The sequence below is a fragment of the Ruditapes philippinarum genome, unplaced genomic scaffold (assembly GCF_026571515.1).
Source record: "Ruditapes philippinarum isolate M1 unplaced genomic scaffold, ASM2657151v2 ctg690_1_1_1_1, whole genome shotgun sequence".
Classification (NCBI taxonomy): Eukaryota; Metazoa; Mollusca; class Bivalvia; order Venerida; family Veneridae; genus Ruditapes; species Ruditapes philippinarum.
The window spans coordinates 103224-171654 of record NW_026864007.1 but is presented as its reverse complement, the minus strand read 5'-3'; the positions used below and the strand labels follow the sequence as shown (position 1 = coordinate 171654).

The window sequence follows — 68431 nt, the reverse complement described above, 5'->3', positions numbered from 1 at the left end:
TTAGTAGGGTATAAATTACTGATAATTATGCAAATATGTAACAATATCAAATTATACTAGTATATAATATGGTCTTAAAACAGCCCCAAACCATAATATGCCTTCAAAAAATATTATTTAAGAAATCAAATTTATTTTCAAAAAGAAATCATATATTCTAACTTGATAGATAAAAGACATTCTTAACTTTCAAGTTATTGCAAAAGTAATCTACCTTAAGATAGAATAGTTTTGCACAATATTTAGGATTCAAAGGGACATATTTTATAGTGTTAAAGTATTCTAACTCAAGATAGAATAGTTTTGCAAAATAAATATTCAGGAAAAAGTAGCTTTTCTAGTGCAATACTAGGCTATGTTAACATGTAGGCAATAAAATGCATATTTTACACTTTTCTTGAAAAATTGAACATGTACACAACTTATTTCTATTTTTTGATAAGATTGGTTGTGATTTTTTTTTCAAAAAATGAAATCCCAATAAAATAACATATTTTTTCCATTTCCTGAAAATTTTTCAAAATACAAGTTAGAATAGTCTTGCGCCGAGCCCTCGATATAAAATCACAATTTTGTTGGATTTTTTACCAATATTTAAGGTTTATTTAGATATATTTAAACAAAAAATCTATTCTACTGTCTTTAAATCCTCCTTTTCATGTGATGATTCAAATAAGACAAACAGAATGCTAATTTACTTCCATTGCACTATCAGAATTTTCAGCGCAAAAAGGTTGTAACTTGAGATACAACCCTTTTGCGCTGAAAATTAAGAGCAATTTGAGATACAACCTTTTGACAAATATTGATTTAACTTGTTAATTTTCAGAATCCATTTAAAATACTTACTGAGGATATGCATAACCACAAAACACATTGAAAATGTTAAAAATGTTATTTTGTGGAAAAAAGTGAGTTACAACCGTTTTGCGCTAAGCCCACGATAAGGAAAAAACAAGGAACATCGCAATGCGATGCAACCAGGTTTTCAGCAAAATATTTCACAGAAGCTTTGTCATGAAGGGGCATTTGTTTTTAATTGAACTTTTAGGAGGAATTATGGCTTTTTTAATATTCCTCGAACAAAAATGATTGAGAAATTTTATGTTGTCTATTCGCCTTTTTTCCCCAAATGTTTTAGAAAGGTAAACAGTACTTTATTTTTGCTTAATTTTTGCATTTTTGCATCTCTTGTCATTTTCTTTTGTCAACAATATTGGCGTGTGGTGTTTTGTGCGATATCAAGAAAAGTATGTTCACAATTTTAAAAAAATACTTGAATGATGTCTTGGAAGAAACATGGGAATTTAGTGAGCGCCAGGGCACTTGATGACAAAGCTTCTGTGAAAGTTTGGTCAAAATCCATTGAGAAATGTATGAGAAGTTGCGCACTGTAGAAATTGTTCACTATATATTCTGTATAAGGAAAAAATATACAAAGGGCCATAATTCGGTCAAATATTATCCAATCACAAAACCCCGACAATATGGCACTTGATAACAAAGCTTCTAAGAAAGTTTGGTCAAAATCCGTTGAGAAATGTAGGAGGAGTTGAGCACAGAAGAAATTGTTCTCTATATATTCTGTATAAGGAAAAAAATACAAAGGGCCATAATTCGGTCAAATATTATCCAATCACAAAACCCCGACAATATGTGCCAGGCACTTGATAACAAAGCGTCTAAGAAAGTTTGGTCAAAAATCCGTTGAGAAATGTAGGAGGAGTTGCGCACAGAAGAAATTGTTCACTATATATTCTATATAAGGAAAAAAAACAAAGGGCCATAATTAGGTCAAATATATACCAATTGCAAAACCCTGGCAATATGTGTCAGGGCACTTGATGACAAAGCTTCTGAGAAAGTTTGGTCAAAATCCGTTGAGAAATGTAGGAGGAGTTGCGCACAGAAGAAATTGTTCACTATATATTTAATATAAGGAAAACAAGCAATTATCATAGTATTGCAAGCAATCCATAAGTCCCCTACCGGTAAGAGCCCAAGCAACATTCTGAAGGGCCAAGTAAATTTGTTGAAAAAGTTCTTTAAAAGTGATCACAGGAAACAGTTTTTATGTACAGACAGACGGACTGAAGGACACTCTAAAGTTATTTTTTAAACATTCCTGTTATCAAAATATAACATTTTTAAAATCCTATCATGATTGAAGAAGTTGGAGTAAAAATTACCAATTTCTCAAAAAAAAGTCTAAGTTCAAAAGGGGCATTATTCTGGAAATAGTCTTGCTAGAGTATTGAACACTCACAAATGTTGAGTGACAATAAGAAACATTTATATGAAGTTTGAAGTAGATACATTCAGAAAAAGAAGTTATTAAAAAAAACATGTTTTTTTCATAAAAATTTTAAGTTCAAGGGAGGTAATTCTGATAAATTTTGTACTAGAGTTGTAAACCTTGTTACATATGATGTGGTTGATGACAAGCAACTTATATATAAAGTTTGAAGAAAATACCTTAAGAAATAAAGAACTTATAGTCAAAAAACTTAAAAACTAGAATAAGAAATCTTGAAATTCAGTCTATTTGTTGCCATAGCAACCAGAATTTTCAATATAGGAAGATAAGAAGAGGATGTGCATAATCTCCATACTGCCATCTACCCATATGTCAAGTTTCATAAACATATTTTCAGTACTTTTGTGTTATCACTGGATCCAGGTTATGTGTAAAATTTGCCATATTTTTAGTCTATTTGTTGCCATAGCAACCAGAATTTTAAACATAGGAAGAAAAAAAAAAGACGTGCATAATCTCCATACTGCCATCTTTCCATATATCAAGTTTCATAAAAATATTTTCAGTACTTTTTGCGTTATCGCGGGATCCAGTTTATGTGTAAAATTTGTCATATTTTCAGTCTATTTGTTGCCATAGCAACCAGAATTTTCAACATAGGAAGAAAAGAAAAAGACGTGCATAATCTCCATACTGCCATCTATCCATATATCAAGTTTCATTAAAATATTTTCAGTACTTTTTGCGTTATCGCGGGATCCAGTTTTGTGGACGGACGGACTGACGGACGGACAGACGGACGGACTGACGGACGGACAGACGGACGGAGGGTAAACCTAAAGTCCCCTCCGGTAAACCTGTAGGGGACTAAAAAACAAAGGGCCATAATTAGGTCAAATATTATCTAATCGCAAAACCCCGACAATATGCGCCAAGGCACTTGATGACAAAGCTTCTGTGAAAGTTTGGTCAAAATCCGTTGAGAAATGTAGGAGGAGTTGCGCACAGAAGAAATTGTTTACGCTCGCCCGCCCGTCCGCCCACCCGCCCGCCGACATACCTCAATCTAATAACCAGTTTTTTCCTTCGGAAAACCTGGGTTAAAAAGGGCCATAATTAGGTCAAATATTATCCAATCACAAAACCCTGACAATATGCGCCAGGGCACATGATGACAAAGCTTCTGTGAAAGTTTGAACAAAATCCCTTGAGAATTGTAGAGGGAGTTCAGCACAGAAGAAATTGTTCACTATATATTCTATATAAGGAAAAAAACAAAGGGCAATAATTAGGTCAAATATTATCCAATCGCAAAACCCCGACAATACGCCCCAGGGCACTTGGTGACAAAGGTTCTGTGAAAGTTTGGTCAAAATCCGTGGAGAAATGTAGGAGGAGTTGTGCACAGAAGAAATTGTTCACCATATATTCTTTATAAGGAAAAAAAACAAAAGGCAGTAATTAGGTAAAATATTATCCTATCGCAAAACCCCGACAATATGCCCCAGGGCACTTGATGACAAAGCTTCTGTGAAAGTTTGGTCAAAATCCGTTGAGAAATGTAAAAGGAGTTGCGCACAGAAGAAATTGTTCACTTGTATTCTATATAAGGAAAAAAAACAAAGGGCCATAATTAGGTCAAATATTATCCAATCGCAAAACCCCGACAATTTGCGCCAGGGCACTTGATGACAAAGCTTCTGTGAAAGTTTGGTCAAATCCGTTGAGAAATGTAGAAGGAGTTGCGCACAGAAGAAATTGTTTACGCCCGCCCGCCGACATACCTCAATCTAATAACCAGTTTTTTCCTTCTGAAAACCTGGTTAAAAATCAGTCTACGGAGGGGTACAAAACTTTGACAGGGCAAAGTTAGGTACTTGTCCAGCATTACCATGTGTTTAATGTTGCACTTTTCATTTTATTTTTTAATTTGAATATAGGCCTGAAATGTAACCGCTTTTTTCACCTTTATTAAAAAGTTCATAGCAGTTGTCCGGACATTTTTTATTTTAAAAATAATTCAGTACTATAGAGCAATATCAAGATGATTTTATCAGACAAACAGAGCTTCCCAACCTTTTCCGTGTCGTCTGCAAAAATATTTTCCGAAGTATTAATTTACCTAAAATGGGGTCTTAGTTATTGCGCATGGATATTCAAACAAGAATTCCCCAGATGTTGCTTATTTTAGAATGTTGCAATTTCTCTTATGTTACTTTGAATAACAGGCAAAACTTCAAAACATATAAATCATTGTACTGTTTTAAATGCTTTTTAGCATAGAAAACAAATGTTTCTCTGTTTGATGAAGTAATGTGGATGCCTCATATTGGTAAAAATAGACTGTACTGGACGAAAACGATAAACGACCGGAAAACTGCTAGGGGACGGAAAATACTAGGAAACCAGTACATGTCAGAACATGTTAATACATATGGTATACAACTATATATCATAAAACCTATCAAGTAGGGTTTGTTTTATTTCCTATCTGAATGATAAAAAAAAAATACAATAAAATCAAAGCAAAGCAAACAGGGTCATAGTTTAAGTTCTGACCCTGTCACTGTTCACCCCAGTTGTGAATTTTAAAGGGATAACAAGATTTTTTTGTTGACTTCATGGTTTCTCCTATGTACATGTAATTACTGTAACTATATACCCACATAAAATGTGCATTGTCTTATAAGACATGGTGACACTACCCACTCTACATTTGAATATTGAATCTCAAAAATGTGTTTTATATTCGAAAATGGACTGTGTATATATTGCAAATTAATATTAAGAAAATAAACATAATATATAGCATTTCCAATGTCAAGAAAATAAACAAAATACATAACAAGAGAAAAGGATTATCAGACTTTGATTTATACTTTCTAAATAATAAGGGTGTAACGGTATACCATACTTGTGGTATATCGTATCGTTTTCACTCTGTATGGTTCACGGTACGACAAATCACCCCTACGATACGTGACGGCACAGCATTTTAGACCATTTCAAGGGGAGTAGTTATTTCAGTAAAAATTGCAGATGAATTTAAATGCGGGTCAGAGTGTTTTAAGTAAAAAATATTGAAGCATTTTGGATTTAAGGTAAAAAGCTAATCAGGAAAATATCTTCTTTGACTGCTACTTCAATGTGCTGAATTTATTTTCCGACGTGTTGTTATTTGTAAGAACTGACTATCTGCTGAAACGGCCTTTTTGGAAACTCTCTTTGGTCAGCTGAATGTGAATAAAGAATAATATGATATCTCCACAATTTTGCAAATAAAACCCATTTTGTTGAATAAAATAATGAAAAACAGAATCCCTAAAGAAAGCCCAACACGGCAAAATTGTAAAATGTTGCAGGCTCGGTTTGATTGAGCCTGTTCATGGACAGTACTGGAAAGTGCAAGTTACCGTCCACGCCCCCTAGCACCGGCTTAAGCAGAATTCATCATTTAAAACAAAAAAATAGTAAATTTTTTAAATTTTAAAAAACTCCGAGTCGGTGTTTCTTTTACGGGGGGTTATAAAACACTGCAATAGGGGGCAGTTGTGATTATGGTTACGCTATTTTGTTGGTTATTTTCCATACCATTTCTTACTGTCAACAGATTTATTTAACTGTTTGTAAATAATATGATCATTTACGTCATGAATTCGTAAAAAATAAGTAAAGTAAAATAATTTTTGTGTTAAGCTTATGCTCATTATGACACACAGTCCACAAATTGTGTCATCTATATCTGATGAACATTTTAAATTTTACTATTTAACTTGAGTAATTCATCCAAAATAGTTATCACCTTACATATATGACATTTTCCTTAAAAATTTGATGTTTCTTTTACCTGTGCATCTATATTGAATAATATTTTTTATTGTAGATATTTTAATTCTCATAAAAAATATTAACCCTTTCCCCCATGAGCATATTGTGAAAAATGGCCATTTTCACTGAAAAGCCTCCTGTTCAAACTGCTATGAAACTATGAAAAATGCTTCAATACTAATCAAACTTGGCACAAATGTTGACTGGACCATTGCCTTTGTAACGACATGCTCAGTCTTAAATTTCATGTTACCATGGTAACGAGGGGACATCTCATAATTGCCAAAAATCACTTTTGCCTCGATTTTTTCCATCAAATTTATTTCAAAGTGCTGCAACTTCTCAAGGGATTGAGATAGAGTCAAAGGCTTTTCAGCGTTGGTTACACGTTACCTTATGATGGACCTGGGGTCATTTTTAGCCTCTCACAAGTCCAAAATTTTCTTGGCGATTAGGGGGACTCCGCCCCCCTTCAAACCCCCCAAACAGAAGGGGGCACATCCCCCTTCTGGCAACACACTGATGTATCTTTTGGATGGGGGCAGTGCCAAACAAGAGCTGTCGCTAGGACAGCAACGCTCGACTATTCTTAGTGCTTGATAGTAAAAAGAAATGCTTAATAAAGATACCTCCTCCTGTTTACAGGTTGGGGTAATGATGGTGAACAAGTGTGCAAAGTTTCAAAGCCATATGTCAATGGACTTTGAAAATATTTGAACTATTACAAAAACTTTAACGTAAATTCTAAGTCGAAAAAGGGGCATAATTCTGTCAAAATGCTTGATAGAGTTACCTCCTCTTGTCTACAGGTTGGGGTCATGATGGTGAACAAGTGTGCAAAGTTTCAAAGCCATATGTCAATGGACTTTGAAAATATTTGAACTATTACAAAAACTTTAACGTAAATTCTAAGTCGAAAAAGGGGCATAATTCTGTCAAAATGCTTGATAGAGTTACCTCCTCCTGTCTACAGGTTGGGGTCATGATGGTGAACAAGTGTGCAAAGTTTCAAAGCCATATGTCTATGGACTTTGAAAATATTTGAACTATTACAAAAACTTTAACATAAGTGGTTACGCCGACGCGGACGCAGACGCTCGGGTGACTGCAATAGCTCTACTTATTCTTATCGAATAGTCGAGCTAAAAAGTGCTCACTTTTTTTAGCAACATTTCTGAAACGAAAACATGTGTTGGGGGCCCAAATAGGACATTTTTTTCACTATTTCAGGCCTACAAAAAAAGGGGGGGGGGTCGATAGTGTGTTGTTTCGCGTATATATGAGGTAAAGGGTTAAAGCTTTTAGCCTTTTACTTTAACTATCAAAATGTCAATAGAAAACATGTTGATGAGTTCATTCACTTGATTTCAAGCCATACTAGATCATTTAATGCAAATGACTCATTTGATAAATATTTGGTACTGGTTGTTACAAAATAATGTTGAAATAACAATAAGGTTTGTTACATCACAACTTCAAATGAATTTTACATAATATGGTTACCTCTGTGTAAAAACAATTTTCTTTAGTCAATCCGTATCGTAATACGTAACGTATCATGGACCCTGCACCATGATACGTATCGTATCTTGAGGTGAGCATATCGTTACACCCTTACTCAAGAATTTCGCTAGCCAATAAATAACCTCTGTTTTCTGGCTTGCCTTAAAGAAGTGTTGACCACATACCAGTGCTGCTTTAGCGACTCCATAGTAACAGCATTGCATGACAATGCATAATTATTATAGGGCTATACAAACATACCATAAAGATGTTCAACAATTTTAAGTAACACTATAGGCACAACAGTGACTCAATATTTCTGTTTCTACTGTAAACGGTTCCATTGCTATGTATGACATAAATAGAATATTATAGGCTAACATAATGTATTTTTTTTTTTCAATTCATGCTATAAATTAAGTATCGAAGTAACACTTATTCAATATCCTCTATTAATTGAAACACTGACATTCAATATCCTCTATTAAAACACTCACTCAATATCATCAAATGAACAAAGAAATAATAATAAAAGTATACCTTATCAAGCGTGTGTTATCTTGCAGCAAGGGAAACAATTGAAGAGGCATTTTGATTTCTCCCAACGTCCCTTTCTTTGAAAAACTCGAGGATCTTCTAGACTTTACCACAGTTTCTCTAGACTTTACCACAGTTTCTCTAGACTTTACCACAGTTTCTCTTAACAAAATCTCTAAACCATCTTATCTTCTTTACCTGAATCAACATCAAACAAATTCCAATATTGATTTTTTTTACAGTATATATAGTGTCAAATTCAGTTTTCATGGTTTAGAGCAGTCATTTTATTCATGGTTTAGAGCAGTCATTTTATTCATGGTTTAGAGCAGTCATCTGATTTTATTCATGGAGCTAAATATAGATGAAGAAGAAACTGTGATGTCACACAGTTAAATTCAGTATCTGCGTGATCCTGCAAGTTATCATATGTTGCAGGATTTTGTGAGATTTGATGCATCCTGGGTAAAAGTAGCCGAAATACTGCCTTATTGAATTCCCGGAGGTACATCAACAAAAAAGACTAACTTAAAAAGCATTTGATACTTATTTAAAAAGCAAAAGTTATTTATTCTGAAACGTACAAAAACACACTTTTCCACATAAATATTACTCTGATGAAAATCCATGTTGACAATGTAAGCAATAATTCACAGATATCTCCGAAGTTAAACGAAAATTTGAGACTAGCGGAAAAACCTGATTATCATCCAAGCGCACAAAGGATTGTAGGCTGGATCAATATACCGGTAAATCGGTATTTATCGATTTTCCGTTTTTTCAATACGGTACGGTTATCGGTTTTAGCTATACCGATACAAAGGGAGACAACCTAATAAATGTGTAACTTATAAACATAATGGCTTTACAGTCTTTAATATGTTAAAAGAGTGGAATTTTCTCTATGGAAAAAGTTAAGAAAGCCCTCAGCAATATTTGAAAGGTTCAGGTGGAACAACGAATATGTCAATACAAAACTAGAAATGTGTCCATAGGACACTGGTGCCCCCACCACGCCACTGTTCTGTCAATCTTTTTACTAAGTCAAGGGAAATTACTCTACAAATACTGGATAAATCCACAAGCAAAACCCCAGGTGCAAATCTAAAATATGCTGAGCAACCTGCCTATAAGGTTAAATGACTATGTCAAATCCTTTTTGAGAAACTTGCGACACAAGTTGAAAATTGCAAAAATTTTCTAAGTGAAGGGCAATAACTCTAAAAATACTAAATAAATCCAGACGAAAATACCTGGTGCACAACTGCACATGCTAATCAATATTCCTGTAAAGTTACATGACTTTAGGTCAAATACTTTATGAGTTACCTGCGACACATGTTGAAAATTGCAAAATTTTACTAAGTCATGGGCAATAACTCTAAAAATACTAAATAAATCCAGACGAAAATACCTGGTGCACAACTGCACATGCTAATCAATATTCCTGTAAAGTTACATGACTCTAGGTCAAATACTTTTTGAGTTACCTGTGACACATGTTGAAAATTGCAAAATTTTACTAAGTCATGGGCAATAACTCTGAAAATACTAAAAATATCCAGACGAAAATACCCAGGTGCACAACTACACATGCTGATCAACATTCCTGTAAAGTTTCATGACTTTAGGTCAAATACTTTTTGAGTTACGTGCGACACAAGTTGAAAATTGCAAAATTTTACTAAGTCAAGGGCAATAACTCTGAAAATACTAAATATATCCAGACGAAAATACCCAGGTGCACAAATACACATGCTGATCAACATTCCTGTAAAATTTCATGACTCTAGGTCAAATACTTTTTGAGTTACATGCGACACAAGTTGAAAATCGCAAAATTTTACTAAGTCAAGGGCAATAACTCTGAAAATAATGAAAATTTCCAAACGAAAATACCCAGGTGCACAACTACACATGCTGATCAACATTCCTGTAAAGTTTAATGACTCTAGGTCAAATACTTTTTGAGTTACATGCGACACAAGTTGAAAATTGCAAAATTTTACTAAGTCAAGGGCAATAACTCTGAAAATACTTAAAATATCCAGACGAAAATACCCAGGTGCACAACTACACATGCTGATCAACATTCCTGTAAAGTTTCATGACTCTAGGTCAAATATTTATTGAGTTACATGCGACACAAGTTGAAAATTGCAAAATTTTACTAAGTCAAGGACAATAACTCTGAAAATACTAATAATATCCACACGAAAATACCCAGGTGCACAACTTCACATGATGATCAACATTCCTGTAAAGTTTCATGACTCTAGGTCAAATACTTTTTGAGTTACATGCGACACAAGTTGAAAATTGCAAAATTTAACTAAGTCAAGGGCAATAACTCTGAAAATACTAATAATATCCAGAAGAAAATACCCAGGTGCACAACTACACATGCTGATCAACATTCCTGTAAAGTTTCATGACTCTAGGTCAAATACTTTTTGAGTTACGTGCGACACAAAAGTGAACGGACGGACAGACGGAAGGACGGACGGACGGACAAGGGTAAATCTAAATGCCGGCCACTAACGTGGGGGCACAAAAATTGAATCGGCCATTCAATCTCCTATTTCTAACACTGGTAAAAATACCTTCAGGTCGGCAGCAGTTTTTATTAGACCAAATAGTTACTTGTTTTTATCAAACAAAACACATATTGTTAACACATAACACATAAATCCTACAAATTTTATAATATTGGTTTTCCAAGATTTAGTTTGCTAACTAAATAAATGTGACAGCAGGAAGAAGTAGCTTAAACACCGTTTTTCAGTACGTTATGGATTAAGACACCAAATGAAGTCCACAACATCATTATGTGACATTTCTATTTTTATTTTACCATTTAAGATAGAAAAAAACTTGATTTGTTAAAAAATTAGCATTGTTCCATTACTAAAATTCTCAGCGTATATATTTCAAATTTTACAAAAAAATTGATTTTATTATAAAGATCTCATAATTTAGAAAAGTTGACTTGTAGACAGTACTAGACTCCTGCTATAATAAATAGTCAATTTTTAATTATTTTCTGCGTTAACTTTTCCTAGTATTTACATATATTTTTGCACAAAGCTGGTTATTTTTTTTTTTCAAAATAATTGTTTTATCATCATATCAATTTCAAAAATATTAGTATCTCAACTGTACTAATTAAGGTACCTATGAACCTGGTTTATATTATGTAACATCATTAACAAAGTCAAAATCTTCAGATATAAGAAAAATTCAATAGTATTTCACCAGGGCTTGTATGAAATATAAATAGTACTTTTAATAAATACATCCTAATAATGAAGCATCGTTGGTCTGTATCACAATACGTATGGTATCGCAAATTTCTGATCAATACCCAGCCCTAAAGGATTGTGGGTCTGAATCTGACTATCGTCTATATTCAGAGCTTCCTTTCTGTTGTTTATTTATCTGTGTTTTATTGAAACAATCCAAACCAATTTTTTTGAAAATAAAAAAAAAAAAATATTTTTACAAGATCTTGTTGAACAGGACAACCATATTTTTTTGTCTCATCTGGTCTATGTATCTATCTAAATAAATTAAAATAATGCAACAGGCGAAATAAACATCAAGATTATCCCCGTTTTACTTCATTTACAAAATATTTCGACAAATTCAAATGTGGCTCCCAAGCTTTGGGGTATGCAAATGCGCTACGCTTTGAAGATGAGAACCAGTCTGCTAAAGGTGGAGCTATTCGGTAATATGTTGGTTCCCACAAATGACTAAGTCACTTCACACGAGATCTCACGTGGCACCTAGATGTCATGGCCGACAAGTAAAACTTGTATATAATACACTTACTGTATATTATTATTATTGATCAGTGCGGATAAATAAAATATTTTTAAAAATACTTGTTAATTGTGTATGTTGTTTCATTTCAGAGCGTGTAACATAATTATGTGTTTTTATATACGAGTCTGTAAATAAAACATAACCTGCATATGTACTGTTTAAAAAATACTTGTTAATTGTATTATAATTATTGTTATTTTCATTTTATGCACAGTTTGGTTAACGTGTAAATAAAAATGTATCAATATGTAACACTTGCTTTTTTTTCCAAGGTAAGTAATTTTGTCCGGTATATTAACATGCATATGAAATATTATTATATTGATTATTTTGTTTATTTCAGTTAATTTCAGTGAAATGCATATAAATAAAAAATAATACTATACAGTAAAGTGTGTTTTTTTATATTTACCGTTGCGTGGTTTGTTTCATTGTACTGTTCACTTCAGTTTAGTGCGTGTAATTATATTAGTGTTATTAATGATTTTCATCGTTTGTTCGTTTCAGTTTTGTGTTGTACATGTAAATAAAACATGTTTATTATAGTTAATTGGTTTGTTGTTTGTTCTTTTATGTTCATACATATTTAATCTCATTACAAAATTAATACAATTAATGCGCGAATTTGAACAATAAACCTGATATTTTCACACCTTATCCCTTATTATCACTTTATTATATATTTCTATAGTGGTACATAACCTCCAAAAATGGTACATTTATGCAGTGGTACGTAACCTCCATGGTACGTAACCTCCAAATTCCGAACCGAGCATACTTTTTTTTACAAGAAAAATGATAATTTGCGGGAATTGTAAACAATGACAAGCAATTACCAATCAAATTTTTCTCCATCTCAGACTGAGAACTAAGCAGGAAAGTTTAAAATGTCAAAATAACCCTGAACTTTGCTAAACTGTTTATTTGTTTACAATCGATTCCCGCCATTTTGTTTTCTTATATACAATTTTCATTGGTTGTTCTTTGTAGTACTAATACTTTGGCGAAGAGTTTTAAATATCGATGTCAGATTCAATGAAATTACTGATATGATAATTATGAAGCATAATGTTCTATAAATATATAAATCCTAATGAGGAGTTTATAACTCCTACTTAACTCCATCTGACTTTCTTACTCCTACGTAGGAAATAAAAAGAAACTAATAAGGAGTTTATAGAATAGAATAGAATAGAATAGAATAACTTTTATTTCCAATCAAGGGTCATGTTAAATGACATGTGAATCACAATAATAATAATGAGATCAAAGACCAAATAAAGACGTTAAAGAAACTATAACTTGAATCGTATTACAGTAACAACAATAAACTTTAAGAAAAAAAAACAAACAAACAAACACAGCAAATGACAGGGTTTCGCGAACTACAATTATACATCATAACTACATAAAATTTTATATATATGAATTGAAAATTACATTTTGTTTTTATTCTTCAAATAACATTTAATTTATATTAGGACTTTATTAGTTTTAATTGACTGCACGGTGTTACAGTAGAAAAATTGAAAGTTTGTACATTGACATTATTGTTTTAATTTAATGCTAGGATGTTCATTTGGAGTATCAATTTGTCCCAATATTTTGGCTACATTTACATAATTTTAAGTCATTTAACATATCACAATTTCAAAGACTCCTACTTTAGTTTGATCAGATATCAGTGACTCATTTTCCTTAAGAAAATAATGTTACTAGACTCTCTAACTAGTACTGTTTTTTAAAATGGATTTTTGACTTAAAAATGGTTTGATTGTTGGCCAGAAATCTTTATAATTGGGCCCCGCTACATCTTTCCATGAAGTAGGTGGTTATAGATTGTTTTGAAGTTCCTGAGTTTCCTATACTTTCCCAACTTTTCCTGGTTTTATATTTCAGACATTGCTCATTCTCAATAAACACAGCATTTGATGTTCCACTGGGTGGCTCTTATACGAAGGTTTTTCTTGAGGTCAAAATGTCGTTAGAAAGGTGGTTGCCACTTTGTCTAATAGGGACTCTCTCAGTTTTACATTTCTATCTGTTATTTTTCTTTTACAAGTACCATTAAGGTGACAACGGAGTCAATTATCACTGAAAATACCTAAAATGAGATTTTTTGCTAAGTAGATTTATTAACATTTTCTGAACACATTTGTGATTTAATTTTGGAAGCAGTTAGTCCAAAAAATGTGTTTTTAAACGTTTTAAAACGGAACCTATACTATTTGTATCTGCTATTCGCGTAACCTGTCGATTATCGATAACGCTCCGCCCCCTGTTGAGGCATCAATGAGGGAAATCGGTAGTTCCATATATCCGTGAATTACACGTCCATACTGGTCCATACTTCACGTAATACATGTATCGTACAACTAACGTACATCTTTTATGAATATCTCAACATTTAGCCTTTTTTATAAATTAAGAAATTGTCGGCCAATGTACGTAACATAATGTATGAAACATAAATAATTAAGCATAGCGGCAAATCGCACGACCACGTGGTTGATTAAAAATGTAGTTGCCAAGATATCCATAATTTGTGAAAATAATTTGTCTGTCCTGTTAATCTGATAGATATTACGTTGAGTTGATAGACTTTTGTACGGATTCAAGGGCTTACTTTACATTCAGCCTCGTTTTCTAACAATGTCAAGTAAAACAACAACAAAAAGAGACAACATTTTTATATGTGAACGCCTATGTGACTTGTGAAAAGGTGTCCCTGACAAATTTCTAAACCATTTTAGATTGTCTAAGGATGATTATTTCTCTATAAATAAAAAAAAGATATTAAAATATATTTTCAGTGAAATTAAAGTGTTCGTCAGTAAATCGGACACAGTACTAATAAATCTGGGACAAAGTATGAAATTTATTGTCTAAAAGACTATCCCGGTAGAAACTGGATCTCTATGCCGTGCATAGATGATATTCATAATAGAAGTCAAGAAGGCCAGATCATAATGATCTAGTAATACCTTTTATTTCTATTAAAATATGTGAAGCATTATCAATTTGGTGGAAAAGATATATAATATCCCGTGCTTATTTGTACATCTACCATGGACTTTAAAAGACTGTCAGAAGCTTAGTTTTTTGTTATTTTATTTTGTATTTTAACGGAATTTCATACACGAATACACAGGCAGAGTGATACTGGTATAATACAATAATAATGCTAATGATAATAATAATAAACTTCAAAAAGGAAACAATTAAGTACCCCGCTAGCGGTGCGCAAATGCGTTCCATTTCCCCCCCACTGAGTGCCTCAAATTTTACCGATAGTCACGTGACATGTGAGACAGATACCAGACGATCAGTAAATCACGTTAAGAATTGAAGAAATTTCAGCTATAAACTGATATCAATCAGCAGCTTTTTAATTGGTCAGATGTCACTGGGTCATAAAATGTTGTTAGAGTATGTTACCGCAACTTGTGACCCTCTCTGGTGCGATATTTGTGTATTATGCAAATATTTAGCGTGAAACGTAGGGGTCCGACAGAGAACAGCCGATTTATGACACTTCGTTTGATGCGGGTCGGACTAACTTTGAATCGGCATAACTTCTTTAATAATCAAGCAATTAACATGCGGTTTAAAGCACATGAAAGGAAATTCATTTACGGAGGGAACCGTGTCAGGGATTTTTGTTTGCTCAATAGGCGACTTAATTATCTTTAATTACGTAATATGTATGGTGAAAAAAGTCGCATAAAATGTTTGACGTTACGTAATATTTTTTTGAGAAAAGATAGAAAAAATTTGAGACACGGTTCCCTAGATAATATAAGTATGGTTATTTTCAAAAAGTTTGATGACAAAAAATTAAAAAATGACTTTGATATGACGATTTAAAATTTTAGGATTTTTATTCAAAATCAATCATTTACAAAGGCATTTTTTTCAAATATGTTATTTTTTATGATGATCAACGACATTTAATGCACAAAGATTAAATAAATAACAATTATTATTAAAATAACTTTGTTTAAATGACATTTATGTAAGTACCACGGAAAGTGTCTGTTGTCACCTTAATGCCCTAAAATGTAACATACGTTACTGTCGCCACCTAGAATTTTCAACTTTGAAATTGTGTTTCAGAAAAATAAGTTCCAGAATAAACGAAGCATGTGCAATAAGTCATTGCTGTGTGTATATGCACTTTGATTATTGGTAAAAATTATATTTGACTGTTAAAATCTCATTGATATAATGGATGATCAAATGTCGCCAAATGCATATAAATAAATAGTGACAAACCTAAAACAATAAGAAGTGAAACCGAAATTACATAATTGAATCGATGCATGCTTAGTGATACCGCATATATATAATTATAAGTAAAAATAAGCTTGCAGCCTCTTAAATATCATTCTATTTTCGGAAATTTTCATTTTTTATTCAAATATTTTTAACAGCATTTTAAAAAGAAACATACGTTACCATTATTTAAGAGCCAATCCATTCAAAGAAGAATCCAAACGAGAAAGAAAATTAACATGTGTGTAACTCTGATATATTAACCACAAATTATGGCGGGTTAAAAGGTCTTGCGTCATTTTTTAATCCACTTTCAATGTAAAAATGAAACATACGTTACAGAAACATACGTAATCAACTTTTTAAAGTAAGTTTATCAAAAGGGAAATTGAAGTCAGAAAGCACGTATAACAGCAACATTAACTTCAATTTGACATTAGTAAGTAAATTTTGTTAACTTTGGTCGAGTTTTTACTTGTTTAAGTAATCACAGTGAAACAAACGTTACTTTTATCAAACAGACTTCATATTGTTTACGCATGCATATATAAAAACATAAAATCGCATTTTAATGACAATAGAATGATGTAGATTTGATTCATAAATAAAAAAAGTCGATTTTACAAGTAAGTCTCAATTCCGTGATAAAGTTCATAAATAAGCGAGTGTGAAACATACGTTACTCCAACTTACAATTCAACAATTTTTGAAAATTAAAGATAAAGTTGGGATTAGCATGCCTGTTAGTAACGGTTACCTTTTATTAAATGTAAGAAGATACAAACATGTTTTTGCAAAGGAAAGATATGTTAATAATATGTTGATGTACCAGCAGAAATGTTAAAAATATATTACAAGATATTGAAGTTCTCAGCAACAACTAATTCGTTTCTGTAAAGAGCTTACTGGCCGTATTTCATTCTATATATAATAATGTTAAAATAATATCCATAAATATAAATTATTTTACAAAAGATAAAATTGTTTTCTCAACCTTTACTTGCATTTGTATAAAATGAAACATACGTGACATCCTATATGGGGATAAATATAGAACTGCTTAGCAATAAATTTTCCACATATTAAGAAAGTGGAAAGTTTTGAAAAAAATATGCTAATACAACATTTGTGTATGCATTCGACCTCTCATATATTATATATGATATATATCCTTTGAATGAAGACATAAAATACTCATTTCCAAAATGGACTATTTTTGCTTTCTATGAATATTTAACTTTGAAGAAATTAACTGAAAATTAGCAAGGTACCCAACTTCCTTGAATTTTCCTGGGTTAGAAAGTCCCTCTATATAGAGAATTTACAGATTTTGATATATTTTACTGACATTTGTTATTAATATGCAGCCAATATGTTACATTATTAGATCTGAAATCTACGTTACCGAAGAAATACAGTGTCATTACCGAAATAAATGCCATCCTAACTGTTATATTATAGTTTCTTGTTCAAAATATTTCTGGCAAACTTGCAAAATACCCTAAACTTTTACTTAAGCGATAAAAAATGACACAATGGCAACATCAATTTTTTTTATATTTTTCAACCTCAAATGCTTCATTTTTTATTGAGAATGGGCGTATATGTGTTATGAGCCTGTCTTGTTTGGTACAATTATTGTTCTGTATTTGGAGTTTATATAAGGTGGCGAAGACTTGTTAGGATATTTTTGTTTTATAGGAGCATGTTCGTCTAAAATTTCATTAAAAGTTTATTTAATATATGCTACTTGGAAGAATACTTTGTCTAGCTCAGTATTAAATGCATTTTCAACATTTTGTTTTGTAACTCCTAGAAGGTATACAATTTTCTTTTTAGATAAGGTATTTACTTGTTCTTTATGACTAGTAAATATCATGCTATGGCAGTCATTTATGCTGGAGTCTATATATACTAGATTTTATATCTCCTACGTAGGACTTTATAACTCCTACGTAGGAGAAAAAAAAACATAATTAAGACTACGGCTCAGTCGAACCGAGACTGCAACATTTTCAATTTTGTCGTGTTGGGCTTTCTTTAGGGATTCTGTTTTTCTCTATTTTATGGTCACATCAGTGTTATTTGCGCCGTGTGGCGGCCGTAAAAGGTATCCTCGTACATTTAATCAAAGATGTTATATTTTCGATCCTTGAAGATCGTCCAGCACGACATAATTGTTGTGTTTACATGTTATGTGGTATTTTAGTTTCTTCTATTTGGCCTTTTTCAACTTGAATACTAATCACCCTTAGGATATCTTGCCTGCTTTTTAAATTGTCTTTTGACGTCTTATCTGTGATATGCAGGCTTCATAACCTCATATCCCTCAAATTCAAAATTCCATTTTATTTAGTTCCGCCCATTGTTTTCTCGTTTAGGGCACACGCATTTTTTTAATTCAAAATTTCACTATTTTTCGTGTTTAAATGTTGAGTTCTGCTTCAGCCGGTGCTAGGGGGCGTGGACGGTAACTTGCACTTTCCAGTACCGTCCATGAACAGGCTCAATCAAACCGAGCCTGCACCATTTTCAATTTTGCCGTGTTGGGCTTTCTTTAGGGATTCTGTTTTTCTCTATTTTGTATAATTAAACTCTGTACAAACTGGGACAATTCAAATTCAAACGTTTTCGTACAGAATGCTTCGCAAATCTCAAAACTTCGGACCGGTATATCGGCGATGGAACAAAACACTTTACTTGACACGAAATTTTTGAGGACACATCACCTTTCAAGACAGTATCTGAGGTTTCTGGAGAGTGTGAAGTTTCTTGAGTTGAGGTGTCTGTAAGCATCTGCGATGTATCATGAAAATTGCTTCACAGCACTTGGAACATTCTACTTTACAACAAGCATTTAATTGTCTAAAATATGAATATATATCAAAATTTTAAAAGGCTCTTATTAAAGATTACAATTTCCATACGAACTAGCTGAATAAAACGAGCAATTTAACTAAACAGTTACCCGAGAGATAGATATTGCCGTATGTACCGACAGCCAGTGTTTGATTCTTTTTCTTGCTTATTACATACCAATTATTTTCAGAACAGAAATAATGTAAACTGATATTCTCAAAACATCTGGAATTCAGGAGTCATAAGTAGGAACACCAAGCTTCGACTTTTTAAGTGATGTTAAATCAGTCCTTCTGTATGGTGCAGAAACCTGGAGATTTACCAAAGCCTCCAACCATAAGATCCAGACATTTGTCAACGAATGTCTTCGTCGAATCCTTTCCATCCGCTGGCCTGAAACCATCAGTAATAAGGAGTTATGGAGAAAGACCAACCAGTATCCAGTTGAAGAAGAGATTCGGAGAAGAAGGTGAGGTTGGCTAGGACATACCCTACGGAAGCCGGGAAGTAACATCACAAGGCAGGCACTAACATGGACAACCCAAGGAAAGAGAAAACGGGGACGACGTAGAAACACCTGGAGAAGGGACCTGGAATCAGATGTCAAGCTGACAGGACAGACAAGGGGACATTCCAGTTCATAGTTTAGTTTATGCTTTGATAAGTCTGCAACATATTTTGTTTCATGCATTATCTTATTACATTGCACGATTTTCACGTGTTTTTGTACCAGTTTGTAGGTATTATATTCGGTGTTTTACTATTGTTTCTTACTCGAGACAGTATTTGACAGCTTTTTACACGTTCTTTAGAGTTACAGTTATTAAAATACTATGTCGCGGGAAAATTTGCCACCACGTGCAAGTTTTTCCACCCGATCCCGTTTTTCAACAGCTCCAACTCCGAATTGAAGGGTTATTTTGATGACAAATTTAGTTCGCTTCAACGTGATTTGAAACGTTATATTGAGTGGACTGTTTCTTCAGCGACTAAGAAGGTAAAAAAGGATTCTTTAATTTCATTCAAAACTTATACCAACAGGAAACAGTTTGAGTTCAATAACATTGTTTTAGACTTACTTGACAATATTGATAAGGCAGTTTCCTACAGAGAGGCGTCTAAAGCTAAGGACTTTCTTGCTGAAGCTAAGAATGCTACTACTCATAGAAATAAATTGATACGTATTGCTGACGGTTCAGATCTTGGGTGGTCTACCATAAATGAGTACGAGTTACTGGAAGTAGCGTCCGACCCAAATGATGATAAAAGAATTCGTCGTGCTGAAGAGCGCGGTAAAAAGAAGGCTGATAAAAATGCCTATTTTTATGATAATCGTAAATTTGACACATGAAACTGCACATTTTAAAGAACATCCTTGCTTAAATTATGTTTAGAAGGCTGAATAAGAAAGATTTCAAGGCCTGTACAGAAAAAAGAGCCTATAACTCCTGATGTGCTGAAATTACTCACTGACCGTTTTGTTTCTGAAAAAGTGTTCATTGGTTGATTTAAGAATTGTTACCCTGTGATTTGTTTTGCTGGTTTTCTGAGAATTTCAGAAAGTCTTTATTTAAAACGTTGTCATATTGATTTCAAAGATGATCATTGTTCATTATATATTGAAAGTGCCAACACAGATTTATATAGAGAAGGAAATTATGTAGTTTTGGCATTAACTGGAAAGTTTTCATGTCCGGTGCAATTATTACATAGATATATTACAGTGCAATTATTACATAGATATATTACAAAGGCCGGTTTGATGGAATGTTATGATCAGTTTATTTTTAGAGCTGTAGTGTTGTGTAAAAAGTCTAAAAAGTATGTATTAAAACGTAAAAATGCTCCACTTTCTTACTCCAGAACACGGAAACTTTTTAATCAAAAACTTACTTCAATAGGACTAGATAGTCATCAAATCGTAATTTATATCGCATATAAATTCGTTTATGTTTTATTAGTAACCATCACCAATTTCTTTAAGATATGTATTTCAAGCCTATACTGTAACGTTAATTAATCTGTTCCATATGTCTGGACTTTACAACTGTATATTTCTTTGATCTTATGACTGCACAATAACAGCAGGAGGTGCGCTCTTCCGTTTTCGTTGCTTTTCACGGTCTGTCGTTCCTCCTTTGGTTGGACAGTTTGGTGGTTTTTGTTGTCCAACTTTGTGTCATCTATTATAACGTTTGCTACAATTGTTTTCTATATGAAAGCGTATTTGAAGATTCTGGTTAATCTTTTGATTATATCATAATCTATTCTTAGACAATAAAGACGTCTGGCTCTGCCAGACATTATCAATCGAATTTCTGTGTTTGTATTAACTCTACTGAATATGACACAAATTAACAAGGAGGAACATGTACCGTGGTAATAGTAAAACATAAAATCGTAATTTATATCGCATATAAATTCGTTTATGTTTTATTAGTAACCATCACCAATTTCTTTAAGATATGTATTTCAAGCCTATACTGTAACGTTAATTAATCTGTTCCATATGTCTGGAATTTACAACTGTATATTTCTTTGATCTTATGACTGCACAATAACAGCAGGAGGTGCGCAAATTGTACACTTTCACATGGGAAGGGAGATTAAGTTGTAATGAATCACGCAAAACCCTTTCATTCTTTGAAATGCTCGCTATTGACAACTTCTATACAGTACCATTTTCTTTGAAATGGAATAACATTTGTAGTTAAATACTGCAATACTTATATATATTATATTCTATTTTCTTCCCTTACCTCCCCTCCACCCACCGGAACTAGAAGTGAGATAAATAACTTCATTTAACTTGGATATTTTGTATTTTAATGGAATAGTTTTTGTAGTCTCTATGTATCACATTGGACTTTACCTGTATAAGTTTCCTTTTGTTTTTGTTTTACTTTATATTTTTGCATAATATTATCAGCCTACTAACTTGAAGTTAAAGGTTTGTAAAATATTTTTCAAGGATGTAGCCCTACATCAAGTGGTACTAGACACAAGATAAAAGGGCACAGGTTTCCAGACTATGGTTTTTCCTGGGCGAGTCGACCACGATTTGAGAAATATTTTATGAACAGTACTTTATATTATATATACAATATATCTATTTATATATATGTTGGGCGTGTTTGTTGTCCAACTTTATGTCATCTATTATAACGTTTGTTAGGTGGTTTTTGTTGTCCAACTTTGTGTCATCTATTATAACGTTTGCTACAATTGTTTTCTATATGAAAGCGTATTTGAAGATTCTGGTTAATCTTTTGATTATATCATAATCTATTCTTAGACAATAAAGACGTCTGGCTCTGCCAGACATTATCAATCGAATTTCTGTGTTTGTATTAACTCTACTGAATATGACACAAATTAACAAGGAGGAACATGTACCGTGGTAATGATAAAACATAAATACGGTTTGCATTCACTAAGTTCAGGTGGAGCTACTATTTGTGCTAATTCTGGTACTAATGATAGACTGTAAAAACATGGACGTTGGTGTTCAGAGACAGCTAAGGATGGTTATTTTGATGACAAATTTAGTTTGCTTCAACGTGATTTGAAACGTGATACTGAGTGGACTGTTTCTTCATAAAAAAAGATTCTTTAATTTCATTCAAAACTTATACGAACAGGAAACAGTTTAAGTTCAATAACATTGTTTTAGACTTACTTGACAATATTGATAAGGCAGTTTCCTACAGAGAGGCGTCTAAAGCTAAGGACTTTCTTGCTGAAGCTAAGAATGCTATTACTCATAGAAATAAATTGATACGTATTGCTGAAGGTTCAGATCTTGGGTGGTCTACTATAAATGAGTACGAGTTACTTGAAGTAGCGTTCGACACAAATGATGATAAAAGAATTCGTCGTGCTAAAGAGCGCGCTAAAAAGAAGGCCGATAAAAATGCCTATTTTTATGATAATCGTAAATTTGGCGCATGAAACTGCACATTTTAAAGAAAATCCTTGTCAAGATAGATGGCTTAAATTATGTTTAGAAGGCTGTATACGAAAGATTTCAAGGCCTGTACTGAAAAAAGAGCCTATAACTCCTGATGTGCTGAAATTACTCATCTGAAAAAGTTTTCATTGGCTGATTTAAGTATTGTTACCCTGTGATTGGTTTTGCTGGTTTCCTGAGAATTTCAGAAGGTCTTTATTTAAAACGTTGTCATATTGATTTCAAAGATGATCATTGTTCATTATATATTGAAAGTGCCAACACAGATTTATATAGAGAAGGAAATTATGTAGTTTTGGCAAAAACTGGAAAGTTTTCATGTCCGGTGCAATTATTACATAGATATATTACAGTGCAATTATTACATAGATATATTACAGTGCAATTATTACATAGATATATTACAGTGCAATTATTACATAGATATATTACAGTGTCATTATTACATAGATATATTACAGTGCAATTATTACATAGATATATTACAGTGCAATTATTACATAGATATATTACAGTGTCATTATTACATAGATATATTACAGTGTCATTATTACATAGATATATTACAGTGTCATTATTACATAGATATATTACAGTGCAATTATTACATAGATATATTACAGTGCAATTATTACATAGATATATTACAGTGTCATTATTACATAGATATATTACAGTGTCATTATTACATAGATATATTACAGTGCAATTATTACATAGATATATTACAGTGCAATTATTACATAGATATATTACAGTGCAATTATTACATAGATATATTACAGTGCAAATATTACATAGATATATTACAGAGGCCGGTTTGATGGAATGTTATGATCAGTTTATTTTTAGAGCTGTAGTGTTGTGTAAAAAGTCTAACAAGTATGATTGTATTAAAACGTAAAAATGCTCCACTTTCTTACTCGAGAACCAAAAACTTACCTCAATAGGACTAGATAATCATCAATACGGTTTGCATTCACTAAGGTCAGGTAGAGTTACTATTTGTGCTAATTCTGGTACTAATGATAGATGGTGGAAAAACATGGACGTTGGCGTTCAGAGACATCTAAGGATGGATATGTTAAAGACAGTCTGAAACAACGTTTGTCTGTGTCATTAAATCTTAACATTTTATGATTTCGTGCAGCTTTATGAATGATATATTCATTTTGAATAACTTTTTATAATATGAAGTGATATGCTTGTGATTATATTCATTCAATGATTGATTTAATTGTGGAATTAAATACTAGTTTATAATCTTATATTTTGTGTAAGTGCTATTATATAGATTTATCATAAGTAAATTAATCATTGGTGTGATTTGACAAGGCTGCATACAGACAACAGACATGTTTATACTATTTAAAAATAAGTATTATTTTTTAACTTTTTATTATTCATTTGATATCATTATTTTAACTGTTAATTATTGTAGATATTGTGTTATGTTTGTTTATATAAGATATATTTATTTCTACACCAGTTAATGAGTGTACATGTTTTTTGAGATAATTCAATTTTGCTGCACAGGCTTTAATTTTCAGTTTTAAATCGTGGAATATAAAATTGTTTGTTAGAATTTTTCAAGTGATCAATTTATATTTTGTCGTTGTTGTTTATTGTTTGTGTTTTGTTTTATAGCTTCATACATGATTGACATGGGGTTTTGACGTTTGTCATGAGAATGGGATGACCTATTATTTTTGCAAACTTACAGAGGGCTTTTGATTCCACTTCTTCGTAACGACTTATCGTCATGGATGAAATACAAAATGCTTGCAGTCTTCTTCAGCACACACATTTGCAGATAAGTATTTATTGTCAAAGTTGATTTAATGCTGAGATAGCTTACCAATTTTATCGAGATGCTGATCGAGAAAGCTCACCGATCTGATTTGTGATGCTGAGATAGCTCACCGATTTATTTTGTGATTCTGGGATAGCTCACCGATTTATTTTGTGATGCTGAGATGCTCACCGATTTATTTTGTGATTCTGGGATAGCTCACCGATTTATTTTGTGATGCTGAGATAGCTCACCGATTTATTTTGTGATGCTGAGATAGCTCAACGATTTGTTTTGTGATGCTGAGATAGCTCACCGTTTTGTTTTGTGATGCTGAGATAGCTCACCGATTTATTTTGTGATGCTGAGATAGCTCAACGATTTGTTTTGTGATGCTGAGATAGCTCACCGATTTATTTTGTGATTCTGGGATAGCTCACCGATTTATTTTGTGATGCTGAGATAGCTCACCGATTTATTTTGTGATGCTGAGATAGCTCACCGATTTGTTTTGTGATGCTGAGATAGCTCACCGATTTATTTTGTGATGCTGAGATAGCTCACCGATTTATTTTGTGATGCTGAGATAGCTCACCGATTTATTTTGTGATTCTGGGATAGCTCACCGATTTATTTTGTGATGCTGAGATAGCTCACCGATTTATTTTGTGATGCTAAGATAGCTCACCGATTTATTTTGTGATTCTGGGATAGCTCACCGATTTATTTTGTGATGCTGAGATAGCTCACCGATTCATTTTGTGATGCTGGGATAGCTCACCGATTTATTTTGTGATTTTGTGATAGCTCACCGATTTATTTTGTGATTCTGGGATAGCTCACCGATTTATTTTGTGATGCTGAGATAGCTCAACGATTTGTTTTGTCATGCTGAGATAGCTCACCGATTTATTTTGTGATGCTGAGATAGCTCACCGATTTGTTTTGTGATGCTTAGATAGCTCATCGATTTATTTTTTGATGCTGAGATAGCTCACCGATTTGTTTTGCGATGCTGGATAGCTCACCGATTTATTTTGTGATGCTGTGATAGCTCACCGATTCATTTTTTGATGCTGGGATAATTCACCGGATTATTTTGTGATGCTGAGATAGCTCACCGATTTGTTTTGCGATGCTGGATAGCTCACCGATTTGTTTTGTGATGCTGGGATAGCTCACCGATTTATTTTGTGATGCTGAGATAGCTCACTGATTTGTTTTATGATGCTGAGATAGCTCAACGATTTGTTTTGTCATGCTGAGATAGCTCACCAATTTATTTTGTGATTCTGGGATAGCTCACCGATTTATTTTGTGATGCTGAGATAGCTCACCGATTTATTTTGTGATGCTGGGATAGCTCACCGATTTATTTTGTGATTTTGAGATAGCTCACCGATTTGTTTTGTCATGCAAAGATAGCTCACCGATTTATTTTGTGATTCTGGGATATCTCACCGATTTATTTTGTGATGCTGAGATAGCTCACCGATTTGTTTTGTGATGCTGAGATAGCTAACCGATTTATTTTGTGATGCTGAGATAGCTCAACGATTTGTTTTGTGATGCTGAGATAGCTCACCGATTTATTTTGTGATTCTGGGATAGCTCACCGATTTATTTTGTGATGCTGAGATGGCTTACCGATTTTTTTTGTGATGCTTAGATAGCTCACCGATTCATTTTGTGATGCTGGGATAGCTCACCGGTTTATTTTGAGATTTTGAGATAGCTCACCGATTTATTTTGTGATTCTGGGATAGCTCACCGATTTATTTTGTAATGCTGAGATAGCTCACCGATTTATTTTGTGATGCTGAGATAGCTCACCGATTTGTTTTGTCATGCAAAGATAGCTCACCGATTTATTTTGTGATTCTGGGATAGCTCACCGATTTATTTTGTGATGCTGAGATAGCTCACCGATTTGTTTTGTGATGCAGAGATAGCTCACCATTTTTGTTTTGTGATGCTGAGATAGCTCATTGTTTTATTTGAAGTAAAACTTCAAAGAATATTGTTTTGTTTAGCTTTTATTGTTTTTGATTTTTAACTTTCACACTGTATTTGTTTTAAATTGGTTTCTCATAATCTAATCTGAATCAAGTCTAATAGGGCAGGTTTTATTTAACTTTTTATTTAATATCATATCGTGTTTTAAATTTATGAATACAGTTGTTTAAAATGTTTTGATTTAAATGCTTTCTTTGATTTGCTCGATTGAAAGTTGTCTATTACAATGCCTAAATCCTATTCTGTTGTTTTGGTTTCTTTCTAGTAAGATTTTAACATGGGATAAGTGAATAATTATTTTACTAACGATATAGAGTGAGTAAATATCAATTATTTTTGGAACACTGATATTTTCATGACGCACTTTTTTCTGGTAGCGAATGAACATACTAACTTCATTCGTAATGGTAAAATGACATCCTTAGAACGATATTCATTCATAAAAGGCGCGCGACAATGACGTCATTTAAAGCACGCGACTTAGGATTTTCTAGCAGTGGTGTTAACGTGAGATAATCCTGCCCGATATGCAAGAATAATAATATTTGTCATATGTTGCGGTTCGGACCGGAATATCCGTCCCGAGGGGACCCGCCCATTTGGTGGAAACGAGGCTTGCACACTTGTGTTTTATAAAATTTGCAAGATCATGGACCACAGTAAAAAATCTGCTGATTTCACGGTAATATTAAAAGAGGCCATGACCCCATTATTTTAGGTGAATCCTATATGAAACTCAAATTAAGCATCGGTAAGAAAATATTTGTGAAATTTCTCTGATTCAGATGTGCACTATAACGCTATATACGTGAAAGAGAATATAGGACCGTCACAGGGTAAGCTCTTAACTTTTTAGACATTTAAATAAAATTCAAAGCTTTTTCTGAAAAAAAAGAAAAGAAAATAGAAAAAGAAAATGTGATTAGATCTATATCCTCCTGACTTTTCAAATTTGTACTCATTTTTATATCGGATTTTTATGCAGTCTTCGTCAAAATATTCTTTGGGTCGTGGGTTCTGATATGTCCAGCGTATGCAATACGTTTAAAAAGAATTTCACTAAACGAACCCCAGAATACAGAATTTTTGCGGCGTTTCTTGTTGACTTGTTTTGCATCCTTTCTATAGTACAGATTTCACCCATCTATCCACTTTCTGTACAGCACCTGTTCTTGCTAACTCCTGTCCTTCCCATTCTTTGTATTCTGGCTCGTATCTATTCGATATTTTTTCCAGCATAATCTTCTGCATGTGATCGCGTATTCCCCTTATCGCTCCCTAAACTAGAAGTTCACTTCCCACATTTTGATCCGAAGCAGTCTTCTTAATTGTCTTATAAATATGATCAGCCAAAAGAGCAGTGATCCAAAGTATGTATTCCTTTTGCATCGTCACCCTAAATTTTCCTTTTATGTCGCGCAATATACGTCTCCTAGTAACATCTGCCGTCACGCACTCTGAATCCATGTAACCGAGCACGTTCTCTTCGTATTCTGGCTGGCGCAGACCAAAAGTTACGTCGATTATTTTTTTCCATGGGTCTATATACTCCTCATCGCATGTATCCGTCATATTCTCCTTATCGCTACCGTCATCAGAGCTAGAAAGCGTGTGCGCACTTCTGCAACACTATATCATATATACACTGTATACATACCTGACAGATGTATGATCAGTTTGTAACCAGACTTGCTGGTACTAATAGTTATTAAGCTTTCCAACAAGTTTGTAACCAAACCTGCTGGTACTGATTATTATCAAGCTTTCCCACAAGTTTGTAACCAGACCTGCTGGTACTGATTATTATAAAGCTTTCCCATAAGTTTGTAACCAGACATGCTGATACATATAATTAAAAAAGCTTTCCAACAAGTTTGTAACAAGACCTCCAACAAGTTTGTAACAAGACCTGCTGGTACAGATAATTAAAAAGTTTTCCCACAAGTTTGTAACCAGACCTGCTGGTACTGATAATTATTAAGCTTTCCCACAAGTTTGTAACCAAACCTGCTGGTACTGATAATTAAAAAGCTTTCCCATAAGTTTGTAACCAGACATGCTGATACATATAATTAAAAAAGCTTTCCAACAAGTTTGTAACAAGACCTCCAACAAGTTTGTAACAAGACCTGCTGGTACAGATAATTAAAAAGTTTTCCCACAAGTTTGTAACCAGACCTGCTGGTACATATAATTAAAGAGCTTTCCAACAAGTTTGTAACCAGACCTGCTGGTACTGCTTATTATAAAGCTTTCCAACAAGTTTGTAACCAGACCTGCTAGTATAGCTAATTAAAGAGCTTTCAAACAAGTTTTTAACCAGACCTGCTGGTACTGTTTATTATAAAGCTTTCCAACAAGTTTGTAACAAGACGGCTGGTACAGATAATTAAAAAGCTTTCCCACAAGTTTTGTAACTAGACCTGCTGGTACAGACAATTAAAAAGCTTTCCAACAAGTTTGTAACCAGACCTGGTTGTACTGATTATTCTAAAGCTTTCCAACAAAGTGTAACCAAACCTGCTGGTACAGATAATTAAAAAGCTTTCCAACAAGTTTGTAAACAGACCTACTGGTACTGATAATTATAAAGCTTCCCAACAAGTTTGTAACTAAACCTGCTGGTACTGATAATTGTAAAGCTTTCCAACATGTTTTGGGCCAGACCTGCTGGTACCGATTATTATCAAGCTTTCCCACAAGTTTGTAACCAGACCTGCTGGTACTGATTATTATCAAGCTTTCAAACCAGTTTGTAACCAGACTTGCTGGTACTGATAATTATTAAGCTTTTTCACAAGTTTGTCACCAAACCTGCTGTTACAGATGATTATAAAGCTTTCCCACAAGTTTGTAACCAAACCTGCTTGTACTGGTAATTATTAAGCTTTCCCACAAGTTTGTAACCAAATCTGCTGGTACTGATAATTGTAAAGCTTTCCCACAAGTTTGTAACCAAACCTGCTGGTACTGATAATTATTAAACTTTCCAACAAGTTTGTAACCCAACCTGCTGGTACTGATAATTATTAAGCTTTTCAACAAGTTTTGGGCCAGACCTGCTGGTTCTGATTATTATCAAGCTTTCCCACAAGTTTCTAACCAGACCTGCTGGTACTGATTATTACCAAGCTTTCCAACCAGTTTGTAACCAGACTTGCTGGTACTGATAATTATAAAGCTTTCCCACAAGTTTGTAACCAAACCTGCTGGTACTGATAATTTTAAAGCTTTCCCACAAGTTTGTAACCAAACCTGCTGGTACTGATAATTATTAAGCTTTCCCACAAGTTTGTAACCCAACCTGCTGGTACTGATTATTGTAAAGCTTTCCCACAAGCTTGGAGCCAGACTTGCTGGTACTGATTATAATAAAGCTTTACCACCAGTTTGAAACCAAATGCTGGTACTGATAATAATAAAGCTTCCCATTAAGTTTGTAACCAAATCTGCTGGTTCTGAAAATTGTAAAGCTTTCCCACAAGTTTGTAACCAGATCTGCTGGTACTGATAATTATAAAGCTTTACCACCAGTTTGTAAGCAGACCTGCTGGTACTGATAATTATAAAGCTTCCCAACAAGTTTGTAACCAATCCTGCTGGTACTGATAATTATTAAGCTTTCCAACAAGTGTTGGGCCAGACCTGCTGGTACTGATTATTATCAAGCTTTCCCACAAGTTTCTAACCAGACCTGCTGGTATTGATTATTATAAAGCTTTCCAACCAGTTTGTAACCAGACTTTCTGGCACTGATAATTATAAAGCTTTTCCACAAGTTTTTAACCAAACCTGCTGGTACTGATAATTATAAAGTACCACAAAAACAACAATAATAAAGACAGAATAGTTTTGGGTTGAGATAGTAGCATAGTTAGAAAATGGCAACATATTTGGTCGGGTGGCTGATAATGATGAGGGTAATTTTAATGAATTTATCGCAAAATAACGAGGATACTGTTGCCAAATCGTCTGTACCCGTGACATTAGTATATTTCTTGAGTGAACATCCATGTCTAAATAATCATTTTTAACAAAACTATTTTGAAAAAAAATCCACATTTATACGGTTCGTAGATGCTAGACCTTTCTTTCTCAATAAGTCTGCAGTTCGAACATCTTTGGGTCTTACCTTCACAAAAAATCGACACTTATACAAGCCACAGATTCTAGACCTTTCCTTCTCAATAAGTCTGCAGTTCAAACATCTTTGGGTCTTACCTCCACAAAAAATCGACACCTTTACGGACCGCAGATGCCATGTCTTTCCTACTCGTTAAATCTATGAAGCAAGGCCTTTCCTATATAACAAATCTGCGATCAGCTTTAGATTGCAGTTGTTTCCTATACCTAATGTGCCACTTCATTGTTGCATTTATTTGTTCATTACGGCGCGTACTGGTGACGCAATTTATTTTTAATTTTTGTTCAGGGAGTGTTCATTTCGGATAAAAATATGTAAAAGCCTATGACATTTTATCATTGTTAGAGAAAGAGAACGCTGGTATTTAAAATTTCATTTATAGTATCAGCTTTGAATTGACGATATCAATACCCTATATTTGTATGACTGAGAAAAATAAAACTCAACATTTATTTATTTATACAAGTTTTTTTTTCAACAAAAGAATATTATAATGTAATAAAGTACAAATCGTCAGCGCTAGTCATAGATACACTTGAAGAGAGATCATAAACAAGATTGAGAATGAGATAATGTAAGGAAATCATACATTTTTTATTTATATCAAAACGAAACACAATCATACAAATATTAGAACTGAAAGACACTTTTAAAGAAAATTTATAAATGCAAACATATAATAATGTTAGACAAATATACATGTACAAATGTCTATTAAATTTCACAACAGCTACAACAACAACAACAACATATAGCAACATCATTTAAAGTCTACGTTACTATATTGTATTATTTTCCCAACCTCCCCATCCCCATTTATTTACTTCCGGGTTAATGGTGACATCCCTACTGCCACCTAGATCACACGATAAATAACCACCATTAATGTTAACGTCAGCAAGCTGGTCCTGGGCAGAGTTACAGGTTGGTGGTGCAAAGCTTGACTCACATCTATCTGAATCCATTCTGTGCCGCTGACCTATCGGATGTATATACTCATTCACATAACGGCCACTTCTGTCGACCTTAAGTCTTGGGCCCCAATCTTTCTCCTCGTGCATCGCTTCTTTTATCTGGAAATAATCAATTTTAATGTAACATAACAGAAATGATCATCTTTATTCTATCAATAAGTTAGACAATACTAACATATGACCAAATAATCACGATATTCACCATTTTTTCATACGCGACATACATATGTATAAGATACTGAAAATATCTCAGTATATAACATTATAACGACTTTCCTGGATTAAAAATATCATTTTAAACTTAAAGGGACTCCACAGTAGGTTTTTTTTTTTAAATGACGGGACTTGGAATATTTTTTTCCCTCTGATTTAGGTCTAGACCAATCACTTGTGTGCTAAATTTGAGAACATCCACTTACTCCGTTTAACCAGAGCAATCACGTTAATTGTGAAAAATGACCCAATATATGAAAAGCAAAACAACCCTACTTACTGAAATCGGGCTAAGAACAGCACAAAAATACGATTTTCATTAAATTTCTGGGTATATTTCTTAATTATCTTTTGCATATATTTCTGATCTATGTAAGAAATTCAGATTTTATGTTTTTTAGCCTTTTGCGCCTCAGTGAAGTTCTTTTTACATGAAATAATACAAACCCCGCCATTTTTCCGTATTTGGTACCCAGCGACGCCTAGCATAATCACTAAGGGCGTGATTATCAATATCCATCCAAATGCCTCTCCCCCTGGCGTTGTTGTTACACCATTATAACTAACGGAAGTGTATCCTACCGCAGACGCAATAAAAATAAACTGCAAGAAGAAAGAATAAAAATGTGAAATAGTCATATTTTTACATATATGTTTTTTAACTAACAATCGTTTACTTCAATATAACAAATATTAAAACAAGAGGGCAATGATGGCCCTGAAGTCGCTCACCTGTATATAGGCCCACGAGAGGGGCCAGTTTAAACCCCGGGGCTTTTATTTGAACAAACTTGGTAGACACCCATTAGAAGATGTTTCTGCTAAACATCTAAGGTCTAGCTCGTTGGGTTTTTTAAAAGGAGATTTTTTTAAAGTTTTTCCTTTACACATTTAGTTAAAAACAATGACACACCTGGGGCAAGGCCAGTTTTGACCCCAGGGCCTTTATTTGAACAATCTTTGTAGACACTTACTAGAAAATGTTTCATGCTTAATATCTAAACTCTAGCTATTCGCTTTTTTCAAAGAAGATTTTTAAGGTTTTGCTATACAAATATAAGGAAAATCAATGTCCCCAGGGGCGGGGCCAATTTTGACCCCAGGGCTTTTATTTGAACAAACTTTGTAGACACTCACTAGAAGATGCTTCATGCTTAATATCTAAACTCTAGCTTTTTCAGTTTTTTCCAAGAAGATTCTTTAAGTTTTTGCTATACACATATAAGGAAAATGAATGACCCCCGGGGCGGGGCCAATTTTGACCCCAGGGCTTTTATTTGAACAAACTTGGTAGTGTATAAACTCACTAGAAGATGATTCATGCTTAGTATATAAACTCTAGTTATTTGGTTTTTTCCAAAGAAGATTTTTTTAAGCTTTTGCTATACACATATAAGGAAAATCAATGACCCCCAGGGCGGGGCCAATTTTGACCCAAGGGCTCTTATTTGAACAAACTTGGTAGACATCCATTAGAACATGTTTCATGCTAAATATCGTTGTTCTAGCTCTTTGGGTTCTTTAAAAGAAGATTTTAAAGCTTTTACTATATGCATATAGGGAAAATCAATGACCCCCTGGGGAGTGGCCAATTTTGACCCAAGGGCTTTTATTTGAACAAACTTGGTAGACACCCATTTGAAGATGTTTCATGCCAAATATCTTAGCTCTAGCTCTTTGGTTTTTTTAGAAGAAGATATTTAAAAAAAATTCTTTTGGTTGCCATGGCAACCAGAGTTCTGCATGGAATGGAATTCTTTGAACAACTTTGATAAGGCTTCACGCAAGGAACATCCCTGTGAAGTTTCATTATGATCTGCCTTATGGTTTCAGAGGAGATGTCGTTTTAAAAGTGTGAACGGACAACGTACGACGGACGACAGACGACGGACGAAGAGTGATCCTAATAGCTCACCCTCAGGTGAGCTAAAAGGTATCAAATATATGTATCTGTATACACTAATTCAAATACACGCATTGACAACAAACGAAAATAATAACTTAGTTTTACCATGCCAAATGCAGGAGCAGTGACCCCCCAAGTTGCCATCCAGTACCATTTAAACAGCCCCGACTTCCGGCCAATCATCATCTCAACGTCAGCTATAAAGCGTCGAAGTCCATAAACCCAACATACCGCTACACTCTCCATGATGAGAAACAGGGTTAAGGTAAAGTCTGCCGTATAACGATCCATAACAACTAATAAATGAATACCACCATCTGTAATGAGTGGAAGACCCAAAAGGTATGGTACCACACACAAAGCAATTAAAATTAGATTGCCCTTCTTCTTGAAAAGGTCTGGAAACACGTCTTCAATTGACACATAAACTGTCCAGACCATGATAAAAACCGAGTCAACACCCAGTGTTAACACCACCATGAAAAATAACAACGCCCACATGGCAGATCCTGGGAGCTGTGAGATTCCTTGCAGGTAAGAGATAAATATTAGACCAGGCCCTTGATCAAAGATTGTATCTATTGGTCGGTTGAGCGTATACGACGCGTGGCCAAGGAATGCAAAAACGACAAAGCCAACGCATACACTGGTCAAAGTGTTCACACATCCTTAAAATAAATAAAATATCATTACTTACATTGTGGTTAGTTCACATTCTAGATAGTAGATATTAAATGCACCTAATGTTTTTTACGCAGTCTTAAATGTATTCTGGTACAGTATGCATTACATCCGTACATGTCAGATTCTCGGACAAAGTGTCTCATTTATCCATCAACTCAATCGCGTTATTGTTTTAAAACTCCATAGAAAACATCGTATTAATAAAGACATATTTAGGATCAACCGACTGTGCATTACCGGGTATTATACTATAATATCTATTGCAATCCTAACCACAGGAGCTCAATTTCAACAAACTGGTGTAGCCATTTCGATTTATACCTTTTACAGTCGCTGATATTTTAAATCAAAGAATACCATAATAATAATTGCCAATGTTCACTCGAAAGTCTGCAAACTACTTTGTATGGCACTCCATGCGCTGACGTCATTGGACTGAATATAAATAATTCATTGCTTTTGTAATAATCATAAGTTTAGTTGATGGGCCTTTCTTTATGATGAATGCGATTATAAAGAATATAAGATTGCATAATGTCATTAAAATAATGTAATGAAATAAAAAATATAGTTGTATTAAAAAACACTACTAAATAGGTACCCTAAAATCAGATGTAGTTTTGTTTGTAAAGTTTTCTTGTAAATAAAAACAATATGTATCTTCAGAACGTGGTATTGGTTAGGAATCGAACCAGATACCTTCAGATCGTTAGCCAGGTATCTATCCATTACACCACGCCCCACTGACGTGTGAAATTAACAAATATATCAATTAATTTAATTTTACCCATGAAATATGTGGCATTTTATCATGTTTCTTGAAAATATATTCCATATTTCACTCAAACGTAATATTTATTAGATGCCAGTGTTTATCCAATGATCTTTACGAAAGTTAATGAAGTGCCAGGTCAATATTGTTGGACAATGAAAGGTATAATTTTGTATTGTGTATCGAAATGGTAAACCAGTTTGTTGAAAATGATCTTCCATGCGTGTAATTGGATAAAATTTATATCGAGTGTGCAAAAGGCATTGTAGTCCTTGTGTTTATTTATATTATAAAGTTGTATTTTTGTCATTATTTTTCATTTGCTTATATTCAGTTATTGATAGAATGTTAAGCTCCTGTGTCATACTTATAATAAGAGAGCTGATAAAAATATGTTCAACTAGATCTACATAAATAATATGAGCGTAGACGCCATTTGGTTTTTTGACGTCATATATAACTGATGTCATGTGACGTGTCAGCATTCCCTTTTCTATGCTGCGCATTTAATATATATCGTGTAATAATGCCCTGGGCACGGGGAGAAACTGTTTCATGAAGATTGGACTTCATATGATAATTTGTCACAAGTTCTTATGATAACTGTTATTGAGTTCCTGGAAAATGTTACAGATTTCGTCGATATTGAAGAAACGCTCGTGAAAAATGGTAATTTTCATCTTTAAAATGATAAATCGTTTGATGATAAAGCCTGCCATACAAATTGCATTATGTGTCAGAAAAAGCTTATAAGTCCATTTTTCATCGCCTCTTGCTTAAAATATGGAAATTTTGAATACAAATTCCAAATTATTTGCTCATTCGTACACATTGACTTGTCCCTTCGTGATCTTCTTCGTTGCCATACTTAATTACCTAATAATTAAGAAAAGTTGCAAACATAAAGCCCTTACTAACAAATTCATGCTGTTTTTTTCAAATGTCATGGAGTTCTCGTAATAACTCTGAAAATGTCCTAGAGTTCTTATGATAACTTTTGTTACGGCCGATGTGCTTTTGTTTATTATTTATTTTAACTCTCTTATATAACAAAGAAGGTCGCAAGCGTGATATTTTTCGCAACAATGCACTCGCCGCAACACAATGACGGCGCCATTGTGTTGGAAAAGTCTGATAAATAAAAAAGTAACTTTTTGTTGAATTTTGTTCTGAAAGCTATCTAGAATGATACAAAGTGGTCAAACTAAAACGAAAAAAATCCGGACATCAATATCTTTTAGTGTCCAGCTTTATTTGTCATCCAATGAAAACGGTGTATTTCTAAAACATTGTTTGTTTTGATTTTCATAGAAGAACAATAGTCGATACTGTATCTAACTCCGTTCATAGTCGCCTTCTAATTTTCATTGTACTTCAGTGAACCTCGTTGCGACGTAATTAAGTGAATAAAACAATGAGGCCAAATAAAGCTTGACACTTAGTATGTTAGTATTCATCCGTAGCTGTTCTACAGAACTCTTGTCACTATCGCTCCCTTTGAAGTTTCTAATTTTTGATAACCACTAACATATACGTATTCAGTATTTAACGCTGTACAAACGTTTAAAGTGTTGTAGCGTCAATATGAAACGCTAAACAGAGTGTGCAAAAAAAGGCAAAACAAGAACGATTTTTCAACGCAAACCAGTTAAATTTCACATTAATTTCACTATAAATACTCAGTTTTTCGTTTGAAAAATATAAAGTGAAATAAAGAAAACACACAAAATTTTGATCAACGTTCTCAAAATTCATTACTCACAAAATGTTTCTGCAAACGGTAGACTTAACGACAGTTTTTTTTTCCCAACCGACTGGGACACCTTTTAAAGAACCAAATGAAATGGTCAATATGTACCAATAGGCAAGTATTTGAAAATTGTACTCAAAACTTCCAATTTTAAACCAGAATCTATTAAAAATGGACTAGATAAAGTTTTTTTCTGAAACATAAAATCATAAATAAGCAAGCTTATTATCAAAGTTTAATTTGCACATCAAACTCCCCATTTAAAGTTACAAATTACCATTTTTACATGTGTTTCTCCAGTATACAAAATAGTGAATTCATAATGTTTTCCAGGAACTCCGTGACAGTTATCATAAGAAATTGAGATATCCTTCGTGTAAATACTGACTATCTGTATGTACTTCCCTGTATAAGTTTATTTTTATATACTATAATTCATCTTACGCAGCGACAGCGTTTTGATTTTCTTGTATAACAGTTTGAGATTGATACATATGGAATTTTGCATGAAAAAAAAAAGAAGTGCCTGGACTAGGATTTGAACCATAGGCCTCTAAACTTTTAATGCACTGTAATTCGTTAAATGCGTACATTAAAAATTATTCTTTCTTTTAAATTGCTGGTTTTTAAGCAGTTTTGAGTGAGAACTACTTTGCGTTGTTAGGACTGTAAGGAAATTTTGTGTTAGACCGTGGATGTTAGCTATGTATTTACTGATCTTACGATCAGAAAGTACAATAAGGTATTTTACTAAAATGCCCGTTTATTTTGAGCCTGCTGGAACTGAGCCTTTCCTGCACTTGCCACGAGTACAAACGTTATCCTTCACATTCATGCAGTCTGACCAAGAATATATACCCTCGGTACCTAGCTTCGATAATAAAATCTTAATTATTTAAAGTGAACTGTTCAAAATTCAAAGCTTTGTAAATCCATAGCACAAACTCCGAGTTAAAGAATGGTAAATGATGTATATACTAATACCAAGAATGATACCATCCCGGAGAACGTTATTACTAAACCTATTGTGGCTAGCAAGCGCAATGTGGGAGCCGAAAGCCACGCCAATGGAGTACATGGCCTGAGTTGCTGCGCTGGACCAGATAGCCATGTTGGACAACTTCCGGTAGTCTGGTTCCGTGTAATATTTTATGCCGATTTCATGACCTTCTAATGTCATACCTCGAACCAGTAAAATGATCATAACCAAGAACGGGAACGAGGCTGTAAAATAGGCTACCTGAAATATAAAGAAAACACATTAATATGAGCAATAATTATGTGTATCCCAGACCCTTACATGCCTAGTCCTGACAAACACCAGTGACTTGTATCCCAGACCCAAACATACACCAGTGATGTGTATCTCAGACTCCCACAGTGACTTCTATCCAAGACCCCACATACACCAGTGATGTGTATCCCAGACCCCCACATACATCAGTGACTTGCATCCAAGACTCCCACAATACACCAGTGATGTGTATCACAGACCCTGACATACATGTATAGCCAAGGCTCACACGTACACAAGTGACTTGTAGCCAAGTTCCCCATGCACACCAGTGATGTGTATCACAGACCCCAAAATACATCAATGTCTTGAAAACCAGACCCCCACATCCACCAGTGACTTGTTTCCCAGACCCCGCCGTGATATGTAGCCCAGCGCTCACATACACCAGTGATGTGTAGACCAGACCCTAAACGTACACCAGTTTTAAGTCCAGATCCTCACATACACTAGTTATGTGTATCCCAGAACCCCATATATACCAGTGACTTGTAGCCCAGCCCCCACATACACCAGTGACTTGTTGTTCAGACCCCCACATACACCAGTTATTTGTTGTCCAGACTCCCACATACACTAGTGACTTGTAGGCCAGACCCTATATACACCAGTTATTTGTAGCCCAGACCGCTACAATACATTTAGTTTATGTGTAGCCCAGACCGGCACATACCCCCCACCGCTTTGGTCCAGGGGTTTGTAAAATTGGGTTGTAGCCAGACCCCCCCACCTATAAAAGTTATTTGAGTCCCCAACCCCAAGTTTTCCCCCCGGGGATTTTTTATCTATTTGCCCCCTAACCAGGACCCTTTTACCCCACCCCCACCCTAAAACCAGTTATTTTCCCCCCAGTTCCCCCCCATGCACCCGGGTTTTTCGTGTTTTGAGACCCCCCCTAAACACCCCGACCCCCCAAGGGCCCCCCCTTAATTACCAGTTTATTTGTAGCCCAAAAATTTTATCCAAATATTTTATAGGCCCCCGCCCAAAGCCCTAAAAAAAACTATGACTTTTACTTGAAATTTTTTCGGTGAATCCCGTTTTAAGGGCATTCTCTTTGAAGATAATCAAATAACAAGAGGGTCATGATGGCCCTGAGTCGCTCACCAGAAACAACTGCTTGTCAGTGTTTGAAATTATCTAGTGTCAATATGGAATGCTACAGTCAAAGTTTGGAGAGAGGTATTTCTTTATTAAGCTTTAGTAACCACTAAAAGAATCAAATTAATATGAGCAAACTTGATAAAAGACTACCAAAGAATGCTACAGACAAAGTTGGATGATCATCCATCAATTATTTCTGTAGAAGATCATTTATTATTTCAGTATTTAATGATGTAGTTTTATTTCTTCTATATTTTGCTTTCGCAGCCCTTAAAAGGGGCTAATAAAATTAATAAAAGACTACATAAGAACGCTACAGATATAGTTCGGTGATAATCCATCAATTAGTACTGTAGAAGCGGACATTTAAAGGTATTTCTATTTTCAGCCTTAGCTGCCACTAAAAGGGGCCAATCAAATCAATATGAGCAAATTTGATAAAATACTACTCAAGAATGCTACAGACAAAGTTTGGTGATCATCCATCAATTAGTTCTGTAGAAGCAGACGTTATAAGGTATTTCTATTTATAGCTGTAGCGGCCCCTTAAAGAGGCCAATCAAATAAATATGAGCAAACTTGATAAAAGACTATCTAAGAATGCTACAGACAAAGTTGGATGATCATCCATCAATTATTTCTGTAGAAGAAGATGTCTTAAGGTTTTTCTATTTCAGCTCTAGAGAACCCTAAAAGGGGCCAATCAAATTAATATGAGCAAACTTGATAAAAGACTACCATGAATGATACAGGCAAAGTTTGGTGATGATCCATCAATTAGTTCAGTAAAAGAATATGTTTAAATGTTTTTCTATGTTTAGCTCTATAGACGCCTAAATGGGGCAAATTGAAATGAAAGGAGCAAATTTAATTGTGACTGCCACTTTTCATACTAATAGCTCACACTGAACATTCGGTTCTGGTGAGCTAACAAGTATAATCCTCGCAGTCTCCGACGTTGCGAGTCAGTCTACAAGATTTGATATTTTGGAATAAAAATTCTCACTGGCCCAGCGGAGCGGGGACATCATGCTGGCAAGTTATGAGTCCATGTCCCCTCTACCCTACACTTTTTTCAGGGATGGGTCCGGCATTACACCTACATGTTCGTAACTTGTACACTGTCAAGTGCTTACAGCTTTGTGTATTATAATGACACACGATCAGCACTATTTTGTAACATAACACCAGGTTTAAGTGGGATAAACAAGTATACATTGCACTATACAGTTCTGAAACTGTTCCATGTTAATCAAGATTTGTGTTACTGTGTACACCGTTAACCGTAATAATACTTAATAGGGATATCTCTCCAAACCACAAGACCTTGTTATTGCCGCAGCAACATCTTAGATTGAGAACTCTTTTGAACACAAGCATAAACGAAATGGCTGCTGACCGTAATGAAATCAGGAGTATGTGCGCTATGAATATCTTACGCTTTATGCAGTACCGCAAGAGGGACCTGTGCAACAACAAAATCAAAGAGAAAAAACACTGCCGCAGAAAGTCCGAATGCCACAATAATGCACCTACATTGTATAACCTAAATGGAAACCTACGTCGGAACTTTATACCATAAATGGAGACCTATGTAGTGACTATGCACTTAATGGAGGCCTTTGTCACAAATATACGCTAAATGGAGTCCTATGTAGTAACTTTACACTAAATGGAGACCTATATCGTAACCTCACACTAAATGCAGTCCTATGTCGCAACAAAATACTAAATATACACCAAATGGTGGTCTATGTCGTAAGTTTACACTGAATGGATGTCTATTTTGCAACAATACACTAAATGGATATCTATTTCGTAACTATACACTAAATAGAGGTCTATATCGCAACTTTACTAAAATGGATATAAATTGAGACCAGTTCGCAACTATGTTGCAACTATACACTAAGGGGAGGTCTATGCTACATCTATCTGAGATCTATGTTGCAGCTTTACCCTAAATGGAGGTATATGTCGCAAACTATACTGTAAATTGATGTGTTTGTGCAAACTATACCCGAAATGGAGGTGATGGAGGTCTATGTCGCAAACTATATCCTAAATGGATGTCTACCCTAAATGGATGTCTACCCTAAATGGAGGTCTATGCGCAAATATACATTAGATTAGATGGAGGTCTATGTCGTAACTATACTCTAAATGTCTATTTTGTATCTGTTCCCTAAATGGACGTCTATTTCGCAAACTATATCCTTAATGCATGTGTATGTTGCAAGCTATACTCTACATGAGGATCTAGGACGCAAAGTTCCACAAACACTTAGCTAGCTAGAGGATATTTATGTTGCCACTATACCCTTAATACAAGTATACGTTGCAACTATTACAGGGTTTTTCTATGGCTACTTCACTATCAGAAATGGAGACGCAACTAAACTCTTTTTTTTGGTATCTCTGTCGCAAGTATATGTACATCTCATGTCAGAATTTTTCCGTAAACAGCTATACACTTAATTACATCAAACACCGTATCAAGTTTCAAGTACTGTAGATCTTTCAATTGATAATGCAAGAAAATATTTTGACTTTTTAAACAGGATCACGGCAGCATAAATAAGTTTAATAATAAAACATTATTATGAAATATCCCCAAAGAATAACATTGACCCCGAACTCTAAACACAAATTACTTCCTTATTCAAGCAATGTTTAAAGCAACATGCCTGCAGAGTCATACTAAATTTCATGGTTTTGTTTTAAATTGTACTTAAAAGTAAAATAAGTGAACAAAGAAAATGATTTACAAATTACAATTCAAGTTTATTACCAAATATTGCCTTTACTGCGTAAGTAACTCAGTAGAAATATGGTGATGAATATTGCAAAATCATTCCTTAATCTCACGTAACATGTGATTCATTACTTGAATCCTCATCAGTTTACTTTTCTTAGAATCTGGGAACAATTTTCGCAAGTTGAATTTTTCTTCAAATGTTTTTGCTAAACTGTTTGTTTGCTTTACTACTATTTCTGTACTCTTAATTTATCATTTTTCCTTAAATCACGTCTAAGGTCCCTTTCAAGAAAAGAATACAAGAATACAAACCATGATAACTTTAGTATTTACATTGATAGGAAGATAGTTAAAATAAATTTATTTGTTATGCTTTTAGTCATGTATCAGAATATAAGACATTTTAAAAAGTTAAGAGATTCAATTATCTATACATACACAATAGAAGGGGCAAAAAGATGGAAAAAAGTAAATAAACTGCTTTGGGAGCATTTCTCTCTGCATTTACGTTTTTAGCTATCAAAGATTTCAATTAGATTTATCCAGCAAAAAATTTCAAAGTCTTCTAATGTGTCAGTTTATAATGCAACAAATCTTTCAATTTTTAATCTGTTTTAAATTTTCTTTTGAAGATACTAATGTCTGGAGTTCGTTTTTTTAATTTACTGGTATAAATGTAATATTTAGAGAAGAGAAGAATATATGATATTTCTTATTTTTAGCATGAAAGAAAGATGTACAATTGTCATACATTACATTTATTGCTATTTCATTTAGTCATTTGAATAAATTATTCAAGAATATTTGTACCGTTTGGCAGTCCCAAAATAGGTGGTCTATACTTTCAACAACCATACAGCTAAAATCACAAAGACTAGATTCAGTTAATTTACATTGAAGGAAAAATTTGTTTGTTGCAATATTTTTTATTTAAAGTTTGTAAAATATTATCTTTGCAATATACAAAAACGTTTTCGTAAAATTTTTTGCAATTGAAATTATTTTTGGGGAAATCGTTCTTCCCATTTTATTTGCGATTTCATTTTTTATTTAAACACAGTTTTTATTTGCTTTTGAGGTCGTTGACTACAAACCCCTTGCCCCTTACCGCTGTGGGTTCAAATCCCGACAGGGACTTTGGATTCTTTCATGCGGATGCACATTCGGATGTCAAAATTACATTTATTTATTTTTTTCTACAATAGATTTACCATGTTGATTTCCAAGTGAACCTATTCAGAGAACTGTACATTTCTTGTAATTAAGTTTTTAAGACCAGAAATAAAGGAAATAAGTTCAAATATGTTCATAGTTTCTTCAAAGCTGTTTGATTTACCATTTCATAATGTATTTGTATCGTCTGCCAACATGCTATTTTATCTTAATAATTCTAAAACCTTCAATATTTCCTTGTTTTGTCTTATAGCTATTGACAGTAGATCAATTGGTTTGATAAATTTATAAGGAGATAATGGAATAACTCAGACAAAAAACCATTGTAAAGTATACAACTTGTGGGTGTTTTGTAAATAAGTTCAATTTGGTACGGAGATATAATGTTTTAAACACGTATTTGTAGCTTATGCTATCGAACGTTTTTTTCGAACTAAATGTATATCTATTTCGTAACTATACACTAAATAGAGGTCTATATCGCAACTTTACTAAAATGGATATAAATTGAGACCAGTTCGCAACTATGTTGCAACTATACACTAAGGGGAGGTCTATGCTACATCTATCTGAGATCTATGTTGCAGCTTTACCCTAAATGGAGGTATATGTCGCAAACTATACTGTAAATTGATGTGTTTGTGCAAACTATACCCAAAATGGAGGTGATGGAGGTCTATGTCGCAAACTATTTCCTAAATGGATGTCTACCCTAAATGGATGTCTACCCTAAATGGAGGTCTATGCGCAAATATACATTAGATTAGATGGAGGTCTATGTCGTAACTATACTCTAAATGTCTATTTTGTATCTGTTCCCTAAATGGACGTCTATTTCGCAAACTATATCCTTAATGCATGTGTATGTTGCAAGCTATACTCTACATGAGGATCTAGGACGCAACGTTCTACAAACACTTAGCTAGCTAGAGGATATTTATGTTGCCACTATACCCTTAATACAAGTATACGTTGCAACTATAACAGGGTTTTTCTATGGCTACTTCACTATCAGAAATGGAGACGCAACTAAACTCTTATTTTGGTATCTCTGTCGCAAGTATATGTACATCTCATGTCAGAATTTTTCCGTAAACAGCTATACACTTAATTACATCAAACACCGTATCAAGTTTCAAGTACTGTAGATCTGATAACTGATAATGCAAGAAAATATTTTGACTTTTTAAACAGGATCACGGCAGCATAAATAAGTTTAATAATAAAACATTATTATGAAATATCCCCAAAGAATAACATTGACCCCGAACTCTAAACACAAATTACTTCCTTATTCAAGCAATGTTTAAAGCAACATGCCTGCAGAGTCATACTAAATTTCATGGTTTTGTTTTAAATTGTACTTAAAAGTAATATAAGTGAACAAAGAAAATGATTTACAAATTGCAATTCAAGTTTATTACCAAATATTGCCTTTACTGCGTAAGTAACTCAGTAGAAATATGGTGATGAATATTGCAAAATCATTCCTAAATCTCACGTAACATTTGATTCTTTACTTGAATCCTCATCAGTTTACTTTTCTTAGAATCTGGGAACAATTTTCGCAAGTTGAATTTTTCTTCAAATGTTTTTGCTAAACTGTTTGTTTGCTTTACTACTATTTCTGTACTCTTAATTTATCATTTTTCCTTAAATCACGTCTAAGGTCCCTTTCAAGAAAAGAATACAAGAATACAAACCATGATAACTTTTGTATTTACATTGATAGGAAGATAGTTAAAATAAATTTATTTGTTATGCTTTTAGTCATGTATCAGAATATAAGACATTTTAAAAAGTTAAGAGATTCAATTATCTATACATACACAATAGAAGGGGCAAAAAGATGGAAAAAAGTAAATAAAGTGCTTTGGGAGCATTTCTCTCTGCATTTACGTTTTTAGCTATCAAAGATTTCAATTAGATTTATCCAGCAAAAAATTTCAAAGTCTTCTAATGTGTCAGTTTATAATGCAACAAATCTTTCAATTTTTAATCTGTTTTAAATTTTCTTTTGAAGATACTAATGTCTGGAGTTTTTTTTAATTTACTGGTATAAATGTAATATTTAGAGAAGTGAAGAATATATGATATTTCTTATCTTTAGCATGAAAGAAAGATGTACAATTGTTATACATTACATTTATTGCTATTTCATTTAGTCATTTGAATAAATTATTCAAGAATATTTATACCGTTTGGCAGTCCCAAAATAGGTGGTCTATACTTTCAACAACCATACAGCTAAAATCACAAAGACTAGATTCAGTTAATTAACATTGAAGGAAAAAGTTGTTTGTTGCAATATTTCTGTTTAAAATTTTTTATTTAAAGTTTGTAAAATATTATCTTTGCAATATACAAAAACGTTTTCGTAAATTTTTTGCAATTGAAATTATTTTTGGGGAAATCGTTCTTCCCATTTTATTTGCGATTTCATTTTTTATTTAAACACAGTTTTTTTTTTGCTTTTGAGGTCGTTGACTACAAACCACTTGCCCCTTACCGCTGTGGGTTCAAATCCCGACAGGGACTTTGGATTCTTTCATGCGGATGCACATTCGGATGTCAAAATTACATTTTTTTTTCTACAATAGATTTACCATGTTGATTTCCAAGTGAACCTTTTCAGAGAACTGTACATTTCTTGTAATTAAGTTTTTAAGACCAGAAATAAAGGAAATAAGTTCAAATATGTTCATAGTTTCTTCAAAGCTGTTTGATTTACCATTTCATAATGTATTTGTATCGTCTGCCAACATGCTATTTTATCTTAATAATTCTAAAACCTTCAATATTTCCTTGTTTTGTCTTATAGCTATTGACAGTAGATCAATTGGTTTGATAAATTTATAAGGAGATAATGGAATAACTCGGACAAAAAACCATTGTAAAGTATACAACTTGTGGATGTTTTGTAAATAAGTTCAATTTGGTCCGGAGATATAATGTTTTAAACACGTATTTGTAGCTTATGCTATCGAACGTTTTTTTCAAATCAGTGAATAATAAAAGTCCCGGTTTATCATATTTTCTGCATACTCTATCACATCGAAATGTTATCTTATATTTTCACTTATATATCGTCCTGTGATGAAACCTGTTTGACTATTATCAATTATTGTTATTAATACCCATTTAATTCTATGACCGATAACCTTTTTAAGGAATTTATAATCTTCATTCAGCAAACTTATATGTCGCCAGTTTTACAAAATTGGTAAATTTGGTTTTGGAATAAGAGTTAATAAACCTTGTGCTTGTAATTGACTGAGACAATAAATTTCAAAAGAAAAAAATCATAGCACTTACTAAATCATCTTTTAAATGATTCCAAAATATTAAATAAAAATATATACTTAAACCATCTGAACACGGTTAGTTTTATTCTAAGTACTAGAGCATATGTTAAAAGACTATTTCTTGACGCGTGAAGGTTTAGAAAATGGCTATAAAATTCGAAACAAATCATGAAGGAGATTACCAAAATCATAGTCAGTCTTATATTTGTTTAAAAGTTGATATATATTTTTTTCCATTTGATCTGAATTTACGAATTTGATGATGTATTATTGTGTTGAGATCTGCTTGGCCATGGGAGAGTAGCCACCTGTCATACTCATGGAAATGAATTGGCGTGTATTGAATTATATAGTTTCAGTGGAATTGTTGATCTAAAGATTGCATAAAGCTTTCCTTCAAATGTCAATGTTTTTTCAATTCTTTGCATGTCCTTTAATCGGAGAGACATAAGTGTCTGTTTATTAATGCGGGTTAAATCATCGTCTATGTACGATGTATAATCAAGAAATTCTCGGCCCGATAAACTTCTAGTCACTACACTGACATTTACACACGATACGTCAATACCCCGATATCTTATTGAAGATAAATGACCGAGTTACACGCAGTTTTACACACATTCAGTAACATAAAACACATTTTGGTCAGTAGAGAGGTGTGTCATTAAGACCAAATGCAGAAAGTTGAAATCAGAGTCGTCATTAAGTACATTTGTAAGAAAGGGATGTCCCCAAAGGAAATCCATGAAAACTTCATTGATATACTTGGGAAGGAGTTCCCTTCCTATAGCACTGTGAAAAATGGGCTGCTGAATTTAAGAGAGACAGGGAGAGCATTAGAGATGATGAGCGGCCTTGGCGGCCAAAAAGGCCAACAACGATGAAACTGCCGAAGCTGTGCACGATCTGGTCATGTGCGACCAAAGACGAGACCTGCAAAGCATTGCTAGGGAAGTGGGTATAAGTTTTGGTTGGTTCAGTTCAGGCAATTCTGACTGATGTCTATGACACGTCAAATGTTTTCCTAAGATGGATCCCAGACAGTTGACTGAAGACCAGAAGCGGAACAGACATGACATTTCAAGATATCCTGCCTCGCTACGAGGATGAACCTGTTTTTATTAACCGGATCGTAACTCAGGATGGAACATGGGTCCATCATTTCGATCTAGAAAAAATAGAGCCTGCAGTGGAAGCACTATGGCTTATCCCGTCTGCAGAAATTTAAGAGGGTGCCATCAGAGGGGAAGATGATGGTTTCAATATTTTGGGATAGTCAGGGGATAATCATGATTAACTGTTTTGAGCAAGGTTGTGCCATAAACTCTACGTACTATGCAGATGAATTGAAATGTCTGCGTCAAGAAATCTCGCATAAAAGGAGGGGCAAACTGACTCATGGCGTTTTGCTCCTGCACGACAATGCGCCAGCTCACACATCCCAAGATGCGTTGGCTTCAATTAACTGCCTTGGACTCCTCTGACTTCTACCAGCTTCGTGGTAGACGTTGGAAGCAATAAAAGTCTCATGAAAGGGGGTTAATGAGTTCTTTGAGGACCAAAATAGAGAGTTCTATTTTGAAGGGTTAACAAGTTGAAAAGTGCATTGCTGTAGAGGGCTATTATTTTGAAAAGTAAGACCATTAGTTGAGTTCTCTGACTACCGGAATACAACGGGCCAAGAGCTTCTTGATCAATCCTCGTATATCCTCGTGCCTTTTAATGGTTTTGCGTTTTTAATAATATTTATTTTTTGTTTGTCTCCGGACAAATTTGACGATAATAGACTAATCGTTGTTTTTCCTTGTATGACCCGATTCTGTGGGCTATACTTATTTCGTCGTCATTTAAAGTTAGCCCTAGATTATCACTGCACATTTTCAGAAACTGACTTCTGCTACGCGCCCAGTTACTCGCACATTGTTTCTGCGCTGTTCATTGGCATTTTCTTTTAATATTTTTCCGACATAAACATTTTTTTATTTCACCACACAGTTTTTCGTTATTGCATTGGAACTGTTACACAAGAGATGGAGTTTTTATGATAACTTGTCAGGAGTTCTTCTAATAACTGGAAAGTCGGAAAATGTACATACTACAAAAACACTCGTCAAAAATGGTCATTTTCATCTCAAAAAAGTGAGTTTTAGGTGCTTAATTAAACTTTAATGATTAAGCTTGCCTTACATATTGTATTATATGTCGAAAACAAATTCATAGACCATTTTCATCGCCTAAAATCTGATAGTTTTGAGTAAAGAGTAATTGACATGTATTGACCTGTACAATTCTGGTCTTCGTCTTTGCCATACATATTTACCTAATTATAATGCAAACTTGCAAACATAAATCCCCGGCAAACAAATTCTTACCCAATTATTGGAATGTCCTGGAGTTCTTGTGATAACTTTGAAGGTGTCCCGGAGTTCTTTTGATATTTTTTGTTACTGCTAGTGCGATTCTAGCGCTAAATCACGGCACTTTTGAAAGTTTTTTTATTTATTATTCATTATTAAATATAGTACGCCCATTCTTTGCACCTTTGCATAACTAGGACTCCATAAGTCGGATGTGTTGCCTTGTGAACAGTATAATTGTCACTTAGGTATTTTCTTCTTAAATTTAGGTATTTTCTTCTTAAATATAGGTTAATTACAAACACAAATTACATTTACTACTCGTTCAATTGATTGCGGGTATATCCTATTACATTGTTTACAATAATAATGTACATAAAATACTTGATAATTTTGGCTAGACTGTCTAGGCAGTTTGCTCACTAACTGCACGATATTTACGATGTTCACGCACTTTCATATCCCACCCTTTAGAATGTTTATGTAAAATTATAAGCGAATTAAAGCAAGTTCACGATCAAAAAAATTTACTTTCAGTACACCATTCAAATGTTTATGTCATATCTGTATATATCGCAGATTTTCTCGATTGGCGATTACGTAGTTTTGTAGAAATTGAGCCTTACATTTTATAAAAAAGAATGTTTACTTCTTCAAAACCGAAAGCGGAGGTTAAATTTACTTAGATGTGTATATTTTTCCTGATTGGATAATTGTTTTTAGATTTGAAATCTAATAGAGGATATTTAAGTTTTCATCTGTAAATACAGGATTTATTTTCATCGAGTGGTATGATACTAAATATTTCCTTAGTGGTGGTATCCACGAGTGAATATGCCAATCTTTAAATCACAAGATGAACATAAATCATGTATTTAAAGAAAAAGGAAAATATTTCTCAACATTCCATTAATTTAATAAGTGTGTAATAAATTGATATATACCAACTGTTAATATTTATCGATTTTTTAAATCTTTTATCTTTTCAGGTATAGAGAACAGGCTTAGTATACACAAAGAACCGAATAGTCTTTATACATTATTTTGTTCATCAGAATTTTGGCAAGTATCTTTATCTTAACAATAACAACATTCAACAAACAATTAATCTGCCCACATAATGTTAGAAATACCTTTGCTAGTGATCGTATGCCTTTAACGCAGCAATAGAATACCATTAACCAAACAAGAAGTAGTATTATAGCGTTCCGTCCAACCACTGGTCCGAGGTCATCTAACCCGTCAGACTTGTGAACGCCGAGCACAAACCTTAACAAAAACATGGGGAAAAAAGCATTAAATTAAATAATGTTTCAAACATACATTCGTGTCTGGGTTGTAACTTTGTCATGCATAGAAGGATTCCATTATAACTCGGCATAAATGTCTAGCACATCAAAACGATGTGTCGATTATAACTTGGCATGAATGTCCTCCACATCATAACGATGTGCCGCGTCTAAGAATCACGTCCCTACATCAAAGATCAAGGTCACACTAATATTTTGAAGTTTCACTTAACTATTATTCCGTGAAATTTCTTATGTTTTTCGTGGGGTTTCATTGTGTCATTGTTGTTGAGTTGAGGCACATGAAATGAAAACAGAACTTGCCGAGATTCTGATTCAAGTCATTTATAAAAAAAGAGCAAAGGTAAGGCAATTATTTCGTTATAGGTATCCTTCATATAATAATTACACATATAAAATATATAAAGGCTAGCATCTGTTGACAAATGTGTACTTAAACAAACTAATAATAATTAAATAATTGCTAGCAGAACATGTAGATAAACTTACATAATCCAATATAAATATATAATTTGTAAGTATAATCCAAATTATCATGTTAATAACTAGAACAATTTGAAGAAAACATCAATTTGAAGAAAACAAAAAACAAACGGCATTATGCTCAAAACAAACTATACTCTCAGCAAAAGTAATATTTTGGGAAAGAAAGATGCAGAAAATACTTCAAAAACATGTATGGGTCTTTTTTTCCTATTCGAAGTGGTCATCCGCCCTCCCAACCATAAATTTACAGAAATCGGCGTTATTTTTAAACAATTCCTAAATTGTTCTAACGGGATATGCGTATTCGGCGATTATTATGTAATGCTTAAATCTTAAATGCACGTGTTTTCTCGACTTATATATAACAATAGATAACAATAGAACACTAACAGGTCGGTGTCTATTTTCAGACATGTTAAAAGCGGTCGTACGTGATTTACTAAAGAAGCCGGTAGGTAAGTGAAATACTAGTCCACTTTTAACAAAATAGCCGGTAAGTATAAGTAATCAATAAGATTACATGCTGTGAAACATTTCTGTATTTTTTATTTGAATAATTAGTTAAAAGAAGTGAAACAGAGATTTTGTCTTCTTTAATGTATACTCGAACTAAAAATAAATGAAATAGCAACACAATTTATATTATTAAGATAAAAGTAATTCTCTATAAACAATGAAGCAACACTCAATAATTCGTACCTGTTCCAGTATTCTTCTTCCGGTGATTTATACATTTTTTCACACGATTTATACAGTGCCATGAAGTTACTAAATGAAACTGGATCAACAGTAATATTTTGTGAGTGTTTTATTTTCTGCATGCAAGAAACATCCAGGTAATTTTGTAGTGTGTTTATTTTCTTACTGTCATACCTTATTTCGTTATAATTTGGAAAAGGCTCGTTCCTACAATTTTGAGTTGCCCAAGGCTTTTGGCATTGTTGCCATGGTAACGTACCACCAATGTTCACAAGAGACACGAGCATGTAGTAAAATGAATACATGACGATGACGATATAGTTTATATTCGTCATGAAAATATTGAAAATAATTGCCCATCCAACACCCTTGAAAATTGGACAAAATTTCCACACAGTTATCGGTCCTTCAGATGAAAACTGACCCATGAACATTTCGAGAAACAAAATTGGGAACGAGCACAACACAACTGTCAAAACATATGGAATGAAAAATGCCCCGCCGCCGTGGATGTAACATTTGTAGGGGAACCGCCAAATATTTCCCAACCCTACAGTGTATCCAAACGACGTGAACAAATACTCGAGTTTTCCTCCCCATTGCATGCGTTCTCTATCCATTCTGTAAACACGTGCTTTAAACGTACATAAAATAACAATGTATGTCTTGAAAGTTTAGCAAAAACTACACTGAATTGACGTCAAAGATATTTAAAGAAGGAAATTCTGTACATTCAAACAATTTTTCCTGTAAATGTGTTTTAAATATAGGTCCACTTAGTCAACACTACTCCGTTATAATGGTTTATGTAATAGTGCAGATTACAACGGTCGACTTTTATATACCCGACAATTGGAACAGATGAATTTACCAGTGATCATGCCTATAGAATAATCAAAGCACTGCAAGCACTGAGGTATACATTGCTAGACGATATGGTCTATTTTTGTCATCAAGGCCATGTTGATTTTAATCTACTGACCTCAAAATCAATATGGGTCATGTTCTGGCAACGGTCAATGTCCCTAATTCACGGTTCACTATTTAGGGAAGAAGATGTGTAAGCGGCCGGATAGCTCAATCGGTAGAGCTGCGGTACGGTATTCCGAGGGTCCCGGGTTCGAGTCCCAGTCAGGCTGGACATTTTTATCACCCTGTGACATTTGGCATCCAACGTGGGGCAGTAATTTGGAGACTTTATTGTTGCTATCTATTACTATAAACTCATGCTTGTAGTAGTCATCAAAGCAAAACGTACACATAACACGCTAAAGAACAAACATTACACGCAGGCTCTAACATATGAAATATGTAAAACACAAGCAAAACGATACATGCTAAAAGATATATACGTTAAATATTCTCTACGCAAAATCAGCCATATATCTCTTAATAAGACATGCATCTATTACGTTGACACCGCCTCTGGCAAAACAATCATCAAATCATATTTAGTCTTTTAAATAGCAATGAACGAAATAAATATGATATTTTACACTAAAGAAAAACATACATGCATCAGACTGGCAGTCCATCACATTTTCAAGATAATAAGGTGACACAAGTGACAGATGGGGAGGAGTGTGGGACTCCAAAGATTAATGAACCATGTTTAAAGCATGTGGATATATCAAAAGAGCTGTTTGTAGCCCTTTGTTGAAATTTATCCAGCAAAATACACTTGTTATGCTATATTTCATCAACATTACATGCAAAATAACTTCATTTTTTATGTTTACAATAAAGAATATATTAAATTTCTTTATCAAGTATGAGTTTCAGCTGATCATTATCTTTTTGCATGGACCTAAATTACAGTCTGTGCTTCTTGTGATACCATACACTGTGCCAGTAATCTTTCTGGCACCTCTCAAATGCAGTAAGAAGACCAGGACCTTAAGTGCACTTCATTACTGATCACTGTCTCTGTCACCGGCCTAATCAATGGTTAGTGAAAACAAATGCACTGGGTTGGTTCGACAGAATCTGTTATATTTACATGGTAAATACGCTCCTGTAATGACATACATAAACAATAATAAGACACGGAAAATACAAAGAATTAACAATACAAATTCAGATGAATTGAAATACAATATACAAATACATATAAGGCATTAAAGACAAACGTTTACCAGTAGATATATCAATAAAACTACAAAAAGGATGATAATAGTTTTAGAGCATAAATGGCTGTTTACATTTGTATTCAAAATATGGCGAATATCGATTATTCGATAGTGATTGGTTATTGATTTGTTATTGACAGAAAGAAGGTTAATCGAAATAAATACAGTAAAGAACGAAAATATAAGAAGGTCCGACTACACTAACTATAAACTACTACTACATTATAAACTATCTACTTCAGTTTGGTGTTCACATTATACTTTATTATAATGTAATTATGAATATTTTATATCATTGTTAGTAGTGTATGATTAGTATTGATGTAGATACGTGTATATAATCATGTACATAAGGTACTTTTATATATAGTGTATGTTTAGTAAGTGTAAGTGTGTATATATCATTTATGTGTATAATGCGTTTATCAAATAATTCAACCCTATGACACAATCTCCCCCCCCCCCCGGTTAAGAAATGGCGTCCCGTCATTTAAACAGTATATACAAAGCAAATATTAGGACACAGAAATCCATCTTCCAGCAAAGAAATGTTCATCGTAATGCAAGATGCCATTGGTTCTTGTTGCTGGGTCATATGGGGGTTGCGTTCATTGAACGCCGCCTTTCCTTGTTGATCTTGTTTTTCATATTCTATCATATTGATAAACCGCAATATGTTAACGTCAGTAACGCGATTTTCCGCTGAAGATACAATAAAAATGCATCATCCTGTCTTGAAACACAATTCATAATCATGTAAAAGCCATGTCATATGCAAACTTGTTGAGGTTCTGACAATGGCAAGTAGTATATTCACGCTCATCATATCCCAGTTTCAGAATGTATCATTTATACATTGCTCTGTGTAGACAACATTCATTATGGACAAACTACTTTAGAACAAGAATCTGGAAACAAGGTTATCCCTCGGAAGCATTAATCACAACAAAATTACAAGAGAATTGCAGACTCGGTTTGATTGAGTCTGTACATGAGGGATAGTGGATATGTGCAACATCCCTCACGCCCCCTAGCACCGGCTGTATTCCATTCGGATTTTTCAATACGTTCAAACGTACTCCTTTAACGTGTAGCAACATGATTTCATAGTCAGATGCACATATAAGAGAGCCTCCAAAGGTAAGTATTTGCTCCATTATGACTCATTATTGTCTTTGCTCAGGTAAGTATGAATGATGAATATTATTCCATCGCATCATCCAAATCCAGGTCAGTATTACATTTATTCAAGTTATTATATCATACTCTTGCAATCCATTTCAGAATATTCATCCATGTATGAGACACATAAAGTATTTACATGGTAAGTATCCTATACATTGGAAAACACACATATACAAGGTAAGTAGCTTATTTACAGCAAGTGTAAACTTTTAACACATCATATCAGTTCTATTTGGAATGTCAACTCATTGTGGGTAAGTATTTATATCACAATAGAGATGTCTTCAATTTCAGCATAGATAATTGAGGTAAGTATGTTTAAAACTACATAATAACTTACGATAATGCCGACTTTTCTTATGTTGTCCAATCATCAGATGAAAACCATTTTGGAGGATTTCTTTGTCTTTTAATTTTCTCTCTCTGTTCAGGTTCTTTGTTATTTATCAAATTCGTTGCATCTTTTCTTGTCTGTGGAATGATGTATTTCTCAGTATTTTTGTTTTCAAGACTTGCGATATCTGTTTCTTTACCAGCAACCATCGTTTTAATTTGTAACAGAATATTTCTATGAAGTATTCTTGATTTTTTCAATTTACTGCCACATTGTTTTACAACGAACACTGGTGTATTTTCATCTGGCTGAGAAATAATTTCATACGGAGTTGATTCCCATTTATCGGCGATCTTATTGTAATTTTGCTGCTCTTGCTTTTAAATCGTACACATCTTTATTAGAATTAGCCATTTCAGAAGAAATTTTCTGTGCTTTTTCATATGCGAACTTCAGTCTATCTCTTAATTTCCTAACATATTCGTTCCTTGATTTAGCCTTGTCATCATCAAAAATTATACCAAGTAACGCGTCTATGGCGAGTTTACGTTGTCTTCCGAACATAAGAAAATATGTGAGAAACCAGTGCTGTTATGTATGATGAGATTATAAGCATGTACCAGAGGTGCAACAAAGGATTTCCAGCCGGACTTTTTACTTTCTTCAAATTGTGCAAAGCATCTTCAAGAGTGTCTGGTTGAAACGTTCTACCATACCATTCCCCATGACGTGGTTAGGTGTGGTATGTGATTTATTGGTACCACCCAAAATACACAATACTTTTATGAGATTGGACTCAAAGTTAGCTCCCTGATCGCTGTGTATTCTGGATGGAAATCCGTAGTGCACAATGAATTGTTCAAACAGTATTTTGGCAGTAGTTTTGCAGTCTGATTTTTGGTTGGGTAAGCTTGGGCATATCTTGTAAAATGGTTCGTTATAACTAATATATGTTCAAAGCCACCTTTGGATCTTTCATGGCTCAAGTAGTCTATTCAAATAATTTCCATTGGAGTAGTTGAAGAAATGTTTACAAGTGGAGCTACAGATGGTTTTGATTTTCTAGCGATGCATCGAGAGCAATTCCTGATCTTGTCTTCAATAACAGCGTCCATACCAATCCTAAAGTACAGTCCACATTGTCTCTATTTCCAGTTCGTCTCTGTCTTAGTAATACCACCTTGTCACATGGTCCGCAATATTATATGGCCAGTTTTGGCTGTTTAATGTCATAATACTTTTGATATTTTAAGTACATGTGAAACATGGAGTAAATTCAAAGGAGAATTCAATAATTTTGTAAATTCATATGTGCATTTTGACTTTGTTAGGAAAATGAAAGATAATGCATTGAGGAACAATGGTGGAATGAGTGTTTTCGTGAAAAGTACTATTCATAAACTTATATCAATAAGACAAATATTTGATCATTTTGAGAACTGTGTTGTACTATACTGTAATTTTTCAAAAATATTTGATTGTAATGACATTATCATGTATTTCACATATATAAGTCCTGAGGGAAGTTCTTACTATAATGATAGAGACGATAAAAACGGTATCAATGAAATGTTTAGTCATTTTGAACAAATTACATATGAATACCCGGACACCATGTTATTTTTGTCAGGTGACCTTAATAGTCGATGTAAAAAACTTTTAGACTTTATCCCATGTGCTAATTTAAATTTTATTTTTGGTAATACTGACTATAATGGTAGCACTTTTGATATTGTACGTCATAGTAAGGATAATATACGTGGCATTAATCATGGTAAATGTTTAGTAAACTTATGCTGTATTTTTGATATTCATATACTTAATGGTCGTTTTCCAAGCGATAAAAACGGTGAATTTACTTGCTTCTCAAATGATGGATCGAGTGTTGTTGATTTTATGATCGCATCTTCTTCTCTATTTTCATACATATAAGATTTTGAGGTTCTTACTAGAGATGAATCTGATCATTTTCCTATATGTTGTACTTTTGTGTTTCGTAAAAAGTCTAATAACGCAGATAGCCAAACTGCTCAAATATCATTGAACACTTTTGATAGATATAAATGGCGTGTGTCAGCAGGTACAGATTTCTTGCAAAAATTTAGGGAAATGTTTCATAACCACTACACGATGATAATGGAATCAATTGATAACTCTGTCAATTCTACGGTCGACTGTGTTACTTCCATTTATAAAGATGCTGGAAAATGCATGCTTAAGAAATTTTGTTTTCATTCGTCTCAACCTCCGTGGTGGGATAACACATGTAATGAGTTAAAAGCAAACAAATACGCGGCGCTACGCACATTTAGATTAAGTAAATCCTCGTCTGACTTACGAATATATAAAGATAAACGAAATAGGTTTAAAGACTATTGTAATGTACGAATATCTGAATATCAGAAATCTAATCGATTAGAACTAGTATCAAACAGTAACAACCCAAGTTCTTTTTGGAAATTAGTGAAGAAAGGCAAAACTGTTACTATGTCTGATCCTAGTATTTCTTGTACAGAATGGTTCAATTATTTTAGATATTTGTTGTATGACGAAAATTCAGTGTTTGTTGATCCTTATGTTGGAAACGAACATGATTCCGACGATGATACAGCTCAGACATTAAATGAACCATTCACTTTGCTAGAAATTAAACATTCTATATCTAAATTAGTTAATAATAAAAGTTGTGGCCCAGATGGCATACCTTCCGAATTTTATAAACATACATCAGATGAAATAGCGCCTATTCTGCATACACTATTTAACAAAATACTCGAAACAGGGCAATTTCCAATATCTTGGAGAAATAGCATGATTACACCAATTCATAAATCAGGGCCAAGTAATAATCCTGGTAATTATCGCGGCATATCTATTACAAATACATTATGTAAAGTCTTTACAGGTATTATAAATAAAAGATTATACGATTGGGCCGAAAATCAAAGAAAAATCGATGAATCTCAGGCAGGATCTAGGCGTGGTTACTCGGCTATCGATAATGTTTTTTGTCTACAAGCAATGGTTCAAAAATATCTTTCTAAAAAGGGTGGCCGCTTTTACTGTCTCTATGTTGATTTCCGTAAAGCATTTGATAAAGTGAATCATTCTAAAATTTTCTTGTCACTTGAAAAGAAGGGCGTTTTTGGAAATTTTCTTCGAATTCTGAAATCAATGTATTTTCTTCTCTCTTCATGTGTTAACACAACTGATTTGTTTAACAATGTTATGGTTACTGAATTATTTCCCTGTAACATTGGTACAAGGCAAGGTGATAAGACAAGTTCGACAATTTTTACATTATTTATAGACGAGTTATCTTCCCTTTTAAGAGAGAAATGTGGCACAGGCATTTTCATTACAAATGATATTCCTGATATTCTTTGTTTAATGTTTGCAGATGATGTTGCAAATTGTGCTGAAACTGCTACAAAATTACAACAATAACTTAATGTAATTGATCAATTTTGCTTGAACACAGGCATGGAAATTAATCTTGACAAAACAGAGATAATTGTATTTCGAAATGGAGGTCGTCTTCGTAATTATGAATCTTGGTCTTTTCGCGGTCAGCCTGTAAATACAACTGCTGTTTATAAATATATGGGTTTGTTATTCACTCCACAACTATCATGGAATGTAGCTCATGATAAATTAGCTTCACAAGCTCAAAGAGCAATTTTTGCTATCAAAGGTTATGAAAAACCATTTGGTAATTTTCCCATAAAGGAACACTTTAAAATTTTTGATACAATGATCAAACCTATTCTTTGTTATGGATCACAGATTTGGGGGTATGAATTTAGTCCAACTATAGAATCTGTTCATAATATGTTCTGTAAGGGTTTATTAAATGTTCGAAAAAATACAAATACAAGCATGGTGTTAGGTGAATGTGGTAGACTCCCACTTTGTATTACTTATTATACAAATTGCATCCGTTATTGGTGTAAGCTATTAGTTATGCCACCATGCCGTTACCCAAAACAATGTTATTTAATGTTAAAATCACTAGATGAAGCTGGAAGAACTTGTTGGGCTAGCAAAATACGAATACTTTTGTACAATTACGGATTTGGTTACATTTGGATTTCTCAAGAAATAGGAGATGTGAATATTTTTGTTAGCATTTTTAAACAACGCATAATAGATTGTTATACTCAAAATTGGCATGATAATATTAACAATGCCAGTAGATGTCACCATTATTGTTATTTTAAAAGCTTATTAAATGTAGAACGGTATCTTCTAATAGAAATCCCTGTAAAACATAAGAAAGCATATGCTAAATTTCGATGTTCAAATCACAAACTTAATGTTGAAATCGGTAGGCATTTAAATATACCTTTTCAAGAACGCTTTTGCAACTTTTGTCTTGAAAATCATTTAACTTATCATATTGACTGTGAATATCATGCTTTTTTTACATTGTAAAAAATATTTAGAAATTAGAAATACCTATTTACTAAACTGGTATAATTCCGGAAATGAATTACATAACTTTTATGAATTACTCCCATCAAATGATATTTTTATAATTAAGAAAATCTCTACTTATATTTACCACCTCATGATATCTATAGCACAGTAGCATTTAAATGTAATGATTGTCAAAACTTGTAAAAGACACAACCTTATAATGTTAAATATCATATTTTGTATGACATGTATTTTGGGCCGGTGGCCTTTATTTACTGAATAAATCTTTTGACTTGACTTGACTTGACTTGTCATCGAAGAGAACTCCATATCGTTTCTGATCACACCTCTAATTTTTTTCAATCCAATGAGGACCATGCCCCTGTTGTATTTTAATAATATAAATCCTTTCAGGCTAAGTGAAATAAATCTCACTGACTAGAAAGGAGTTAATTAAGGGTAAGTGCCTATTTGTCGACAAGTCTATGCAAAACTTCTCCCCCCTCATACAAAACGTTGTCAAATTTATTTAGTACTTAATACAATGTCTTATAGTAAAAAATATGATAAACAAGATTAACAAGGAAAGGCGGCGTTCAATGAACGCAACCCCCTACGACCCAGCAACAAGAACCAGTGGTACGAAGCCCAGGCGGACCCCAAACAAAAACAGGACAGTGCACAAGACTGAGCACGGACAGGTTACTCACTAAATGATAAATAATTTGTAACTGATTAGGAATTCAAAGAAAACAAATAAATTATTGAATAATAGGCCCACAAAGTAAAGTCATATATATAGACAGTTTTTTGAATACATGTATTTAACAATATTGACTTAAGACATTTTTAATCATAAATATATGCAGTCTAGTCAATAATAGCTGGAAATACTGATCTATATCACATGGTGAGTAAAGTATGCAGCCTGACTGGGACTCAAACCAAAGACACTCAGAATAAAAATATTAATGATAATGCCAAGTTTGTTTTATTTATGATATTTGAGATAAGATAAATAATTTGCTCAAAACAATATATTTGCTTGTCTTATAATAAGAAGAAAAAACAAATATCACTCTTGTTTGAATATTTTCAGGTGGCGCGAAATTTTGGCAGAAATGTGTCTGTCACAGCCAGGCTTCTGTTAAAGTACCAACGTACGGCCGAGTTGAGGACGAGCGGCGACAGCCTCGAAGAAGGGTCAGAAGATGCCCAGATTATTGCAAAATTCTGGAAACAAAGTGATCCCTTGGAAGCATTAATCACAACAAAATAACATAAGAATTGCAGACTCGGTTTGATTGAGTCTGTACATGAGGGATAATGAATAAGTGCAACATCCCTCACGCCCCCTAGCACCGGCTTGAGCGGTACACAATTCTCAACACTTTATAGTGTTGGCATCAATGATCCCGAAGGATCAGAAAATATAACAACACTGAAGTGAAGTACGGGGCAACTTTTTACGGCTGCCACACGGCAAATCATCTTCAATACCGATTAAAGACCGCCGAATCGACTGCCTCAACAAACGTTGATTCGAATGTGCAGCCGCATAAGTAACAAGATCGTTATCAGGCGGCTCCGCGACCAGAGCATTCGAGGAAGAAGACAATATCGCGACTTTGTCCTGACTGCACGTCATCTAAATAGAGGGAAGAGTGGGCTCACCGTCATCAAAGGAGAGTGAGCAAATGTCCTCTAAACGGATGAAAGCCGCTTTAATTTCTTCCATAGTGACGGTCGGGTTCGAATTTACCGACGGCGAAGGGAAGTACGGTTTAAAGACGCCTGTATTATTCAACGTGACCAGTATAGCGGCGTTGGGCTTATGTGTCCATACATACCAGGACCGACTTCTGTTAAATATCCACAGGATGTTCTTATTCCTGTCACTATTCCTCATCTACAATATGATAAACAAGATCAACAAGGAAAGGCGGCGTTCAATGAACGCAACCCCCATATGACCCAGCAACAAGAACCAACGGCAAGGAGCCCAGGCGGACCCCAAACATAAAAAGGACAGGGCAACGACACGTTAATCATTAAATGATAAATAATTTGTAACTGATTAGGAATTCTAAGAAAATAATAATAGGCCCACAAAGGGGAAGGGGACAGAAGACCGGGGGAAGGGGGGGGGGGGTTAATCAAAGAAATAAAAACTAGAGGCAATGGGGAAGATACTTACCGTAGACGAGAAAACAACAAGGGACACAAGCAAAAGTGTCACCAAAACAGTATGAAACAACATAGACATACATCTGAGGAACACAAAGGAGAGCCGCCTTGGAACTGTCAGCAGCATGATATGACTGCTGGGGAGTTTAAACCGGTTAATGGTGCACCAAACCTTGCTCTTAGCCCCACCATGTTCCTATAAACGAGACAGTGTAAATAAAATGAATCCCCGCCAAGTGAAATTCTAACAGTTGTCATGGTTACAAAAGGTTAAATAAGTAAAACACTAAAATGATCATGTAGAAACATATAAAAGTAAACCCAATGACCATAACAAAAGCACTCAATGTCCTAAAGGAAGACAGAGCAACAAGAAAATCACCTACAAGGGCCCGACGAAGCAAGGCAGAAGACGAACATTAAGACAATTCAGTCCCAAAGGGCTTTACGAACTATCCATCATAGAGTCTCCCACTTGGTCCGTCAGATGCAATCAAAAGAGGAAAGTGTAGTGTCCAACTGTAAAAGGGTTGAAGACTAAACATGCAGTATGTCTTAAAATAGTAGGGTCATAACCTCTTTTAATAAAACGTTTAATGATTTTAGTAAAAACAGCAGAAAAATTACCATGACCCAAAATCTTACGAAGTTTGTAAACCACATCGCCATAAAAACCAGGCTGGCTAATCCCTTGTCGCAGAAGAGTTTTTAAATCACTATTGAATTTAGAAATGAAATCAAAGTTACGATTGTAAAATTTAGTAAAATATTTCCGTAATTTATGATAGCGGTAGCCCTGTTTTAGAAGCTTGCTGGTAATAAAAATACCATGGACAGCTTGCTGGTAATAAAAAGCCCATGGACAGATATGATACTTATGCACGACGGTGCGCCGGCACACACAGCACATGTCATCAGGGACTTACTACGACAGCAAAACATTCAGCAGCTTTCATGGCCGTCCGTGTCTCCAGATTTTAATGTTATTGAACACCTGTGGGATGAGTTGAATAGGCGTGTGCGCTGGCGAGTGGTCCAACCGTAGAACCTACCAGAACTGGAACAGATTTCTGAGGAACTGTTATGTCCATGAGACAGAGGTGTATGAGGGTTATATAAGCTTAGGAAGGACATACTGGATATTAACTAATTGATATTATGTTTACCTTAATATTGTGTGATAAGGGATGTGGTAAAACAATCATTTCCCATCGTTGTGTTGTGAATTTTGCGATTTATTCTCTATTATATTTTATTTCTGTTAAATTTTATACTTTTTCATTCATTGACTACAATAGAATTTTCACAATACCTGTATGAGGTATGCATTTATCTTACTCTAAATTGTATCAATAATCATTCTTTAATAACCCAAATACACTAACAAGCACACGTGTTGCGTTAAAAATGTCTTTCAGTGATTTTTTTTTTGAAAACCACTGGTTCTTTTGTAGTTTCCATGTTAAAGGCAAGATAACATTCTTATTTGGAAGATTAACTTGTACCTTAGTGTAGCAGGGGATCTAGTTCGTGATTCCTGATCGTCTCATCCAGGATTGATACCGCTGCCTCATAGTTCTCTATTCATAAACAAGAGCTTGCTCCGGTTCAAGCAGATTGCAAGGACTTCTGGTCACTTTCTCACATACGTGTTCAATTCAGTCAACACGTGTGATTTTTAGATCTGGTGACTAATATTGCAGGAGTTGCTGGAACTCGAGGAATACCTTGTCAAGAATTGAAAAATATTCCCCAAGCCTTCATGAGAAACTACGTCATAGCCATGAGACAGGTGTTTACACTTTGTTATAGCCATGGGAGGACACATAAAGTGGTTAACATACAGAAGTAGTGGGATTCAGAGACTTTTCATTTTGTAACGATATTTTCAGCCATTCTGTGACTTTTCATTTTGCAGTAGCCTATTTGTTTTGTTATTTTCTCTATTTTGTTGTCAATTAATTGTAATACAATTCTAAGAAATAAGTATGATATGTTGAATTTTGTATGTTCAAAAGTTGAACAAAATCCGTTACAAAAAACCAATTTATACCTAAAATATAAGTGTCTGGTTATAAATGCCCCTGAGTGTAGTGCCGTATAAAGTTATCTATATGATCGCGTGCTGCCAGTCTTATAATTTGGCCATTTCTGCATAACTATCAAGAGCACCACTGAGGGTTGGGCTCGATACAATTTTAACTACAGTAATTAACCGGCACTATTACATTTGGTGCCGTGACGACTGAATTTCTGGTTGTTTTTGTAACATACATCTGTTATATTGCTATTTATTTTTGTGTACGTCTAGTAAAGTTATTTTCTTGTTATATATGAAGTACAGTTGTTTTGTACTCGCGTATAGATTTTATTATATAGAATTGCTGTTTGTTTATCGTCACAGGGAATTTACATAAAGCTATGTAAAGTTTGTTATTAAATTTGAATGTACAGTACTGATTTAGAATAATATTTGGAGATTTTTCCTTATTTTCTAGTATAATAGTTAGTATATCGTCTGCTATTTAAAACAGTTAATCGAGTAAATATTGACAGATGTATAGCGCAATGTAACCGGTTATAGGTTGGTGGTGTATAAAAAATCGTAACTGTATAGGTATTGACTATAAACTTTAAACTAAAATTAAACATAACATAAAATAAAAGTTCAATATACGTGGACGCTCCTGTAAATAGGATATTGTTTAAGCTAAATAAAGATATTTAGGGGTTAACTATAAAAATTGGAAAAAAAAATAGTTTAACTAATAATAAGTTTGACAAATGTAAAACATTTATACTAAGTTGTCAAAACCTTATCTAAGATCACTTGTAAAAAATATTGTGTTTAATATAAAAAAGCTCTAAGTAAAAGGTATCATAGATGTCTATTTGTTGTTAAAGTTTAACCATTGAAACTGTTACAATAAGATAATAATAAATCTTGATTTAACTTTACAAACTTGAAATAACGTCAGTAAATAGACTCAGTTGAAGTACAACTAAGTTATACAATCATTGTGTTTTATCTAGAAATTGTAATCATTTAAGAATGGCTGAGGGAAATTTACCTCTATATCATTCTGATACTAGTTACGGTTAGTACCATATATACTACGGGGTTCAATACACGAAATACGTTTCGTCTTGCTCGAGAACTTTGACTTTAAACGCCCATCGAAAGTCCTTTCATGTAACGGAAAACAAGTAAACACACATTCTTCACCAAGGTATGAGGAAAGTTTCAAAAATACGTCTTATGGGACTTATTCATGTCTTTGTTCCCCTACTTTAAGACAAGAGTTTAGTATTCCGAAAGTAAGATTTACTAATTATACATCACAAATGACAGAAAATAATAGGTTAAGTGTGTCATCACATGCTCCTACTGTGATACAAATGATGGATTATTACGTATCGGTGAGTCAAAAGCCTACCCCTTTATACCGGAACTCAACACGATTAGTAAGATACGTCTATACTTAGGGTTTAAGTTAAAAGCCAGTACTTTCCCCTATAAAATCAAATTATACTGTTTCTGATGTGACAGTAAGAGATTACAGCCATGTGAGGTATTCGCTTTCCTTAGTGACAAATCGTTATTTAAAGGGATACTCAGGCAAATTAAAGACAAAAACATTAAACGTATTAGTAAGTATATGTACTCAAATCACGCTAAAATGACATTCTTTATAAGTCCCAGCATGAATTTCCGTATAAATTATATATTTTTTTGGTTTGAAGCATAAATAGATCTATATATGTTGAACGAAATTTAGACGCCGACAGAATCATTGAGTAGTTTTAGAAAAAAAACATGTGACTTTAACAAACCCTGGAAGATACAATGACAGATAATATGGATATTGTTTGATTGAAACAAGTCTAAATTACGGAAATATTTTACTAAATTTTACAATCGTAACTTTGATTTAATTTCTAAATTCAATAGTGATTTAAAAACTCTTCTGCGACAAGGGATTAGCCAGCCTGGTTTTTATGGCGATGTGGTTTACAAACTTCGTAAGATTTTGGGTCATGGTAATTTTTCTGCTGTTTTTACTAAACTTATTAAACGTTTTATTAAAAGAGGTTATGACCCTACTATTTTAAGACATACTGCATGTTTAGTGTTCAACCCATTTACAGTTGGACACTACGCTTTCCTCTTTTGATTGCATCTGACGGACCAAGTGGGAGACTCTATGATGGATAGTTCGTAAAGCCCTTTGGGACTGAATTGTCTTAATGTTCGTCTTCTGCCTTGCTTCGTCGGGCCCTTGTAGGTGATTTTCTTGTTGCTCTGTCTTCCTTTAGGACATTGAGTACTTTTGTTATGGTCATTGGGTTTACTTTTATACATGATCATTTTAGTGTTTTACTTATTTAACCTTTTGTAACCATGACAACTGTTAGAATTTCACTTGGCGGGGATTCATTTTATTTACACTGTCTCGTTTATAGGAACATGGTGGGGCTAAGAGCGAGGTTTGGTGCACCATTAACCGGTTTAAACTCCCCAGCAGTCATTATTATGCTGCTGACCGTTCCAAGGCGGCGCCCCACTGTGTTCCTCAGATGTATGTCTATGTTGTTTCATACTGTTTTGGTGACACTTTTGCTTGTGTCCCTTGTTGTTTTCTCGTCTACGGTAAGTATCTTCCCCATTGCCTCTAGTTTTTATTTCTTTGATTAACCCCCCCCCTTCCCCCGGTCTCCTGTCCCCTTCCCCTTTGTGGGCCTATTATTATTTTCTTTGAATTCCTAATCAGTTACAAATTATTTATCATTTAATGATTAACGTGTCGTTGCCCTGTCCTTTTTATGTTTGGGGTCCGCCTGGGCTCCTTGTCATTGGTTCTTGTTGCTGGGTCATATGGGGGTTGCGTTCATTGAACGCCGCCTTTCCTTGTTGATCTTGTTTTTCATATTTTAGTCATTAATTTGCCATGTTCTTTTACGTTTCCAAAGATCACTGTCAAAACTATTATGAAATCTTAACGCTCTAACTTGGCCAATGTGGGCCAAGTTAGGAAACCACCATTTTTTCTTTATAAGGACAAAAGTCTTGTTCTTGTGACTGCCTAGGGTATTCATTTTGAGGACATTCACAGAATAATAAAATCAAAATTCAAAAAGAAGAAACGAAAAGTATGCCTCTGTCTTCCTTTAAATAGCGTTACGTCACCGGTTATGGTATATAGTGTCAAACATCGGTGCCACATACTTTTATCGAACCATTATTCAAGAGATGTAGGTTTTTCAAGTAATTTATCTCGTGGAAACGCATCAATGCCTACAACTGAAAGTGCTCCGAAGAACAATTTGTACTCGGGTATAGCAAATAGCCATCTTCGGTTATGAATATAAGTCCCGATCATTTTGATGGTATACTAGTGAATGGTCCGATTATATTATTCAGTTAGAGCAAGTATCCAACTGGAATAGTTTGGATGATCAACAAATAGCATGCATGTTAACAATTAATTTGCAGTGGGGGGGGGGCACAACGGTTACTTTCTTCATTACACCCCTCTCAACTTGCAAGTAATTCGGAAATGAAATATGTGCTAATGCAACAATTTAGTCCACATGGACGTGAAGTAGCCTTTTGATGTGAAAAGAAGCCGGACTATGGATATGCACTTCGCAGATTAGCAGAAATAACATCCTATTATTTTGTGGATCTCGTAATTAATGCTGCCGTAGAATTTATGTCATTACAGGGTTTCGTACGATGAAAGTGAGTTAACTCGTCCATTGAATGCTATTTTGTTATCATCAGTTGCGTCCCTTAGACCTACACATTCAAAAACTGATAGTTGTTATTGAATAAAAACAAATGATGTCTTCACTTTTCGATCAAAAGTTCGAGCAAAACTTTCAAGAAATGACAGATTCTTATAACAAGAAACATATGTATAGACCAAATAATTCCTCAAGATTTTACCAAAATACTGGTAGTGATAGGCCTTCAACGAGACGCAGTAATAGCTCTATGCATAGCTATAGTAACGCGTATCCCCCAAAACCAAGGTGTAAATCATAAATATGTTTCTTCTGCACATACCAATTATAATTCTTAATGTAGATATCAACAAAATATGACTAAAGGAAATTCTTCTTATGAGAAACCTAACGTACTGTTATAAGAAAGTTCAGATTGAAAACCGCTGTTTTGCTAAGAGAAATGCTTTGAATCAGGGAAACTAGGTCAGACTGAGGTTGAGGCCAAAACGTCAGTCTGTAGTCAGATGTCTAGGCCTATAGAAACATATTTTAGTGGACCTTAATGTGTAATTCGTCTCAATATAAGGGAGATAGTAGTTTCACAAAAGATTAATTGCCTGAAATAACAAATAGTACTACTAATTTTCTAGGTC

At 34.0% G+C, this 68431-nt stretch overlaps 1 protein-coding gene across 1 annotated transcript; it reads right to left on the bottom strand.

Annotated features, from left to right (window-relative positions):
• Positions 1-31579: 31579 nt before the first annotated feature.
• Positions 31580-53621, bottom strand: LOC132724080 (sodium-dependent proline transporter-like). Its single transcript, XM_060708892.1, has 6 exons — positions 51795-53621; positions 50433-50568; positions 38293-38548; positions 34208-34770; positions 32644-32799; positions 31580-32082 (listed from the first exon to the last, which is right to left on the bottom strand). Exons 1-6 carry the CDS (start codon positions 52412-52414, stop codon positions 31789-31791), a joined length of 2025 nt encoding a protein of 674 aa, XP_060564875.1. The 5' UTR covers positions 52415-53621; the 3' UTR covers positions 31580-31788.
• Between the last annotated feature and the right edge of the window lie 14810 nt (positions 53622-68431).

Bases quoted from the DNA above. Each gene is read 5' to 3' on its own strand.
- LOC132724080 (XM_060708892.1), bottom strand. From the start codon at position 52,414: ATGGATAGAGAACGCATGCAATGGGGAGGAAAACTCGAGTATTTGTTC. The intron at 50,569-51,794 runs GTACGAATTATT...GTTTTTGTTAAG, and splicing joins GAAGAAGAATACTGGAACAG to GTTTGTGCTCGGCGTTCACA. The intron at 32,800-34,207 runs GTAAAACTAAGT...TTCTTCTTGCAG, and splicing joins CTGCTCCTGCATTTGGCATG to TTTATTTTTATTGCGTCTGC.